This window comes from Pyrus communis, chromosome 14, assembly GCF_963583255.1.
Source record: "Pyrus communis chromosome 14, drPyrComm1.1, whole genome shotgun sequence".
In the NCBI taxonomy this organism is placed as follows: Eukaryota; Viridiplantae; Streptophyta; class Magnoliopsida; order Rosales; family Rosaceae; genus Pyrus; species Pyrus communis.
In genome coordinates this window covers 13,972,973-14,034,983 of record NC_084816.1, presented here as the reverse complement: position 1 = coordinate 14,034,983, position 62,011 = coordinate 13,972,973, and the positions used below count along the sequence as shown (strand labels likewise).

Below are 62,011 nucleotides of genomic sequence, written 5' to 3'. Positions count from 1 at the left end.
CGATGGCAGAGCCTAGGCCGGCTAATGAGTTCGCGTGGGCATTGTTTGCCCGCGGAACTTAAGTGAGGGTGTAAGTCTGAAATGCCTCAGTTGCTTGCGTACTTTCTCTAAGTATTACCCCACTAGTCTGGCTGGTAATTAGCTGGGAATTGAAAAGAATTGCAAGCTTTTTCACCGCCAAGTTTTTTGCCATTCGGAGGCCTGTTAGTAGGGCTTCATACTTTGCTTCATTGTTGGATGCCTTGAAGCCTAGAGTAATCGCCTGCTCGAGCATCAAACCGTTTGGGGTGACAAGAACCATGCTTGCTTCCAGAAGTCTTCATTGGGCGAAGCAAGCATGGCTAGGGTGTGCTCGGCTGCCTTCGGAGCGTCGTTGGGTCGCTTTGTTGCGTCGCCTAGGCTAGGCGTGAAAGTGGGGTAGGGAGCCACAGAGCTGGGGCCATGTTACCGTAGCAGGAGATGCTCAACTGCTGGTATTAGGCCTCTCTAGAGCTGAATTATGGAGCAAGGGTAGGCTAGGGCCGTGTGATGCACAGCAGGAAGTAGTGCTCAACTTGCCGGTACATGTTGCTTTTATGTATAATATTCTGGGGCAACGAGGACAAAACTTGCTTCTGACTGTCCTTCTAGTGTTCGTTTGTCTTTAGAGTACCTTTTGAGCTGAGTTGTTACATTCGTCAAAAAACTTTGCACCACCAGTGTTGGCGCCTTTATCGTCGCGCATCTGGATTGGGTGGAATAGTGCGTCATAAGGATGATTGTGTGCGTTTGAAGGTATAACTTGAGCTTTCGGGTTGCAACAACTGTCGCCAAAGTTAGCTTTTGAATTTCTGGTAACTGGTTTCCGTATTGAGGAGAGCTTTTGAACTATGGAATATAGGTGGTTGAGCCCCCAACTCTTCTTATATGAGGGCAAAACTTATTGCTGCTTCAGATGCGGTTGTTCATCTAGTCAGACCTTAAATCTCCTTTAGAGTAGTAAGGGATTTCATATTCAAGATCACTCAGATTTGCCTTGAATGTGCATCGACAAACCTCATTCCAAAGTGCATGCTTCTCTGCCAGACTGAAAAAGTTTGCTAGAGTTAGATCTTCTTTCATGATCAACTCTCCGAACAGCAAGTGGTCTGCTAAAAGTCCTTTTTGGAAGGCTGCTCTAGCTATCTAGTCGTTGCATCCGACTATCTTTGCCTTCTCTGCTTTAAGCCTCTTCACATAGTCCCAAAACAACTCATTTGGGTTCTTCTTGACGTTAAACAAATGGTAAGACTTTTTCTTGATTGAGCGATAGGATGAATATTCTTTGGTGAAAACCAAAGAAAATTCATCGAAACTCCGGGTGGATTGTGGCGGCAGGGTGTAGAACCAATCTTGCACCTGGCCTTATATAGTGGTGGCAAATATCTTGCATATAAGATCGTCATTGTTTCGATGGAGGATCATTGAGCTTCAGTAGTGCTTTAGGTGTCTCGCCGAGCTTCCATCCCCTTTGAAGGATATGAAATGCGGCATGCTGAACTTGCATGGAGGCTCTGCCGACTCGATCTCGTCCGTGAAGGATAACCTACTTATGTTGGTCATGTCCCATCGTAATGCCTCGTTAGTGACCTTGTTGCGTTGGAAATCGTGCAATCGCTCGGTTAAGAGCCTTTCTACTTCTTCCTGAATTTGCCTTTGTTGGGGGTAACGAAGCTCTCGGCTGCCCTCAGTTGTGACCTACTAGTTTAGGCTGCTCTTCTACATGCTCGACTCGTCTATGCTGGAGCTGCAGTGCATGTGGTTTGTTCCTAACAGGCAAGGGAATTCTTTGCAGGCTACTGGTTGAGCTTAAGTCAGACTGAGTGACTGCTTCTCTCCATCCATTATGCTACCTACTCCGATGTGAGGTGAATGATGCTTCTTGTGGGCCTAGCCGCGAATGAACACTTTGCCTGGAAGGTTACTCATATTGACTATCGGAGTGTGGCCTCAATCGTGAATGTATGTTTGTCCATGGGCTTAGTCAAGAGTGCATGCTCTTTCGTGCGCTAAGATAAGAATATACACTATCTCAATGGCCCAATCAAGAGTGTACACTACCCGAACGCTCAGTTCGTGGCTGCTTGCTGGGATACTACTAGAGAGGTTCTTCGTTTGCCCTTTTCCTACTTCGAGACACCTCGTCTATGGCACGTTGCATCTCGGTGCACTGCAAGAGCTGATTCATCAAGGTCATCTGATGTGCGAGGGCACTCATCAATTCTATGACTTGTCCAGACAAGTGTTGTTTTCCATTTGGATTGGAAGAGCTTGGAAGGAATGCATCTTCTTGAGCAGTGGAAGTGTGGTAAACTCCGAGCACGAGATTTGAGTTGGGAAATGTCAAATTCATGGAGAAATGTGCTGAAAATGGCCTCAGTTCAATTGTAGGCCTAGAAATTTGAAGCCGGGACAGTTGAACTAATCTTGGAGCGATTTGGGCTGCTTGGAAAGCCAAATGAGCTGTGAATTCTCAATGCTCCAAGTTAATTAGATCCGCTTAAATTAACTTTCAGATTTCCCTAGATTCATTGGATTGAATGGAATACGCATTACAACCAAATTATTCCTAATCAAAGTCCCTAACTATGGAATACGCATGATAGAGACATTCAACAAAGATCATTAAGTTCAACGGAAATCATAAACATCACAGAAGTAGGCTGCTCGGCGTGTGGCGCACTTAGGTACGAGGCTAAGGCTCAGCTTGGCAACCCGTTAGGTTCGCGTTGGGTTTGGGCGGCTCGGCTAAGGCTTGGGCCCTTGAAGGTTGAAGTGGCACGGTTTGGGCCATGGCCTTGGCGTAGTGGGCCTTGCCGAGGGTAGCTGCCATGGTGGCCACTGTGGTTGTTGCCATGGTGGCCACTGTGGTTGTTTCCACGGTGGTGCCCCTTGGTGGTGGTGGTGCTCCGTTCATCGTTGTGTTGAGCCTTGTAGATCGCCGCGGTCCTAACCCTTAAACATTGGAATTTCCATTCATCGAGATTTCTGAATCTCTTGCCATTATACTTTTCTTTTATGTTTTATTGAAGAATTTTTAGAAATAAAAACTCCAAGAATAGGAACATACGAAAAATCTACAAATGAACAAGAAAACGAAAAACCTTGGATGCTAGAGTCTTCTACGAGTGTGTGACTCAACTCTCAATGAAAGCACCAATTTATGGATGCAAATTTCCGCCTTCTTCTTCTTAGACAAAATTGCACCTACAAAACAAATATCACCTTAGGTCAAGACCAAGAGCCTCACGCACCCAGGATGATTTTTTTTTTGGGGGGGGGGGGGGGCGGGAAGCTTTGGCCGAAGAACCTTCGATGCCAAAATTAGAATTTTGAGGGAAAAGTGTTTGGAGAATTTAGAGAATTTTGTAAGAGAGTTGGAATTGAGTTTTGAAGAAAATGAGGTATAATTTATAAGGATATGGCCGGCCACTTGGATGGTTTTTTGGTGTGATTTATAATTTGTTAGCTAATTAATAAATTAATTGAGTAATAAATCAATTAATTAGATAATTAATATAATTTAAAATGAATGATTTGGGGTTACCTTGTAGAGAAAATTTGATGAGGATGGATGAAATAGGTTTTGAATAATTACCTATTTTGAGCACTTTTGACCTTGATTGAGTCATGATTGTCCACTGCTCGTGCGTAGGAATTCTGGTATTCCTCGAGGGTAATTTTATCCTTTTCACTCTAGAATCCACATATCACCTTCATATTTTTCTTGAGTATTTTTTGCTCCATATGATTCATTGTATCAAATCTAGCAATGATTTACAAATTAAAAGTCACGTGCTAATTTGAGGGCTGACTTTTTGGTTTAATTAAAAAATTAGTGGAGTAGATATCTACTATTCTATTTGCTGCTACGTACAACACGGCAAAGGTAGACAAGAACATTGTGGAAAAAAGAATTATGAAAACCATTCAAACGTGGTTTCAAATTCAGCATATACGCGTGTGTTTTCTGCAAAGATTGAAGAACCATTCAACAATCCACATCCATGTTATAATTTAGGATCATCAGTAAGATTTACTATGCGAACCTAAAGATAACAAGCTAAGATGGAAGTTAGACCAGTTTGTTCACTGTGTCTGACTTGTATCTTTGTATCCTAATTCAAATCTCTTCAGTTAATTAAAATTGAGTTAGAAACTATGGTCAAGGGTATAAATTTTTCCGCATATCTCATAAATAAGCACAAATTGGCTGGCTAGAACAGTGAACCAGTGATTAAGACAAACCCTAACCGGCCTTTGAATCTAGGGACAAGTTTTAGTTCACGCATGTTATGCATGGTCCTATGGGTCTGGGTAAGTTTCTCATGCAATGGGTCAACAAATCAACAGCATGGGACTTAACCAAGTATCAAGCGTGTGGCTGTTCTTAATTTGAAACCATGAATTGATGATAACTCCAGAGTTTCTTAAATATTAAGTGCCTCATGATTATACCCGTTTAAAATATAATTAACTAGGTAGAAGCTAAGCAAAGCACTAAAAATGAAGAGAGAGGGGCTTTCACACACTATTTTAGGTTCTCACACGCTCCTTTTGATTTTTAGCCATCCAATTGAATAATTTAAAAGAAAATAACGGTCTAAATTAAATAGAAGCATGTTAGAGGCTAAAAAGGATGTGTTTATTATTTTACAAATAAAAATTCATCATTCCTTAGTACTTATATATTTTGCAAAATAAAAATAAGAAATAAGGATATGGAGGCACTGAAGAGAGTTAAAAGGTGAAATAAAACTATTTTGAACGTTCCTTGGCGCACTGGTTTACATATATATCCATTATTTTGGGGTACTGGTTTAAAAATTCTTCTTTGGTTAAGGGATCTCTTAAATAAACTTTTTTTTGGAGGACAATCTCTTAAATAAACTTATTTGAGGATCTTTTTGCAGAATGATCCAACCATACATCATTCGGTTTTTTTCTCAAAGACTATCACTACCGAAATTCACCTAAATCCAATACCATTTGACCGTTGAATTAAATGGTAATCATATTAGTTTGTCTTTGAAAAATTATATTAGTCTATTTTCTACACTACAATTGAATGTATTAATAATTTTGAATTTATTTAATTTTTTTTTTAAGAACAATCTATAAATAAAAAACGTTATGTAATAAAGATCAAAAGGTGTCCCTTAAATAAAATATTTAAGAAATCCCTCAAGGGACTGCTGGTTCACATATTTATTTATTTATTTACTGTTTGCAAACCCAACAATGGAATTTCTTTAACGAAAGAAAAAAAACCTAACAATGGAATAAGACATTCCACATGAATATTCATTCCATTTCCGTTTTAAGAATCATTCTTGATTCTAATAATTAAACATGTTGCAAGTTAATTAAAAGTGGATAAATTAGGTTATCATTTTTTTTAAATGAGACAACTAGTGGCAAGTCACGGTTATCCACTTATTCTGATATAAATTAGGTTATCATTCTTTGTTTTTTTATTTATAAATTAACTTTTTTCATGTCATTATTTGAATATTAAATTATTTACATGTCATCATATGTACATTTTAAATTGTTAAGCTTATTAATCATTTCCAAAGGCAACTGTTATTAGCACTCGAAAAATCTCATTCTACATTCCTCACAAGTGTATTTTTCTTTCTAATTATAGAAAGTTTGGAAATTTGTATTCTTTTTTTTTTTTTTTGCTGAATGTACCCATGTTAATTGCATGTATTTATTTTATGTTTCAAAATATATTAATAGTTATTTCTTAAAATATATTAATAATTATGTGGGTACATTATCTTTTTGCTAGAAATATGTGAAGACTATTATTGATTTTTAAGTAATTATTATATTATAGCAATATTATTTGAATTTGTTTAAATTTCATTATTTGTGAGATATTGAATGCATAAATGCAGAAGTTAAGTGTCACATCCCGGCCCTGGGGGACCACTTCCTGGGCCCGCTCCACCACCGTAGCACGATATTGTCCGCTTTGGGCCCTGACCACGCCCTCACGGTTTTGTTTTTGGGAACTCACACGAGAACTTCCCTATGGGTCACCCATCCTGGGAATGCTCTCGCACGCTACTTGCTTAACTTCGGAGTTCCCATGGAACCCGAAGCCAGTGAGCTCCCAAAAGGCCTCGTGCTAGGTAAGGATGGGAATATACATATAAGGATCACAATCCACCCCCCTTAGGGGCCCGACATCCTCGTTGGCACACACGCAGCCAGGGTTAGGCTCTGATACCAATCCCAACCGAGATCAGGGCATGCTGGCCGTCATAGTTTTATTTTTGGGAACTCACACGAGAACTTCCCGATGGGTCACCCATCCTTGAAATGCTCTTGCACGCTACTCGCTTAACTTCGGAGTTCCGATGGAACCCGAAGCCAGTGAGCTCCCAAAAGGCCTCGTGCTAGGTAAGGATGAGAATATACATATAAGGATCACTTCCCTAGGCGATGTGGGATGTCACATTAAATCCCTTAAATGATGTTAGAGATCTCGATCAAACTATTTAAATAAACAATGTTTCATTCTAACAATTAGGTTGAATAGAGACCAGAATCAAAATGATTATTAACAAAACATGTATGTGTAGACATGTAAATTTTGTTGCATACAAAAGATGCATCACCAAGCTCCACGTGGCATATGACTCATCACAAATGGACAAGTCATCAATGACATGTTGCACAAGTCAAGCAAAAGAAGCAGAAAACTTCCCCAAAATGTGGCAAAGGGGAGAAATCTCCCTTAAATTCAGCAAAAGGATCCAAATTGATCCTAAAACCGGAAAGAAAGTTAAAGCATCTTCATAGAACAAGCGAGAATTGAAGATTGGCTCTTAAATTTGACCAAGCAAGGGAATTAAGATACATAACGTACCTAAATTCTCCCATGGATGAATTAGGACATAAATCAAAGCCAAATCCATCTAAAGGCAAGTTTTGAAAAGCCTATAATTACAAGGAAAAATCTCTACACTGAAGAACCTTTGCTAAACCTTTGAAGACTAATATGTTGCCAAAGCTCTCTTCGAAGAACATTCAACCAAAGCCGAATCTTTCTCTCGACCAAAGCCTAAGCACTTCCTTGAAGAATCAACAAGCACTCGTGCTAATTCCTTCAAGGCATTGTTGTAATCTTATAAACTTGTAGCAATGTTCGTTTCAAGATCAAGTCGCCAAGACCCTTGAAGCAACACAATCCCGCATCAAACACTATCTTTACAGCACCCATGAGGTGAAGATCATCCACGCGTTGTTTTCAAGCTCAAAACTTGAAGCAATCGTTCAACCGTTCGTCAGAGGAAGATTGTAAACAGAGATTGTAACATACAAATTCAAATCAATACAAATCTACTTTGTACTCGTGTTCTCGTTTCATTCGTTATAGAATTTTCATGTTTATAGTATGTATCTGTAAACAAAATCTTTTGTAGTTTTTGCACTCCGTTTGGGTATCTCTCTTGGTCCAAACGATGCGATTCAATCTTCAACATGAGTCATCCATAGACCATAGCTAATCTAAACCCTCACCTCTCCTAACCCTAAAATCAAAGATGTTGTCGGAATTAAAATTCAGATATTAAGAAGTAACTAAAAAACCATTTGTCGGCACACAATTTAAGGGATTTAGGTATGATCACGTGCAATTGAAGGTATTTTGTAGATGGGTAATGTTAAAAAACTAAATTTGTAGATAAAATTTGTAAATTAAATTATGTATCATCAATAGAAATTAACACATTTATTAACGTTTAAGTAATAATTCAATCATCAACTTTCATATCATATAGTTTACAAAATTAATTTACGAATTTGATCTCCCTAACATTATCCTTTGTTTATATATATACTAGCTGGCAATCTCCACGCATTATATGCATGTGCTTGTATGAAAAATAAAAGTATGGCTGAGTGAGGGACATCTAAATTTAAAATTAAAAAAAAAAATATATATATATATATATATATATAGAGAGAGAGAGAGAGAGAGAGAGAGAGAGGACGGAATGGATTCCAGTTTTCCTCTTAAATTTACAAAGATTAAATTTTACACGAAAAGTATAAAATAATAATAAAAAATAATCTTCCACAACATACTCCCACTTCTTTCTCTGTGTTATCTCATAGATAATGGTATTATCTATGTATTAGTTACACCTTACTTTCATGACCGAAAAACCGAATTTAAGGTAACATAAAGTGCACCACAGAAAAATGAAAACGATCTGGTTAAAGTAACTTTGAAAAGAACAATTAATCACGTACCAAAAGATAGAGCTTGTCAAAGCCGTCATAACTGACCACCGGCATGCTCAAATCTAAAAGAAAACAAGGAAAGACTTTATCCAAGTCAACTTCATCCCTTCCCTCTCATATAATAACCCCCAACACCCTTTCTCTCCCGTCGTCCATTACCTAAAAGCCAACTACCTTCCTAAATCCTAATTCCTTAACTATCATCTCACTCCATCCAATCATATGGGCAATGCAGTTTCTCCCTGCTTTCAGCAAAAAACAAACTCAGTTGTGAAAGTAATATTTTCAGAAGGCAGCACCACAAGATTCCTCAAAGGAAACCACATCGCTGGAGAGATCATGTTCGAGTTCCCTGACCAAATGGTTTGCCACGCAGACTCTTTCTTCATCGGCCGCCCGGTTCCTGCCTTAGCCATCAACGACGAGCTCATGCTTGGCCAGACCTATTTCGTTCTTCCGATTGATCGTTTCGCATGCAGCGTCCTCTCAGCCTCGACCCTCGCCGCCCTAGGCTCATCGTCGAGGCCCAACAAGAAGGCAGCTCCTATCAATTTCGGGGAGTGCCCGTTTGAGTACATAAAGGATTCAAACGGAAAGGTCTTGATCAAGGTGGTGCCAGAGTTCATAGCAAGGCTAATTGCAAGAAGTCACAAGGAAATTGATGGGTCGTCTGAGGCTGATAGTTCTGTAAATACTACTTTTCTTTGTAGCACACCTGAGCTGCAAAAGCACTATGAACAACTCGTTGTGTCTAAAGAGCAATTATGGTCGCCTAAGCTTGAAACCATTTCTGAGTATAAGGTTAGGTTTTCACCATGCAAATATATAGGGCTGGAGTGGAAAGAAAAAGAGCAGGAAGTCATCTAGTTAATTTCCTTTTTGTTTTTATACAATTTAATTGAATTTTGTATCAAGGAAAAGTTAATTTGTAAATTTACTATACTAGTAGCTAATTAAGGGCATAAGAAGAAAGAAAGGTTTGCTAATTGTACGTATTGTTTTCTTGATTATTATATATATGTATTTGTGACTAGTACAAAATTTAATTTTTGTTAAAGTAAAATAGTAAAATAGTTTTTTCTTTTTATTATAAGAGATATTCGTAGTCTAAGCTACAATAAAAAAAATAAAAATAAAAAATAAAAAAAGAGGAGATTTTGAATCTGGGATATAGTAGATTAAAGAGAAATGCTAATTCCAGAGCAATCCACCATTTGCTTCTTTTTCTATTAGAGCATTGCCCTTTTAGTTGCATAAATCTTTGTTTAAATTGGTTCATCCTTATATTTGGTCATGTACTAGTCGCTATATAACTTTATTGTAATTGTGGTAACTAAATTTCATTGGTTTCAAATGAGATGCCACATGTGTATGAAAGCAGATCTAGTGAACCTAGATTTGAAAAAGAGTACTTAAGTTCTCAAAATAACTAAAAAGTGTATCGTGTCTAAATCTAATTGGGGTTAGAATTTCGCCAATACTCAACCCTTGCATGCGTTTGTTGATTATTAAACATAAGAGGGGATGCCTCCCCGTAAATCACGCTTAGTAGAGGTGACACCTCTGCAAAAGTTGGCGTGCGAATCCTTCATGTGATGGGCTCATGCAAAATGATACGATAGGCCACCCTCATTCAGCAGAATTGGTGGGCGATGCAAATTGTACGTATTGTTTTCTTTCTTTCTCTCCATACGTATTCGTGAGTGCAACAAAATTTAGTTGTTATCAAAGTAAAATTGCTTATATTCTTTTTATTACTAGTAATATTTTTATTCTAAGCTCGATCAAGAGAATGGAAAATTGTAATATAATAGTTTAAAGTGAAAGACGAATCCACCATCATTCGCTTCTTTTGTATTAGAATTAAAATTTCTTTTTTCAGTTGCATAATATCTTTTTTTAACTAGTTCATCCCTATATTTGGTCATGCATCCACATCAAAGTTTATTGTAATTTTGTATAGTCCAACTTTAGAATGAACATTTGTCTGTATATCTTGATTCATATATAATGTGATTATATTATATTGTCGTCAATAAAAATTATTAATATGTTGTTGATACATTTTCGACCATATTAACATAGTAACAATGCACGTCCGTCATTATGCATAAAGAATTTTGATGTAGTTTGTATTTTTATATGTCTTAGGAAAGACTATAAAGTTTTTCATATGCATATGAATGAATATATACTGTATGATACTGTTAAAAATGGTCTGCTAGGTATCCCATGAGCAAATAGAAAAGTAAAATAAAATATACATGTGAGTTTAAGATAAAAGAATATGGGTTGGACTTCTTGTCCACCAAAACCCATTATACGAATACCTTCGGGGTCAAGCCAAATTAGCTTGAGCGGCCGCAAGGCAAGGGAGATGAATCCTGATTCGACTTACCTAACCCAAACCGCCAAATCTAGTTGGATTTGGTATTCAATTCATCTTACAGATTGAGGGAGCAATAAAGCTCTTTGACCCAAGATTCTTTCATAGTTTTAAGTTATACCTAAACTTGTTTGACAACTTATCAACACACGGTATGCAACAGTCTCCTAAACCTGAGCACATCGGTTTGAACTTGATACAGATTTCTGACTTGACAGTCAGAAATGTTCATTAGTCAGCAGTTATTTTGCCCTCAAGGTTTGTTCCTCTTGTAATCGTACATCTAAAGAGAGAAAAATAATAATGCTTATGCAACTGGTATTTTCATTAAAATCAACCGTATTTAAGGATTTCTTGCAGTGGTGGTTTTGGTGGGGCGCCCGGAAGGTGGGGAGGGTGAAGGGAAGTGTTCAGCCGCACAGAGCTCAAAAATACTTGTGTTATCCAATATATACAGCGCGTCATATATGACCGAAAATGTTTACATAGTTAAACGCGAAAAAAGTTTCAAGTGGGACCTACAACTACCTATTTTTCAACTTTCCCATTTTTTTTGGTAAAAACAAAAAGCTTTTTCAGTTTTCTGATTTTTTTTTAGCAACTTAATAATACTTTAATGGCCCTTACAATTTAATTTAATGATGATTTTGCACTAAAAAATACACGGACAACCATCTTTAAATGAAACTTTAATGTTGTACTTTTTAAAGGTTTTGTTATTTGGTTTCTTAAGATTGAACTAATTGTTGTTTATTTAGTAATGGTTATTTTTGTAACTCTCTTTACTTATTAAGTAAAGATATTTGAAAACTGATAATTAGTGTGAGTTCTAAAGTTTGTTTCAACTTTAGTTATTGCTTTCTAACATCAATATATTGAATTTTTTTAAAGACTACCTTAAGAAGGCTCTCTTTATAAATTGGCTTTTTAGCCAAAGTATCCTTGAGATTGGCCAAATTCCTCAGTTTTGTCCCTAACATTGACCAATATAGTTTTTTCGTTAGAAATCTGTTAAATTTTCTGTTAGTGTGATGATGTGGCGTTCCACACGGATTACACACAAATAGTTAATTTATTAATTCTAGAATATATAAAAACAAAATGAAAATGAGACAAAAAAACAAAATGAAAATGAGACAAAAAAACGAAATGAAAATGAGAAAAACGGAAAATAAAGGCTTGTCTTTTCGTCTCTCAACCCATCAGACAATGTCGTCCAGCCGTCATCTTCAGCACTGTCCCCATCCGTCATCTCCTTCATTCATACCTCTCCACTCGCTGCTCCTAACTACCCAAAACCTAGCCATCGACCAATCCCTCCATGAGATCGAACGCATCATTTTCGACCCATTCCCTAATGGAATGCCTAGACATAATCATCGCACACACCCAATCTGCCATCAATTATTAATTTTTTTTTTTTAATTTTAGCTTCTGTTTGTACTCCAAATTCCTAGCCATTTTAGTGATTAGTTGAGAGAAAAATGAGTGGGGATAAGGAAGTAAGGCGGGTGGGGGATTTAGATTTCATTTGGGTTAGAAGTAGTGGGGGTCGGAGCTCTTGTGCATAGTGCGAAACATGGAGAACTCCTAGATATACCCAACTCCGCCCCATACCACTTGTTCAGGCGCTCGAAGCAGAAGAGTATACGAAATGAAGCGGGGGTCAAGTTACATAGAGCAACACCAAAGCAATTCAACAATTGTTTTAGGAAAGGGGAATGAGGAAACCTCAAACCCAGATCCGAATACCAATGGTGGATTCTAGCACAAGGACGTTTGGGATTTGAAGGTTGTGGCAAGGGATTTTGGACATTATGGCCCCTCTCCCATGTGATGGTGCAGCTGTTTAGAAGATGCTGACGGAGACTAGCAAAAACTTTTGCTTCTTCTTCACTTCGCACCTTCACCATGAGAGGTTTGAACTGAGAATCATAGTTAGCAGCAGGATGAGGAAGCTCGATTAAAGGCGCGGCCATTGGTTTGGGTGAAGGAATTTGAAGGAAGTAAACAAAGAGGTGAAAGGTTGACTTGAAAAAGGGGGCTGCAAGACCTTTTTAAAGCAATTTGGGAATTCTTTAAGACTAAAGAAGAAATATGAGAATATTTAAAAAAGGATATCCGAAAGTCGTTTGGCCATTGAATATGGACGGTCATCAGTGGATCCAACTGCTAGATTAGGCTAGAGAAAACAACGAACAAAACCTCGTTTTCCACGCACGTGCAACTGCGACAATCCTCATCATTAAGATATTGAAGGCATGATTTACAAGGTAGTGTGCCCGAATACTGAACGCTTCGATGTCTACAGGCTCATGAGAAATAAAGTTAGGACGCCACATGTTTGAAATGAAGAAAACGATACATATTCTAACTTACTCTGAAAGGCATGTTCTCTGGGTAACTACCCTCAAGGGGAACTAGTCATTTCTGATGCTTAGTTTGGGGCAATTGTGAGACCATGATTTTCCAGGGCTAGAGTAAGACAGATCAAAGTACGCCTACCACAGAAGTTCAATCCTGAACTCAACAGTCTCTTTAACAAAGCTGACTAAATGGATCAACGATGCCACCATCATCCTGTTCTAGAATCAGTGGATGAAGTCTGCCAACTTCGCTGCGATAAACCTTTCTTGTTCAGCAAGATTCGGGAACCTAATCCAGTATGGAATCAACAGGTTCCCTATAATCTTGGAGTCATTACAATCTAAGCATTGTCATGTCCTGCAAGTAATCACATTTCCTAAAAGGATGCAATATCTACTTCCTAGTTATCCTTATGGATTCTCCCAGCTTAATACGGATTCTACTATCCTAAAAAGTCTTATCCACGAATTGTATAAATACATCCTTCTAGAGTTCATCTATAGTAACACAATCTTTACACCTCATGTTTAGTCATCTGCTTGATCGTTGGTCTGGCTAGTTCGGTATGAGATAAAGCCAGTTCAATGACTAGGGGCCGGTTCTGCTGAACTAGTCTAGGGACAAGTTTGGATGGTTGAGACCGCATGGGGCACACGGGTGCGGGCTTGGGTCAAGACACAGAGTCGGGTCAGCTCGCCAAGCCTTGGGATGGAGCGCGTTGGGTTCGCATGTCTAAGAAAATTAAATGACACTCTGAGAAATTCAACGTAATAGAAAATTTCAAAAGTGAATGCCAAAGCCTTATTCGAGAATAGTAAATTGGGCTCTCAATGAAAGCACTAAATCAGTTTCTCTTAAAAGAGTGTGTATTTAGGGCTTAATGGGTAACTTACCAGAATTTGGTGGAGAATGGGGTATTATAGGGAGGTGACTAGCTCAAGTGTTAGGGTTTTGCCCTATACATGATGGCTTCCCATTAGACAAAGTGTGTCATCCGTAATATGAATGAAGAAAGAATAATTTCAAGATATTAATTATGCGATAATATCTTGGAATGATGATAGAAGCAATTTTGATTTTTGTTTTACTTGTTTGAGTTGATATGCAATAATGAATGTATTAAAGATTGAACTTAATAATTAATCTTATCTTTAATGTCTTTGACTTTTACTCATTGCCACGATCATGGAAGTTTGGTGATGCTATAGCTTCCAAGAATGTTGGAATGGGTGTGGGAATATTAGTGGGAGTAAACTGCCTATCCCCCACCCCCCCCCCCCCCCCCCCCCCCCGCCCTTGAACTTTCACTTAGCTTTTGATTTCCCCCTTAACTTCTTAATTGGAAAATCAAGGACTTAAACTATTTTTTTGGCTGATTTTCCCCTACCGTTAATTTTTCATAGATTCCATCTAAATTAATGTTAAATTTTATGATGTGCACACCACGTGATTCTCCTTTGAGGACAAAAAGTGCCACTTCGCTAGACTTTCAGACATAAAAGCTATAAAATCACCCAAATTTGCATAGGTCGACATTTTACAAAATCTAGGGTTTTCAATTATTTTAAAGAACGAAGCAACCAAAATATTCTCACATATTGTGCACATGCTTTCATTTAATAGAAATTTGGATGGAATGAATTAAAAACTAAATCGGCAAAAAAAAATTAGTTTGAGTTGTTAATTTTCCAATTAAAAAATTTAGAGGAGAAATTGAAAACTAAGTGAAGGTTTATGAAGAAAATCAACAGTTTACTCATATTAGTGGCTCTTCATTTAGCTAAAAAAGTTCAGGGGGAGCCATTTTATAGAAAATATTTACGTGTTAGATTTTTGAGTTTACAAGCATGAATACTAGCGCTTTGCACCAGGTTTTAGAAACACCGTTTAAGACAATCCTATTTAACACAAAATAAGTTTTATATATCAATATTTACATGTCTATTGTTTGAGAAGGTAACTTAGCAACATATTACTGTGATCAAAAGATTAACAACATTAAACTGCTTATTATTCAAGGTATTTAGATAGACTATGAACATGTTACTGAATCTAGATTTTCCTACTTCACTGTTTCTGGCTCATCTTCATCTTCATTATGTTGAGGTTTAAGGTTTCAGCTAGTGCTACAAATTTTGATAAAAAAGGAGTTGTTAGTTCGTACATATAAGAAAACAAAAGGGGGACATAAATAAAACTGAGATAGAGTTCATTTGTGAATCTGAAGGTGCAAATGAGATTTTTGTTTCCCTCTATTTTCACCTGCTCTATCAGATGTAAAAAGAGTAAAATGAGTGCATTCAAACCAACCCATTTTTCGCACTTCACTCCTATATCAAATATATCTCAACGATACTAATTAAATAGGGTTGGGGAGTTCAAATAAATCATTGCTAGCAACAAAAACAGTAAAAAAAAAATGTGAATGTAGAAATTAAAATAGTAAAGAAGGTATCGTTATGACGAAGATGCAATAATCTACTATGATTAATTTCACAAAGAAACCATATATAAAGGAATCCTTTGCAAACAATGCAACATTACAGTGTTAAAAAGCGAATGAAGATTATATGAAGTTTGAGAGCAACAACATACAAATGAGTAACATGTAAAGTTAAAATAGAGAAGACATTGATGTACAATGTTGCATTGGAGGAGGGCATACATAGTAGAATAATATATAAAGTAAGCTGGAAATGGAATTTGTTATTCTAGAAAAAATGGAATTTGCAATTTTCTCTTATGGATTTTCTCTGGATGGGTTCGCATTTTGAAATAGGGAGCTCTTAAGTGTGGATGGTTTGTTAAATTTAACTCAAAACAGTAGAACATATAAGTAAACAAATGGGGGACACATAACCAATAGCTAAGACGGAGTTTTCTTATGATAATGAGGGAGCATATTGCGTCAAGCATAAATGGACAAAGAAAAGCTCTTTATAGCGACAAAAATAAAAAACTACTTTATAATTGGACAAAGAAAGAGGAAGATAAGAAGAAACAAAGAAATGGCCCTTAAAAATTTGGCAGATACATTCTCAGCAAGTGAACAAAAAAACCGAAGCATTTCCAAACAGAAACTCAATATCAATATGAAGCGAAAATAAAATAATGCCTGAGCAAGAAAAAAAAACAAAAAAAAAAATTATAAACCTGAGCAATGACATATAATTCATACGAATGTAATACTTACCTTTCAAAATGAAAACCTGTAGGAAAATAAAAAAACCAAATGAAATAGCATGGCAGAAAATTTTAAAGGGGAAAATAAATTAAAAAAAAGTAAATAGAAAGACAAAGAGGATGAATGGTCTTGTCCAATGTACTTAATTTCTCTCGAGTATAAAGACAGCTTACATATTTCTTGATCATATGAGATCAGTAGTTGATATAATTAGTCCAGCCGCAAAGGAACCCAATTCAACGCTTAAACCTAGCTTATCACTGCATTGAAATGACAAAGAAAATGCATATTATATCCATCATTTCAATCATTCATTAGATAGATGTGGTTGAATGCCACTGATACCAATGATAGATTTCATTACTCTGCACATACAAATTGTTCAGCCAAAACAATTGTTCATCAAAAATTAAAGCATCCAAGTGCATTAAACGAAGATATATCTATATCTAAAGAGGAAGGTTTATCATAGGCTTTAGGAATCTGTAAAAAGAAAAGTAAGTATATGAATTCTCAAAAAAAAAAAATTGAAATCGAAATTCTTATTTCTAAAGAAATTGAAGGCAAAATAAGATTAAATTATAAATTGAACATATAATAAAAGTAGATTCAACACTACTCTCTCAGGAACTAAATTATTGCATATCAATGCTCATTCTCATCTAGGATCAGTTCAATATTTTTAACAAAGTAAGGTGCTGCAGATTGATGCTTTTGATCATCTTGCTCCTTTTTTTTAGCTCGACTATTGCCATGGTCATCTCAATAGTTGGTGCAAAGATGTAGTTGATGCAGTAAGGAACAAAAAAGATACAAATTAACCCTTACAATGGCTGCAGCACCTGTAAGTAAACAAATATTGTAGAGACATAAGTTGAATAATTGTAGCAAGCAAACAAATACAAAATTTACTCACTTTCAAAATCCAAATTAGAAAATAAAACAAATTGAATGGACTATGAAAGAAAATTTATTAATTAGAATCAAACTAATAAAATTGAATTGAACAAAACCCTAACTCAAATTTATTGAATTAGAATCAAACTAATGATATTTAATTGAACAAAACCCTAACTCAACTTAAGCCCCTGTTAAAAACCCATCACTGATATTAAAATTATCTTTGGGGAAATTGGGTATGAGTGAGGGTACTGACCTTCGCCGGGCATGTCATGTTCGAAATTGGAAGAGTTTGAGATGTGATTTTGGTGGAAAATGGGCTGTGCTGTAGAGAACCATGTTTGTGGGGAATCAAAAATGCAAAAATCAAACGATGTAGATGAGGATTTCGAAGATTCTAAATGCAAGAAAGAGGAGAGAAATTTACCTTTGGGCAAGAGTGGTGGCCGTTGATGGCCGTTGATGTTAAAATTGAAGAGATTTTCGCAAATAAGAGCATGTCCAAAGGAGATGTCAAGTTTTAAACATAAAATTTGAATTTGACAGTCTATGTGGCATTTTGACATCTTTCAAAATTTTACTCTCCACCCGGTACGTCAAATTAAATATTATTTTATTATATTATTTTCTTTTCTTTTTATTTTATTAAACTATTATTTTATCCCTTTCTTCTTGATCTCTTCAAGTCCTCCTCGCCCTCCCTTTCTTCTTGATCTTTTCAGGTCCCTCCTCACCCTCCCATTTACCCTCACTATTATCACCTCCACCTCCACCCCCTCCACCACCGCCTCCCCTACCTCCAAAATCACCCCACCTTCTCCGCCACCGACAACCAGTTCGATACCGATATCCTTGATTCCCGAATCAACAGTGAATATGGTGGTAGTTTTGGTGTCAGAAACCACTCTAAGCTTTTGAATCGACGTGGTGTAGCTCAAACTGCGAGATGCTTCGAATCCGTGAAAGGTGAGACTGTTGTTGTGCTGCAAGCGTTGAGCTTCGCCGTCGGCGAGGGGAAAAGAAAAGGCGATGTTGTGGAAAGCTCCAATTTTGGGGCGTATGAGGAAAAAGGAGGACTGGGAAATACACAAGTCTGCCATATGCGTATGGGCGATGAGAGTTGCAGAGATAAAAAAAATTAATAAAAAAATATTTGGCGCTGTTGTCAAATTTGACACAATGGGGAGAGTTGTTATTCCATGTCATGCCACATCAGATTTGGCTTCTTGGTTGGAAAGCATTGCAGCTGTTTTTTTTTTTTTTTTTACTGTTATTGCTGATTTGGATATTTTGACATCTCCTTTGGAGATGCTCTGAGTTAAGAAGGTATTGATTAACCATTGAAAGAAAAGCTTTGAGTTTAGCAAATGCCATTGTCTTCTTGCACTTCCTTAAAACAACCACAAACCCATGTTGATGTGGATATGGGGAAAAAAAAAGCGTTCAAAATATAATCACCAAAATTAGGAGAAAACAACTAAAATTAACAAATATTAAACCCTGGGAAGAGCATATTTTTTGAAATTAAAAAAAACCCATATGAAAAAGATTCAGAGTTCAATCCATATCTTAAATACTTGATAGTAAAGTTGCGAGGGATAGGTGTGAGGGTTTTGATTAGGTGTGAGAGATTGCGATATTGAATTTGTTAGTTTGAGGGGTTTTGCAATGGTTATGAGTGAGAGAAAAAGGCAGTGTGTCACATCCTAGCTTGACTCCGCCGTAGCACGATATTGTCCGCTCTTGACTTACCATTCTCTCAAAGTTTTGTTTTTGGGTTTCGGCACGAGAACTTCCCAGGGGGGTCACCCATCGTAGGACTGCTCTCACCTAAACTCGCTTAACTTCAGAGTTCTTATGGGATCCAGAGCCACTAAGTTCCCAAAATGCCTCGTGCTATAAGGAGGGGAGCATGTACATATAAGGCACATCACCCGTTAGTCGATGTGGGATCTTACAATCCACCCCACTTAAGGGGAACCCGGAGTCCTCGCCGACACATCCACACCAAATAGCAGAGTGGCTCTAATACCAAATTGCCACATTCCAACTCAACTCCGCTGTAGCACAATATTGTCCACTCTAGGCTTATTCCCTCACTATTTTGTTTTTGGGTTTCGGAACGAGAACTTCCCCCCGAGGGGGGGTCACCCATCGTAGGACTGTTTTCACCCAAACTCGCTTAACTTCAGAGTTCTTATGGGATCCGGAGCCAGTGAGTTCCCAAAAGGCCTCGTGTTATAAGGAGGGGAGCATGTACATATAAGGCACATCACCCCCTCTCCGTTAGTTGATGTGAGATCTTACAATTCACCTCACTTAAAGGGAACCCGACGTCTTCGCCGACACATTTGCATCTAACGGCAGAGTGACTCTAATACCAAATTGCCATATCCCAACTCGACTCTACCGTAGCATAATATTTTCCGCTCTGGGCTTACCATTCCCTCACGGTTTTGTTTTTGGGTTTCAACACGAGAATTTCCCTGGGAGGTCACCCATCATAAGACTGCTCTCGCCCAAACTCGCTTAACTTCAGAGTTCTTATGGGATCCAGAGCCAATGAGTTCCCAAAATACCTTATGCTATAGGAAGGAGGAGCATGTACATATAAGACACATCACCCCCTCTCCGTTGGTCGATGTGGGATCTTACACAACGAGGGTTTGATGGCAGTGTAAAGATAAACCAAATCAAAAGGAAACGACAGCACGAAGTAAACGACAACACACTATCATATAAAAGCAACACGTACGTCTTGGCTTTTTGGTCATTTTATTGTGCAAGTAAGAAAAAGACAGAAATATTTAAACAGTAAAACAAGGATATTTCCGCCAATTCATTGTGCTTAATGTGGATGCAAATTTCTTCCTCCTTGATCTTAGACAAAATTGCACCTACAAAACAAATAACACTTTAGGTCCAAACCAAGAGCCTTACGCGCCCACGATGAATGGGGGGGGGGGGGGTTTGGCCGAAGAGCCTCCGATGCCAAAGTTAAAATTTAGAGAGAAAAGTGTTTGAGAGTTTTGGAGAATTTTAGCAAGAGTGAAGACCTAACTTTTTAGAGAAAAATGGGGTTCAATATATAGAGCATGACTGGTTCCCTTTGGAGAAAAGATGGCTAGCCCTTTGGGGTATTTTTGGTGTGTAATGGGTGATTTAATTGGTGATTAATGGATTAATTAGGAAATAAATCCATTAATTAACCAATTAACCTAATTTTTATGGAATGTTTTGAAGGTTATGGAATGACTGGTTTGTAGAGAATATGAAATGAGGAAGAATGAAATAATTTTGAATTTGTTACCTTCTTTAGACACTTTTGACTTGGTTGAGGAATAACTGCATGCTGCTCGCACGTAGGAATCCCAATATGCCTCAAGGGTATTTTTGTCCTCCGTTATCCAAATATCCATGTGTCGTCTTGTGATTATTTTTAGCTCCACAGTTACGAACAATGTTTTTTCCATTGCGTTGAAGTATATATAACTAGCAACGGTGCCCGCACGATGTTGTGGGTCTTAAAACTATATAACATACGCAGAAAGTTCTAAATACATACAATATGCAAATTGAACTCCTAACTGTCAATTTGTTCTAATATTTTTTCTATTGCCATTTGTTCTAATATTTACATCTTTTACAAATTGAACTCCTAACTGTCAACCGTACAAATTTTTTTGTATGTAATTTTATTTACATACAAAAAATAATATTTGATAAAAATTTGGTACTATTTACACGTACTATTTACACACAAAAATTTGGTAGATAGTCTATATTGATATCCTCATGAAATATAATCGACCTATGTTACCTAATCATAACCAAACTGTATAGTTACAGTTGACTTTAAGTCATCAATGAAGCAAAATACCTGAAGTCAAAGATAAACGTGACGTGAATGTACTTCAAGCCCTAAACAAAGTGACCCTACTTTTTGCAACAAAACAATCCTTTTATTACAGAAAATTACAGGAAAAACTTTTAAAAGTGGAAACAAAATTAAGTCAAATGATTAGGGCACCAGAATTTTCCTTGACCAAACACAAATAAAATTTAAATTAAAAAAAAAAAAAAAAGCTATCTCAAATACATAGAGATTTAGAACTCATCAAACACTTTATTAAGCATATACAAGTTCACCCAACAGATAATCTTATTTAGTCACACTATTTAATTTATCAAATTGATTATTTAATCCTGTCATGCTATACCTTATCATCCCAGCACGATAAATAAAAAAATTCTTCAATCTCTTGCATGTCTATTTCAGTTCTTAAAATCGAAAGAAAAGATTAAAGTTTCTTTCTTACCAAAATCCACCAATTTGAATCAAATCCACCAAAAAAGCATACATGTTCTTTCCTGGAATTATACATATATTTGAGAAGAATCAAATAAAGACTAAAATTCAAAATTCTTTCTCCCCCTAAACAAAATTCTATACATGCATATAATTATCTTAACTTCCTGGAAGCAAGTTGGATAACGTGCAAACGCAGACATTATAATGCTCAGAAAATAGGCCATCTTTTATAGTGATAAACGGTAAGTAAATAGTAAGTTAACATTTCACTCGAGAAGTATAAAGTTTGAAAGGGGTAAGGAAATAGACACACAAAGATATATATCTTTGATGTACAGTCCACCTTGGTCTCAATGGATGTACAGCACCAGGAACACTGAAAAAGTTTAAATAGTAAGTTAACAACTTAAAACACTAACTGGAATTGTAGCATAGCTTGTAATTTCTGCAATATAAATAGTGACAAAAAGAAGTAAATTCTTGAGAAGCACTTGAAAAAAATAAACAATTTAGAGAAAAAGAAAAGTCATTAGCAACCCCCATGGTTGTTGTTAAGATACATATATCTACATATATAAATTTTATCTCACCTCAAAGAGAACGGCAAACAACCACACTCAATTGCCTAATGAAAAGAAATTGAACAAATTAGGATTCAGTTGGTATTAAATTGAAATGGGTTGAATATTATAACAAAATGATTAAAGAAAACACATAATTTATATCTTTTGAGGGAAATCAAATTACCTAACTGAAATTTGTTGGAAATCAAAGAATTTAACCTCGTATTGGAAATCAAAGCAGAAATATGTAAAAGAGCGGTGACATACCTGTGGACCTCTCGAGCATGGAAAGGCTTTAGTTTCTTGCAAAACAACCGAAAATAAAATAAGAAACCCGCTAGAAAACTCGACAATAGATTGGTTAAAAAACACTTTAAAATACTCTTTGTACCACTTGGTGATGATAAACACTATTTGTTTTCGGATGAAACTAAGTATCCCAAAACTTATCTTTTCCGTCTCTGAACATTCAAAATTTTCAACAGAACATGGATTCTATAATGTTGGTTAAAATTATCTACACTACGCACATGCAGACTAAGGCAAATACATAGCTAATTACAGAACAAAAAAAAAAACCAAAACTTCTGTTTAACATGCATAACATACTTTAACTTACCAAAATGAATTTACATGCCTGGCATGGTTGGGGAGTCTGGGACAACGACACAATAGTTGCCTCAACTGCAATTCAATTCATATGCATCTGCTCAGGGATAACTCATATGTAAGAGAGGGCGTTCATGCCCAAACACGCATACTTTTAAAAGCACAGATATATATATATATATATATATATATATATATATATGCAGGTATAAATAAACGACAAAACAGAATTGTTAATTCTAACAAAATTGATAGAACCAAGTGGAAGTTTGTAAGACTCATTTGCAGGAAGGTGCTCTGTAGAAATTGAAAAGATAGAAAATTGATAGTTCATGATTATGGTAGTCCAGATTAGATTAGCTTTAGACTCTGCCAGTTTATTGCATGCCTTTCATCCATAATTCATGTCCTAATTTATCTGTTTAGGTTTTAGTTCTTGCCTTTGGGAAACCCCAAAAGGAAAACCCAAAATCTCTATCTCAAATGCTCATCTACAACCACACTAATGCAACAAATTAATCAATCAATTTCAGAAAAATAGAGCAAAAATTAACAAACCTAAACAAATAGGATCGGGATGAATCTTAGAACATACCTGAGTTCAATTCAACTTGTCCGACAACGGTCCCATCTCTGGGATCGCCGATGATAACAGAGACCAACACCCTGAAGAACTGGATTCAATGAGAAGGAATAGGAGGAAGAAGAAACGACCCAAGTTTAAACATCATAGAAAAGAAACTGATGTCAGTACCATAGAGTTTGATTTAGGGATGTCTTTTCTGACTAAACATATAAATCAAGATCGTGTAACATGAATCATAACCATCCAAACACAAACTCTAGTTCATAACTATTGTACAGAGTAGAACTCTTACCTGCAGATCCAGCTTTACAAAAATTGAAATTAATTGTAGTGTTTGACAAAGCCCAGGTGGGTGATTTTATTAAAAGATGAGTTAGAGAGCCTCTGAAACAGAAGAATCCAAATGAAGAATTCAATTACTGCAGAATGCAAATGAACACACAACTAAGAGAGACTGAGCGATTCAATACACCTGAAACCAAAGTCGTTATGTTTCGTTCGAATCAACACAAATTCAAAATAAAACTTATATATATATACACACACACACACGATGTACTTGGTCATGATTTCAAGGCATGGCGTGCCCGGATTGGACTGAAAATTCATCGGAAAGCCGGTTCGAACTCCGAGGTTGGAGACGAAAGCAAAGACCAATATTCTCAAGGTCTTGCACCGACGACTGTGAGATCAAGATAAAATGGTCAAAACCATAGCTTTGACAAAACGTTGAGAAATCTTGGAATTCAATCATTGAGAAAACATAAAAATTTAAACACCAAAGAAGTTAATCACTGAAAAAAAAACATTAAAAACCAAAATCAGAGGCCAAAAACCCATAAAATTAAAAGAATTAAAATATGGGTTTTATTAATCAGGTAGTGAATCAGTAAAATACCAAACATGCTACTGAGAGAACTAAATCAAACAACAGTAAAAATTAAACCCTACTTTAATTTTTTTTTTAATTCCAAAAACGGAAGAGGGTAATGATTTTTCTTCACAAACCTTTCTAACCCAATGAAGGACACTCCTATGAAGTCCTTCAGTGAACATATCTCTTCTGGGTTCTTCCTTTACCTGTACAAAGAATCAAAAAAGTAAAAACCCACCAACCAAAAACTACAAAAAAAAAATCAACTTGTTTTTCTCTAGAGATTCTAACAGAGAAAACTGGATAGAAAATTGAAGAGATGTGCACTGACTTTCTAAGAGAGAGGTCCAAATGTAGGGGATGCTGTCCAACGGATGAGGAGGAGGAAGGAAGCTGGAGAATGAGGGAAGAACAGGCTATCGTTTCTATTTTTCCAGAAAAAAGATATGCACTGGTTCTGTCATTTTTAGCAAGAAAGTGAGAAGGACGACGCCATCGCGAGAACTCAAGAACGGCGATGGGATGGGATGCCCTTTTGAGAACATGAAATGGAAGCAAATGGGCTTTTCCACTGTTTTCCTCGCCTTTCCAGTTTCCACCGTTTTCCAATTCGCGATGACCAACACGTGTAGACATGGGGCATAAAAAGAAAAAGCCAATTACAAGAAATGGCGTGAGAGAAAGAAGCAAAATGAAAAGCAGAAACAGCAGAGAAATTGAACAGGAAAGGCCATCGATGATGAACGTGTGGCCATCGAGGGCCGAAGTTGTCATTTCGTTGTGCAAATGAGGATAAAAACATAGAACCAAGAAGAAGCTGAAGGGAAGTTTCCAAAAAAGTTAAAAAAAAAAAGGAAGGTGAAGGGCAAATCCGTCCGGACACTATAGATCAATAGTGTCATCGTAGTTTATATAAATTTTGGAACGTGCTATTTACATATTTTAACGTACTTCTCACACATCTTTGATAATTTATGTTCTTCAATTAATTAGTCCAACGATCGAAAATTAAAAAAATATATAAGAAGTAAAATGAAGTGTATGATATCTCTAAATTTTTAGCTAGACACGTTCACTCGTCTCAACTATGTTCTGTCATTGACTGTTGTTAGTGCTGCCGGAGCGAATGGAAGAGTTGCAGTGGAGGCACTTTTAGGGTTTTCGGAAGAATCAAGAGATTATGAGGACCTGGGCATATCAACGCCGCCGTCGTACAGCTACATATAGGTGCGTTGGTTGAGCTGGGACGAGTGGCTTGAATCTCTCTTTTCGAAATCACCTGATTCTGGCCTCCGCTTTGAGAAGAGTAAGAGAATCCAACTTCATTTTTGCGATAATTTTGACAACAATAGACATACTCTTGTTTTTTTTTTTTTTTTTTTTTTTTTCTCAAGTGGGTTTTGCTTTTAATTGAGTTTTGTGGAGGTTTCTGGCAATTTCATATATGGTCTTCATCGTCTTTGAATTGTTGTCAACCGATATCAGCATGGAGAAGCAGATGATGTCTTCCTGTTGCGGTTGAAGTTACCGAAACGATTGTTGAATTCAGCAAAAAGATCCTCAGTTTAGGTACGTTTTTCACCCAACTCCACTCCTCGGAGCCTTTTCAGATCAGCTTCTTATGTCGTTTTTTTCCCGACGGGGGCGGGGGATAATGTGTTTGTTCTACTTTGCTAGCTTAATGTATGTGTTTTGTGAACTATAGATTGGACATGATTTAGATAATTGTAAAACGAATCAATCAAGTGATGCTTCGCTTCCAGAGGAAATGTTGGCCATGTTATATTGTATGGCAATCATAAGGTGAGCTTTCTTTATTGTTGTGTTCTTACATCTCTGTTCTTTTCTTTACTCCCTTATCGTCATCTGTTCTCTCTCTCTCTCTCTCTCTCTCTCTCCCCCCCCACCTGCGGCAATAAAAAAAATATTGAGTTGTTGACTTATCCCAGCTGCATTACACTTTCAGCTATACCTGGAACCTTCCCATTCAATAAGTATGTAGAAGGAAACGTTTTACTAAAAGTTGGTAGTTCTCAGAAAGAACTCCAACCTTTTGAAACTCCATATATAGCAGATGTATATGTTTGTTGTACAAATCATTTGGAAGTGTTTAAGCATCCAAAGTTGTTCTCAGGAGTTCTTTGATATAGCGCTTATTATTTCCAATTTTTTGCATGTGGTCCAATATCCTAGTGGATAGGCCGATAGGGTGTTGGGTTCTAACCATGCGTCGCGAGTTCAAAACTCCCCCCTCCCCTAGTTTAATATAATAGTTTCAAACACTCCCCACTCCCCTTAATAATAGTAAAAGCTCTATGTCCCATCACATATGTGATAATAGTTGTATAACAATATAGTTTTGATGGTTTTTCATGGTTAGGCATACAACAGAGATATTTGTAATTGATTGGCCTTCCATGAATTTGTGTTCATATAAAAATAAATGTAATTCACTCAAATTCGTTGGGGATTATTATTTATGCTCATATTTATTTTTTGCATCCTTTTCAATTTTGTCGCAGGTAGTGCTACATGAATAAGTTAGCTTCACACTAGTGGTCATGTTTCTGAAGGCTTGTGAATGGTGTTGCCAAGAAGACATGGAAGAAAACAGAGGTTTAAATTGTTGTGGCTGCTGATGCAATTGGCATTCCACGTCCACTGATTGATATTCATCATGGTGAGAAACTCAACATTTCATTTGTACATTTTTCTTTTGTTCGTTGGTTAAGCCTTTAGGTTTTGGGTATTTAAGTGATTTTTTTTGAATACTTGTGATACTGCATGTTGATATTTCTTTTTTCTTTCGCTTTGTATTGAATTCTTTTTTAGAGGGATCTCACCGTGGTCTTCCCACACTTGAGGTTCTTCATGGTGCATCAGTGAAGGTACGGATCACGCTTGGTACTTCAAAGTTTTGTTTCTTCAGATTCTTCTGATGTTTACTCTTAATGTTTAGATTTTATGTTTGATACTGTAAACACGAAAAATTCCTGAAACAAGAGACAAGAATACGTGTACAAAATATATTTTTTGTTTGTATTGATTTTGGGGTTACAATCTCTTTGTAATTTGATCCTCTGATTCTATCTTCGTAGGGTGTAGGTTTGTGGATGAGCTGTTGATCCAAAGGGCCGTCGGGGCTTGATCGAGGGATGAACAGTTGATGAACGGATCTTCGAGGGCTTTTGAGCTTGATCTTGAAGACTGGGTGTATGGATTTCTTCAAGGGGGCCGTCGGGGCTTGATCTTGAGGGCTGATGGATGAGCGGATCTTCAAGGGCTTTTGGGCCTAATCTTGAAGACTGAGTGTATGGATTTCTTCAAGAGGCCGTCGGGGCTTGATCTTGAGGGTTGATGGACGAGCGGATCTTCAAGGGCTTTTGGGCCTAATCTTGAAGACTGATTGGATGTGTGGATTTGTTGAGGTTGTTGATCCAAAGGGCCGTTGGGGCTTGATCTTAGGACGAACGGATGATGAACACTTTCTTCAAGGGGCCGTCGGGGCTTGATCTTGAGTCGGCGGAAGTTCTTCAAGGGCCGTTGGGGCTTGACCTTGAAGGAGGGTTTGACGAAGAACGAAGAGTGTTTTCTTGATCCTTCGGGATTTTGCTTGAGAGCTTTAGAGTTTCAAGGCTTCAAGGTTTTGGAGTGATGTAAATTCCCTTCTTTCTTTCTCTTCTTTCTCTTCTTTCCCTTCTTCCTCCCCTTGAAATGAATGCCTTGGCCTCCTATTTATAGAATTCCAAAACTTGACTTTTGGATTTAAATAATCAGATGAAATAAATCGTTTCTGCCAGATATTGACACGTGTCCTATTTGATGACCTTTCCAATTTATTTCTATTTTTCGTTGAGTCACACGCTACATGTAAAATTTATGTGACACGTGAGCGTTGAAATTTTAATTATTGGTTAACATTCATTTCACCGAAATTTCGATGTCTACAAATGCCCCCACTTCAAAGCGCGTCGTTGACATGTGCTTGTCACTTGTAGAAGATGCGTTTTGAAGTCTCTTAATGTAGATGTCAACCCAAGGGCCGTCGAGGCTTGATCTTGAATTGAGCTGTAAATTTCTTCAAGGGCCATCGAGGCTTGATCTTGAGTTGGACTGGAAGATTTTCTGGTTTCCTCCGAAGGTCTGAACTTACTCCTTTTATCTGGAGTTGAATTTGATTCAAGGGTGGTGAACACTTGATTTTGAATCGGACTTGTGATTTCTTCAAGGGCCATTGAGGCTTGATCTTGAACTGGGCTGGAGGATTCTTCTGGTCTCCTCCGCTCGTTGATTTTCCTTTGTGCTACTCTTGAACTGGGCAGCAGGATTCTTTTGGTCTCCCCCCGAAGGTCTACGAGCGGTTTCAGGATATGGCAGGCAAGTACGAGGTGGAGGTGCTGACCTGTTTCTTTGTTCAATCTTTCCAATTTGTATTGAATACGAATCGGAAAGATTGAAGTTTCCTTGTCCCTTCTCTGGCAGTGTATCAACCGTTGAAGATGACTACTCGAGAGCAATACTAGGTAAGCAATCAGGAATAGATTCCAGGTAGTCGGTTCCAGTTCGGAAGACTGACTCCAAGTGCCGGCTGATTGCTTCTTTCACTTTGCCATGCGAGTAAGAACAAGGACAAAGAAAAAGACAGGGAAAAAGCATGATATGAGATACCTTTGCTTTCGAAGAAGCAGCGAATGAATCAGCACATATATTTGTTGTGCTTGTCTCCACATGCTTCGATGTATCATATTTGCTTGCCTTACTTGCTCCCCTTTGCAGAAGTGGTATTTCCTTATGTAGGTTTAGCATCTTCTCTTGTAGTATTTGTCCTCCGATGCAGGAGTTGAATGCAACCTTTGCATTTAAATGGTGCTTCACTCCTTGGTGGCAACTGGTTTGAGTGGAGGTTCCGACATATTGCTTCCTCTGTCCTTGTCTTGGCAGGTGAGAACAAGGGCAAAGGAAAAGATAGGGAAAAAACATGATATGAGATACCTATGCTTTCGCCCTTGATGATATGAGATACCTTTGCTTTTGAAGAAGCGGTGAATGAATCAGCACATGCTTCAATCTATCGTTTCCTCCTGGGTCATCTGTACTCCAGGCGTCTGGTATCTTCAAAGGTTGAATAGGTTTTCTCAAAGGAAGAAGAAGAATTGTGTATTTCGAGAGGCTTTGCTGGGAGTGCGCCCTCAGAGGTGAGGAAGAGTTGGGCATTTTCTTCAGGTCTGCCTTGCCATAATAGACGAAGGTCGACACATATAGGGATTTCTTAATAGTAAGTGGTGGTACCGTTCTTTTACCCTTGTCGACAAACGTCTCTTCGATATCTGAACGACGCCTCTTCGATTTCTGAACGACGCCTCTTCGATTTCTGAACAACGCCTCTTCGATTTCTGAACGAGCGCCACTTTTGACAAAGTTGCACGCGTTTTCTGAAAAGCAGAGAAAGCGTCGCCGAACTTTGCGCTTGTCGGCTAAAGACGTGTAGTTGCGATGATGGCCTCCACGTGTTCTCGACTTTGTCAGATATCTTTTGACAAAGTTGAACGCGTTTTCTGAAAAGCCGAGAACGCGTCGCCGAACTTCACGCTGGAAAATCCGGATTTTTGAATCGGTGGTCGTGTCGCTTGGCTTTTTATAGAGCGGTATTGATCACCCCAACATTCACACTCTGAAGATTGCCCATTCTTGAAAAATTGTCTCCGACCCTTTGAAATTTTTTATCCCTTCTCTTTGAACACCTTTGAAAAATGACTAACTCATCGAACCTTTGCTTAGATTTGAGTCTCAGCAGCGATCCGGTTGTGCCCCGTCAAGGTAATGTATGGCGCCCTTCTTTTTTATCTTCTAACGGTCCTCTTACAGATGAAGACTCTGTGATGAAGGACGCAACAACAGCTACGATAGTAGCTAGGAACCTCCTCACTCCTGAAGATAGTCGGCTGCTTTCAGGACGGTCCGATGAGTTGGCCGTTCAAGAGTCCCTCGCTCTCAGTGTTCAGTGCGCAGGCTCTGTGTCCAACATGGGCCAACGCCTACTTGCTCGCTCCCGCCAAGTTGAATCCTTGATGGCGAAGGTGGAAAGTCTCAAGCAAGAGATCAAGCAGCTGAAGTATGAGAATAGAAGTTTGCACGTGCTTGCAAACAACTATTCGACGGGCATGAAGAGGAAGCTTGATGAGCTGCAAGAGTCTGAAGGTCGGATTCAAAATGACCGTCAAAGGTTTTCGTCTTTCCTCCAGAGGCACATTTTTCCTGGGTCTTCCAGCGTTTGGCCAAGTATTGAGGCCTCGAATGCTCTATCTTCGATGCCTCCCGCTCCGATGCCTTCCGCTCCGAGAGTTTTGCCAAATAATGGGGCTTCACGTGAACATCCTTTGTGAAAGCTCCAATCTTGTATATTTTTTTTTTTTTTTTTTTTTTCATGTGTAAGCACATATCTGTAATTTATCAGAGATATCAATAAATAAACTTTATTTTATTTAGCGTAATGTGCTAAATAGAGCGTATATGTATATATATATATTATTTTTCCACATGGTGCCGGTGCACCAAGATCCCCTTTTTTTTATTATTATTTTTTTTCTTATTGCTTTCGGTGGTACTGATCCACCAAGATAGATCTTTTTTTTTTTTTTTTTATTATATTTTTTTTTCTTTGCTTTCGGTGGTACTGATCCACCAAGATAGATCTTTTTTTTTTTATTAATAATATTTTTTATATATATATATTTCCCACATGGTGCAGGGAGGAAATGCAGAGGAGCTTGGAGTAGTAGGAGGTAAGAGACGGAAAAAGTCTTTGGGTGTGAGTTGCCAAACTTTGATTTTGTCAATCACCTTCAAAGGCAGCAGCAAAGGCAGGCAGATGTGAGTTGACAAACTTTGTTTTTGTTAATCACATTCAAAGGCAGCAGAGGCAAGCAGATGTGAGTTGACAAACTTTGTTTTTGTTAATCACATTCACAGGCAGCAGCAGAGGCAGGCAGATGTGAGTTGACAAACTTTGTTTTTGTTAATCACATTCACAGGCAGCAACCATGGCGGAAGTGCAGAAGCCGGAGGCTGAGAATGCGGGTATCCTGGCTGCACAGGTGCTGACTGACCATAGCCTCCTGGAGTGCTGGGTGACTGAGCGGTTTGCCCATAAACTGCAGGATTTGCAGGAGGCTTTTGTGCTGGAGGTGCTTGAGCTGAATCACCCTGAATTCCGTAAGAGGGAGTGCGCTGCTCAACCTTAGAGAGAGACAAACTGCCCATACAGCAGCATGAAGATCTTACTGGGGTAGATGGGCAGTATGGAGAGCATGGACGAAGAGCTCAACGAAGACGCTGCAGACGACGTCGCTGGAGAGCTATTGAACTGCTGTTGCTGTTTGCTACAAGGGACGCCGCTTGCTGCGGAGGGAGTGCGCTGGAGCTTGTACCTGTGAAGTACATCTGCACAAACACGGAGTTCATCATTGCAGCGCCACATAGACAACTCAAACATAAGATCCTCTATCTGAGAATAGTACAAGTTTGCAGCCATCATTCTAGCCAGTAGGCAAACGTCCCTTGTGACCTCGGGAGTTACTCTTGGATTACCATCACGATCACCACCCATCCAGGAAGAAAACTGAATAAGTGGGGCGTTATGGGGAACACGCTCATTAATCCCAATATTCTTCAAAGCTGTATCCACACGACGGAGAAATTTTGGGACACCCTTCCAAATTGTCTCATGGAAATAGCTCATCCCCGCTCTCATCTCATCTTGTGGAGTGGGAGCTGTTCTTCGGATCTCATCCGTACGAAATGCAGCTTGGATCTCTCTCTGAAGTGCCTCATCAATCTCCTGCTTATCATTAGGAGTAATGTCTTTCGCGTACACCTGGGTTAAACAATTCCGAATCCTTCCGTGCTTCTGAAGTAAGGATCGACGAATTGATTGTGTAGGATGAGCAGTGAGGACCAGATCTACAGTCTGATTCTTGAGAGCATCGAAAACCTCTTGGGGGGACTTTCTTAGATCCCCTACAAGCCTCTTGAGAGTCTCTTCAATATCTGATTCAGTCGTTGCAGAATTTTCATCTGCAAAGTCACCTTTTTTTCAGCTTGTTTCGTCTGCGGTAAGCAATCTGGACCTCCTCAGCTAAGTTGGCCAAGCTAAGCATGTGAACGAAGGATTTTGCAACAACAATAGAATCCCCTGGGTCCAAACTTGTCAGTACATTTCCAAGCTCTGATAGTTTTTTTCGGGTCATGCTTTCCTTCATACTCAGCAGAAAGCTCATAACATGCTTGAACCGTTTCCCTGAGATCCTCTCCATGTAAGTCTTGGACAATATCCAGAAACCGATCCAAAAGCAGAGCATCGTCGGGTTTCAAAGGCTTGGGAACAGAGAGGCTCCATGCCAAGGAAGATTGTAGAGCAGTGGAGTAGGCACACGTTTGAAACCGTGAGTTTGATTCTGCCGTTGTCGTAACAGAATCGAGAAACTAACTCGAACCCATCAGGGCCTCCCAGAAAGTCATCGATTTCGATCCTGGAATTCTTGATCTGGGAAATCGACGGTGGTGATGGACGACTCCCCCTTGCTAAAAACGGGTCGTCAACGAGCTGCACTTGCTGCTGATTAGGCTGTATCCCAGCGGCGGCACCGCCCATTAAAGGATCGAAATTAGGAGGAGGCGGAGGGAGAAGAGGGAAGGAATGATAGGGAGGAGATCCGATTGGGCAGAGAGGGAGAGACGGTGCCGGCTCTGTCCCTCGATCCTCAGCCACCGTCGGCAGACCAGCGAGCAGCGCTTCCGATCGCCGGAGCCGAGGGACTGGAATATGCAGGCCAAGCACTCGTCGGGAAGATCGGAGATGAAATCGGCGCAGTCGACGATCTCAGAGCCTTCCTCCTCGGCCTGCAGCATCGGGGAGATCGCGGCCGTTGCTTTGGACTTGGATCGATGGATGCGGTGAAGCCGTGGTAGGCGTCGGTGTAGGTGTAAAGGAGGGAATCTGAGTCAGAGGAGAGGGACTGGAGGCGATCTTGGAGAAGCCAACTAGATCTATAGCCATCGGAGCTGGCTTTTGCTTTGAGAACACAGAGAGACTCGGGTGGTTGTCGAACTGAATCGGCTTTGAAATGGGCTGGTTGCTGGGCTAGTGGAATCCGACTGCTTCGAGCGGAGCTAAGGATGATGATGGCATTGGGCCGGTCTCTGGGCTTCTGGGCCTGTAAATTGGAGGGAGGCCTGGCTTTTGACTCTCTTTTTGTCGGTGGAGAAGAAGGGGCAACCCAATTCTTTTCTTTATTATTATTAATTTTTTTTTATTTATATATATATATATATATTTTAAAGAAACTGTAACAATTTTGTAAAAAGTAATATCTTCCCCTGTAATAAAATTGACTTTTATTAGTCAATCATTTAATGAAACCTTTAATTTTTTTTTTATTTTGATATGACTGGACTCGAAAATTGAATGTTTGAGTTGCCTACGTACCCCTCCAAAGAAAAGATCAAGTCATAATGTTTTTTTTTTTTTTTTTTTTTTTTTTTGATGTGACTGTACTTGAAGTTTTGAAGTTTCAAGTTGCCTACGTACTCTTCCAAAGAAGAGATCAAGTCATAACGTAGTTCAAATGAGTGATGGTTTTTATGATGATTTTGCCGTACACAGTTTATGCTCTTGCGGGCCAGGAGCGTTGGTTGTCACCTTTTAGGCTCGTGCGAACGAGGAGCTTTGGTTGTCGCCTTTTAGGCTCGTGCGAACGAGGAGCGTTTTGAATTTGTCAAACGATCTTAGAGAGGCATTCCTTGCAATCTTCATAGCAAGGAGTCTTGACTGAGTGATTGAAGAAGTCTTTGGGGAAGAAGTCGCGCATCGTGATGGCAACGGACGATCTTTGTGTCATAACTTCATCATCCTCAACACTTTCATGTAGCTTTGAAGGTTGACGGTAGCTGCTTTGCCTCCTTTCCGATTGGTGAACTTGTGGAGGAGACCTATGTTTCTTGTGCATTTTCTTTGGAGTGACATAAGTCCATCCTTCAACTTCACTTGACTTGACTGACATGGTTTTGGAGCATGCCCCCAGCGGTTGAGGTGAAGATTTTGAGTTCAAAAAGCCAGAAGTGGCGGTGATGTAGTTTGACTTCACCACATCATTAAGATCTAGCTCGATGATTCCTTTCTGAGCCAACTTCATGATGAGATCTTTTAGCACAAAGCACTTTTCCGTCGGATGACCAATGAAGCGGTGGAATTTACAGTACCTTGGACTGTCGGTACGGTTCATCTCTTCCGGCCGTCTACACTCAGGTAGGTTGATCACCTTTTTTTTTCAGCAAGTCATCTAACATGGCAACCACGTCAGAGTCGGGGAATGGATAAGTCTTCTCCTCAAGCTCCTTCAAAGTGCATCTACGTATCTCTTGATCACGAAAAGCTTCGGTTTGAATCGCCTTGCTTCGTGTATGGATTTTGACTGGAGTTGTGTTGAGCGTCATTGCTTCCTTGGTGGGTTTCCACGCAGCCTTATCCACCTTTGGCCCCAAAACTTTGTCATTCTTGTAGTCGGCGATCTGCTCTTTCTTCCCATGACGGGTGATGCTTAACTCCATATCATGGGCGCGGGTGGCTAACTCCTCAAATGTTCGTGGTTTGATGCCTTGAAGGATGTAGTGTAGTCCCCACTGCATGCCTTGAACGCACATCTCGATGGCGGAGGTTTCAGAAAGCCGATCTTTGCAATCCAGGCTTAATGAACGCCATCTATTTATGTAGTCGATGACAGGTTCATCTCTCCACTGTTTCGTACTGGTCAGCTCTAGCATGCTTACAGTACGACGAGTGCTGTAGAAACGGTTGAGGAATTCCCTTTCTAGCTGGTCCCAACTGTTGATAGACTCGGGTTCGAGGTCGGTGTACCAGTCAAAAGCGTTACTTTTCAGCGAACGCACGAACTGTTTGACGAGGTAGTCCCCCTCTGTCCCAGCATTGTTGCAAGTTTCAATGAAATGGGCGACATGTTGCTTCGGGTTGCCTTTTCCATCGAACTGCATGAATTTTGGGGGCTGATAACCCCTTGGCATCTTCAAAGCATCAATCCTCTTGGAGTAAGGCTTTGAGTACAGTACGGAGTCGTGCGAGCTTCCTTCGTACTGTGTCTTGATAGTGCTTGCAATCATCTCCTGTAGCTGCTGGATAGAGAGAGATCCCATGGATGTCATTGCTTGGTCTGGCTTCGGCTTCTCTTCAGCTTTCTCCACTGGTGGCTCCTCTTCTTCGTCACCTTCTTTCTTTAATAGGCCAATATTTGGGTCGACTTTTACGTCGGGCAGTGCATCTAGTTGGTTGACAAGTGCGGCAATCTGCAAGTCCTTCTCTTCCACAGTCTGTGTGAGCTTTGCGATTGCTTCATTCATCTGAGCTAGCTGTTCTTCAACAGAGGTGACGCCGATGGTCATGACTTGTGCAACCAATAGGCATGACTTTCCTTCAGACATCCAGGGTGCTGATGAAGAAACCCATTGGCCATTTTGGGATGTCATCTTATGCGCCTTAGCAGCATGCTTTGGTGCCCCCAGCAAGGTTAGGTTGATGATAGACTCGCGCCTTTGATGTTCCCTTTGCTCGCTTAGCGGTACCAATTTTGAAGCGGCATGTTGATGAGTGGTTGTGGTGCCAATGGATGCTCCATTCGTGGCGGAAGTGCTTATGCTTCTTCCCTTGGTGGTTGCAAGAACGGCTTGTCCCTTGCTTGATGCCATTGATTTTGGAGGTGTGCTTTGGTTGTTGTCAACTCCGTAACCATGCTCCTTCAACTTCTTTTGAGTTTTGGTGAGGTCGCGATCTTTGTCGTTGACGGTGTTTGAAACCTTCTTTCCAAGATTTGAAGAGGAAGCAAAGTCATGCCTAGCCTTTGACATGAGTTCGTAGGCATTTGGGTTGGAGCCTTCTTCGGTCCTCTTAGTTGGAAGAGAGCTTGGTTTCACCATGACACCATGTTGCGCCTCCAGACGGTTGATGAGTCCGGCGGTTTGCAAGTTTTTCTCCTCTGCAGTCTTTATCAGCCTTGCAATTGTTTCCTTCATCTGAACCAGCTGTTTTTCAATGGAGGTAGTGCCGATAGTCATGACTTGTTCTTTGTTTGAAGCCATGGACTGTGCTTGAATATCTTGAACGGAGACAGAGATGAGAGGTAGAGATTGTCCCACTGGGCGTGCCAAATTTGTAAACACGAAAAATTCCTGAAACAAGAGACAAGAATACGTGTACAAAATATATTTTTTGTTTGTATTGATTTTGGGGTTACAATCTCTTTGTAATTTGATCCTCTGATTCTATCTTCGTAGGGTGTAGGTTTGTGGATGAGCTGTTGATCCAAAGGGCCGTCGGGGCTTGATCGAGGGATGAACAGTTGATGAACGGATCTTCGAGGGCTTTTGAGCTTGATCTTGAAGACTGGGTGTATGGATTTCTTCAAGGGGGCCGTCGGGGCTTGATCTTGAGGGCTGATGGATGAGCGGATCTTCAAGGGCTTTTGGGCCTAATCTTGAAGACTGAGTGTATGGATTTCTTCAAGAGGCCGTCGGGGCTTGATCTTGAGGGTTGATGGACGAGCGGATCTTCAAGGGCTTTTGGGCCTAATCTTGAAGACTGATTGGATGTGTGGATTTGTTGAGGTTGTTGATCCAAAGGGCCGTTGGGGCTTGATCTTAGGACGAACGGATGATGAACACTTTCTTCAAGGGGCCGTCGGGGCTTGATCTTGAGTCGGCGGAAGTTCTTCAAGGGCCGTTGGGGCTTGACCTTGAAGGAGGGTTTGACGAAGAACGAAGAGTGTTTTCTTGATCCTTCGGGATTTTGCTTGAGAGCTTTAGAGTTTCAAGGCTTCAAGGTTTTGGAGTGATGTAAATTCCCTTCTTTCTTTCTCTTCTTTCTCTTCTTTCCCTTCTTCCTCCCCTTGAAATGAATGCCTTGGCCTCCTATTTATAGAATTCCAAAACTTGACTTTTGGATTTAAATAATCAGATGAAATAAATCGTTTCTGCCAGATATTGACACGTGTCCTATTTGATGACCTTTCCAATTTATTTCTATTTTTCGTTGAGTCACACGCTACATGTAAAATTTATGTGACACGTGAGCGTTGAAATTTTAATTATTGGTTAACATTCATTTCACCGAAATTTCGATGTCTACAGATACATCTAGTTTATTTGGTGATGAATAATCATAATAAAATTCCTACTAAGACATTGTTCGGTGTCTGAGAAAACTACTTGTGGGTGCACAAAATAGTTGAGAAGATTTCTGAATTCTATTAAGCTGTGAAAACGAGCTTTGTTTTACCATTCAACTTTAATAATAATTTACAGAAGATAAGGAAGCACATTTTCACTTAATTGACTTGTGACAAATTTCAACTCACGAGTGCCTTGTGTTATGAAGACAATGAAAAAAATTTAGCATCAACAATCAATGTGAATGGATTTTCTTGTTTGTTTCGTGTCTACAATACAGAAAAAGATTTTCTATTTTTGTTTTAAAAAAAAAAAATAAACAGTTTATGGAAGGGTTACATGTTGTTGTCGTCATTCCCTTCCTTCCCATCTCTAAAAGATAAAGAATCCTGGTTTAGGTCTGACAATTTAGGCTAAACACCACATCAAAATATGCATATAAACAATGGAACCTCTATTTTCCGATGAGAGCAGATTTTTGTTGTGTCAAATTTCAATTTTTCTATAGGTGGAAGATATAGTAATTGGCTTTATGGACATAATAAGTTTTTGTCACTAATGACTGGCGATATCCTTTCATAGAAATCTGGACGGTACATTGAGCCCTAACTTTAGTAATTTAGTGGAAGGTGGCAAAGTTTTTGGTGTACACTTGCATTTTGTTTGGTTTCCCTGTGGAAGAAGAAGGATAAGAAAATTAAGTATTTGAATTCCACCACATACCAACATTTCATTCTAACGTAAGAATGAAAAAGAAAGAACAGAAGAGAAAAGCAAGTCTAAATTTCTTCTCAAAGAGAAAAGCAAGTCTAAATTTCTTCTCAAACTTTGTTTTTTGAAAATGGGTGAGATTTTGAGAGAGAGTTTACCAAATTACTTTTCTTTTTTCATGGAAGTTCCAGTCGCTTTCTTCGTAAATAAATTTTTATCATCTCTCTCTATTATCTGTAGTGTTAGTTGAACCAAACGTGGTTTAAATAACAGTATTGAATGGAATCTGGCTGTAGTTTGGAAGTAATAAGGAACCGGAGTTACTTCTGGCTCTTCCGAACGCAGTCCTTGATATGATTGAGACTCAGGAAGGAGTGATGTATGAGACGGGTAATCACATGACCTTAATTTCTTTGTATTTGTTTGTTCCATATTCAGATTGTCTGGTAAACTTATGCTGAGGTTCTGCATAGAATCTTATGATATTTACATGAAACAGTTTGAATGCTGATATATATTTCGTCTTTCTTCCTGTCATCAAATTACATACTTCAACCTTTGTATCACATTTGGTAGCTACTAAACAGGAATGTACAAAATACTATATTTCCCTTAGGCTGGAAAAGCGTGTGCTTCTGTGTGGTTCTGGAGCATAAGCTGCTGAATTAGGCTAGATGAATAATCGACGTTGAGCATACAAAATTTCTGTGTAAGCGTCCTTTTTTTAGTATAAAATACTATACAACAGCTTATGGTCATGGAGAGGAGCCCGTAAGCATGTTCATTGTTCATGGCAGCTAGCCAGATGCAGTTTTAGGTGGATGGTGTGTATTTAGTTTCGGAGTCTAATTTCAGATTGCACACACCTGCTTTTAATTTGTGTTAAATTATGCATTTGATACTCTCAGTTCCTAGCATGAATTCAACGTCGTGTAAAGCTGGATATACAAAGTCTTCTGCTTCACCAAAATTGAGCGTCTGATGGATTTCTCAAGTGCTCAAAACTTAGAAGTATCCAAATGTTCTTATCCTGGTTGCCAGGGCAGAGGTTGAACCCCTCTCCTCTCTGTTCACATGGCTCGTCGGAAATTTCAAAGAATTAGAACCTCGTCAAGAAAAAGATTTTGAAGCGGAACTAAAAGTTTCTTGAGCAGAAAAAAACCATCTCCAAAGCAATTCTGGTTGAGCTCCTATGCAAATGGCTTGTTGTATCAGCTTTTGCTAATAACAGGCTCATGGATTCTCTCCTCCATCTTGCATAGCTGACAGAGGACTGCTTTTTAGTTTCATCACATTCGGATACTGCAGAAGATGCTGTTGTAGTGTTCTTCAAAATACAAATAATCTATATATAAAGCAAGATGAATCGTAAGTCAAGCGGCAAAGAAGCTAGAACTGACTAATGTCGCAAAATGAAGAGCAAGGAATTGAAGAAGACAGATGTTGATGTCGAAAATACGAACAAATGGGTTCTCGCCAAATCATGGAACCGGCGTCTGATTGGAATGTTGCCTCGAGCTGTTGGGTTTTCTGGCTGGATGTCAATAATGTCGCAGAAAAGGTTCCTGGATTACTAGGAAGAGAAGAGAAGTGGGAACTGAAACAATGTAGTGCCATGAGACCTATAAAACTCAGTTGTGGTCAAAATAATATATGCAAGCAGTCGAGAGCAAGTAATGTTTCTTATATTTCAATACACCGAAACATGGTAGAACTTTCTCACCTTTCAATGTAGCACCTCGGGTCCGCTATCAATGTCCATTCAAATCTACGGCAGTGCAATGATATGGTAGAGAAGGTACCGCAGGGGCGACCTGAGAACACATCAAGCGCAATACACAAACGCTACGTGTGATCTCAGGTCACTCCTGTGGAGCCCCTCTACCGCTTTGGCTTATCTCTGTACAACTTCCTTGCCTTGGTATGGTAATTTATAGCACAACTTAGAACTTAGTTGTGTACTATTTTCACTCCATTGTACTACATGTATCTTTCTAGTACAAATCTTCTTGTTTGACCATATACACGTTTATTTATTATATATTGGATTTAAATGTACTACAATGTCAATGTGGTACAGCTTGATTTTTTGAAATTGTTTCGTACAAATGCAGCTTTGTACTTTGCAAGCTTTGGAGGACCTTGCTGATTTGCAGACATCTAAATCTTATCCATTCTGGTTGTTCAAAATTGCTCTAGTAATCAAACGGACAAGATTTGTCCTTCTGATTTTCAAAATCCCTACTTCTATATATGAATTATGTAATAATTCACATTCATAACACAAGTCCCAAATACAAATGGGTGTCCATATCGACTAAAAATTATCTTCTGCGCATGAGTGACCTTGTTTGGACTATAACTTGTAATTCATACGAGTTCTACAACAAAGGTATATGTGCGTAAAAACTTTGGTTTTGGGGTTTAGTGTTCACTGAATTTACGAATTCGCATAGACCCCTATTATGTTTCAAATATAATGTGTCACAAGTCCGGTGCATCCGTATTTGACCACCAACTTATACGGGGTGCAAATTATGATTGGTGCCTAGATCCATCATATTAAGACGAGTGTTATATGTGTCCTTTTACTTACCATCAATGTTTCCCCAACTTTCTCACACACCTTTTTTTTATTGTTTCAAAATTGTGATGTAATTTTTGTTGGCGTGAGTCAATATACTTAGAATATGGATTTAATGTATGTTGGCGAGAGTCAATGTACTGCAGGAATTCAATGCATATTGGCGTGAGTCAATATATCTAGTATAGGAATTCAGTGTTCCGAGAATATGGATTCCATATCCCAGACATTCTTGTACTTTTATATATGTCTATTGTCCTCCTATTGAGAGAAATAAAAGACGAAAAAAAATTCAAAATCCTAAATCAACTTTTATCTTGCCGTTAGCGCAGGTTTCGACCAGTCTATTCCCTAACCCTAAACTCTCGTTGTGCAAATTACAGCTAACCAAACCCTTTCTAGCTGGTTTTGAAACCTAAAGCCAACCCAAACAAACTCACGCCGCCTTGTGTTTTCTAGGCAGTGCCGATCCAAATAAAAAAATACAAACGAGTCACGCCGCCTTTGATATTGATATATATGAGCAATCTTAAAATTAACTTAGATATTGATATGAACAATCTTAAAATTAACTTAGAGTTAATTGCGTTCATTAAGCAAACTTTTGAACATACTCATGTGAATAAATGAAGAGAGCTTCAAAATCACGGTGGGACCTTTGCCCTTCCCTACTAGTGACCTTAAGGTGGACTAGAGACATCCCTTAAGGGTAGGTAATGGAAAGAGAGAGAAAGGCAACATAGTATAAGGTGAAACACCTAAATGCTCTCAAAGGATGAGGTTTTGAGGATCTTGCAAAGGCTAGATAGCCTAAGAGATTGGGAGCTGTACTCGAATGCAGAAAATAACTGCCCTAGTCCATGCAATTAGTCTCTAATATGGGAAGATCCAAACATATGGTTGGCCCTATCAGAAATGATTGTTTCAAATAAAAGTGCACAAAGAAGGTGCAGTCTAGAGAAGCATCTTGAGCAACATACATGGTTATATCCACGAGTTGCTCTTGTGATGATTAATGTTTGGTACCATATTTCATACATGTAATGTAAGTGAAATGATGCAGACACATCTTCATTATGTGTCACTGGGCTTTGAGTTGGTTCTCTCACACGAAATTTCACCTTGGCGCTTTGAGATAGTGAGCAAGTTGAGAGATTCATGTCTTGAATGTATAGAGTGCATCCAGACATGTCCTGGGCGTAGAGAATGCATCCGGACGCATGCATTACTTGGCACAGCAAAGAATGCCATATATCGTCTGATATGTCATCTTAGAGAGAGAACTAAAATGTGACCTTATTATTATGGAGAATGTCGATCTTGGAGTAATTTATGTATGTGTTTCCATTACTCCAAGTAGCCCGATTACAGTTGAATGTGAGTTGTTAGGTGGGCGCCAAAAGGGCATCTATATTGAGAGATTCAGGTCGGGTATTGGCATAGGGATTGTAATAAGATTCGTATGATGATTCAGACAACTATATGTGCTTAAGTTGACCAAAGTAGTGGGTGTAATGAATGAATCCCTTCTTCATTACTATGTGAGCCACTGGATTTTAATCCAATATGTATAACATTTGGACTAAAGATAATGTCAAAAAGAAGATACTTGACAATTGCTACTTTAGAATACTCATATACGGCGGTCGGCAATCATTACTGCATGTCTGGAAAACAATCAAGTCTAATCGAACTAACATGAATGCTTAGAGAAGACAATTTGTTATTACACCACATTTAATATGGCTCATTAACTGGTCAGCGTTCATGTAAAATACGAGAACATGAGTACATATAACGCTTGTGGGACAAAGACATTGCTTTCTTAAGGATTAAGAATGTCTTGTTGGTGTTTTGTGACAAACATTCTGGGTATAAGCGATATGCTTTTGGGTGAACGTTTTTGACAACTATGAGAATAGGTTATTGATTTTCGTTCGCATGTTGTATACGGTTTCACTAGGTCGCGCCACAATACGCCCTTGTGAATATGAGAACGAGAGGATGATGATAGTGTTGTGAACTTGAGGACACCACTTCTATTTGGGTGAGAGATGATAATTTTATAAGAAAACTAATGAAAATGGTTTGAAAACTTTGAGTTTTAACGATAATGACAAAATAAGGGGTAAAATGAATAGTACCAAGATTGACTTTTTAGTGTAAAAATGTGATTTTTCATTAAAGTGAATAGTATTGGAAGATTTTCGTTAAAGTTTTTTAACTTTATTGGACGTAGTAAAACAATATAATCCACCAAAATAAGATGTGGATTATAAAAATATCTATTTGGTTAAATCTTTATTTAACAATGAAAGGATATGGAATATTCTTTGCATAGTGGACTTGGCTTAAGCGTCCTTTAGCTGGGCTAGATGCATCGGAATACAAAAATGGTAGCGTTCGTGCTGGCAAATAAAGAAGACTCGTAAGAACGAGACGTTGGTACAAAATTCATCAATCTCGCTAGGTAAAACCCTAAACAATTTTGTTATTATTTGCACAAATTTCTTCCAGAAACAATGGAAAAACGATGAGGAATTTAGATTGCTTGATTTGTTTTGTAAATTTTTTATTATATGGATTTAATTGATTGCTTCTTTTTGTTGGTTAGATTGATCTCTTGTACTTGTTCAATTAATACCAATACTAATGCAATCAGTTGCTGACGACCATAAGAAGATATAAAGCGTTAGAGTATTTCTAAAGAAGATATTAAAATGTTCACATAAGCTATAACAGTAAAAAAAGATCACACTAATGTTCTTCAACTGAAATGTTAAATCCTATGTGACGTTAACATAAATTGGCAGCAAGAGAGTTGTTGTCAAATTGTAACATCCCACTTCGCCCAGGGGAGTGGATCCTCTAAGCCTTTTATGTATATTCTCAGCTCTACCTAGCACGAGGCCTTTTGGGAGCTTACTGGCTTCGAGTTCCAAGGGAACTTTGAAGTTAAGCGAGTAGTGCGCGAGAGCATTCCTATGATGGGTGACCCACTGTGAAGTTCTCGTGTGAGTTTCTAGAAACAAAACCATGAGGGTGTGGTAAGGGTCCAAAAAGGACAATATGGGTCCAAAAAGGACAATATCGTGCTACGGTGAAGTTGCGCTCGGCAAGTGGTCCTATCCGGGTAGGGATGTGACACAAATTTGACAGCAGCTTCAAAATTAATTATTAATGTTTTTATTGGTTTAATCATCATTGTAATTAATGTTGTTGATCCGTTTCTCTTTTATTCAATCGAGATAAATAAACGGTTCCTTCTTGTTAAAAAGAAATGGTGAACGGTCCGAAATTCACAATTATTAAATGCCTTTTATTAAGTTTTTATTAATTTATTAATTTATTTTATAATATAATAAAATAATAATTTAATTTGACATATCGGGTAAACAATAAAACTTGAGAAGATGTCAAACTGCTACATAGGCTGTCAAATTTAAATTTTATGTTCAAAATTTAACATCTCTGGAGATGCTCTTAGAGATCATTTATTTGACATGCATGTGACCAACTCTTTGCTGAGGATACATTGTTCCCACTTCGATCAGTTTCAGTCCCGATGATACTATTATAACTTATTTGTTCAATCCTTGTATATATTTTAATTTTTATAGATTCAATTCTCACCCCCCGCTTCATGGACATATTTATTTAGATTCAAAAACAACATTTTTTTAGGTTTTAAAAAACCAAACTGAATCGGAAAAATCAAACCAAAATTAAATCGAACATAAGAAACCAAACTGAACCAAGCAGTATTTTCAATTCAGTTTTCGGTTTTGGCAAAAAAATCGAACATAAGAAAATTGGATTTAATTTAGACAGTTAGATCTTTTTTTACTGTTATATTTGATCATATTCAATCTCAATCTTTAAATTAATGTATTTATAAGTTATATTTTACAATAAGAAGTTGAATGTGAACCTTGTATCAACCACCAACCCAATTGTTACAGCTATCGAAGTACAAAATAGGCTTTGGGATGCGATAAGGTGGCAGACAAAGCTGTCAGGTCACCCACTGCAGCTTTGCCGTGTGCGGGAAAGTGGAGCGCGATTCCTGGGAGTGTTCACCTCCAGCGTGGGGACATGCCGCTCACCTGGCTTAATTTTTGGGCTAAATCTGCTTAAATTTTAGCCTAATTGTTGGAATAGATTTGGGGTTTTAAAACTGAAAATGTAGGGATTTTTTTTTTTTTTTTTTGGAACAAAAAATATTATTTCCAGGTGAGTGGAGTGGGTTTACTGTACAATAAATTAGTAATGATACGATTCAAATTTGTATTTTTCGAGAATAGAAATACCATTAAATCGTAGAATTAAGCGACAACTGAAAATGTAGATTTTAACTCAACCTTTAGAGATGATCTTAAGGGACATTACAAAAGTTACAATGAATTGTCCATGTTGTGAAAAGTTGAAGGACGGGAATCAAATTCGACCATGATTGAGGAACCAATTCTCCAATTATAACCGAGTTGCCACCGAATTGATCTTGAATCAAACACCCACCCACTCTTCGACGCTAGTAAACTATCTTTTGCTGGGTAAGCAATCCTATTTGGTTTTGCTCATTTCTTTTGTTTTTAGGGTACTTCAGCAAATCCAGTAGCTTTGGTATTTTTGTCTATTTATTTGCTATAAATTTTTTGTATGGCGCTTTACATTTTCCTGTAATCTTTCATTTATCTCCTAGAAGTTGAATTCAGGTTTGAATTTGGGTTTAGGGTTTGGGGTTTAAGGTTTAGGGTTTAGGGTTTAAGCTGATGCGAGTGATAGTATTTATGCTGTGGGTTTTGGGTCTTAAGCTAATGAAAACGATTGTGTTGTTCTTGTAGCGGCGGTGGCAAATGGGGGAAGGGGGAAAATACAGTTGGTGATTCTCCAGTCGAAACATCATTGGAGAGGGTAGAGGCCTTGCTGGAGGTACCCAACTCCCTTTTCCAAAGTGTTCTGATTGTGCACTGAGATGTTTATTAGAGATATATATCCTTCTTTTATGATAAAAATTTGTAGTTTGAGATGGTTTTCTATGTGTGGCAGGCTGCTAGGTACGATGACATGGATGATCTTAAAAGCTTAGAATCTGCTGGTCTTTCTCTTGATTCTAAAGGATCTCCACGGCCGAATAGGTTATTCATACTTTCGTTCTACCACATTTATAATTCTATTGCTGGTTTAAGGAATTAGTTTGCGCTAGGATTAACAGATTCAACATGCGATGACACTTTGTGGATTCATCTGGTTCTTTTTAATGAGCATGCATTTTTTATTTTTCTTTTGTTTGTTTGCTTTCCTGGGAATAATCACTTGTATCCCATGTAATAATGTTGGAACTTGGACCGGATCAAATCACCCATCCAGAGGCCTTGCTTTCGCACGACTAGCTGTGGATAGTGGCCCTTTCTTTCTTCCTTTCTTAATTCTTGTACTAGTTGGTCTCCATAAGGTTGATACTGTAACGAACAGAGCAATGATTTGCCATCAGGAGTGCTTCAGGAAAATCTGAAAAATATTTCTGTGGTTAAGAATTTTGAGATTCAGCGGGTAAGGTCACTTTTATATACCCTCGGAGTCAGAGGTTTGATAAATTTGATAACAATCTGTGAATTTTGTGAAGAAGGTAGAGAAGTTGAAGAGATGCAGGAGTGGTATTGGAAGAATAGGGATCTCAAAACCTAATTTACCTTGGAAGTGAAGAATTAGGTTTTCCATTTCATCAGAAAGTAGTTAGGTGTTAGGATATTTGAGGAGATGAGGGTTGAAGAGGTGGATTATTTGATAGTGTTATTTTTATTGTGTAATCTGCTTATATCGATTCAGTCTTGTTTTCAAAGAAAGGGGATGATCCCTCTACTCTTTCTTAACTGTCGGTGAATCAGTAACACCTCCTGAACGGTAGATTCCAAAGTCCACGGACAACACAAAAAGCTAGAATTTTAAGTCATCTTTTTGGTGCAATGTTGCATTAGTTATGGGATGTGTCCTTCCCTCCTTATTCCTCTTTGCAGTTTCCGTCCCCTTCGGTTCATTTTTGTTTCTTCATTAACAGGACTTTAACTGACATTTGACATGTGGCAGTGAATATTCCTTTGTTTCTTGGATAAGTGGCTTTACTTTTGGCTTTGGCTGAGATTTTTAGAATCGGGTTGATTATTGGTGTATCATGTATGTGTTAGTTATTTTGAAATATATCATATACTGAGCTAGATTTTGTGCTTATTGATAGGAGCATTTTTATGTGACTTAATTGGCTTGTTCTCATGCATTTATGTTGTTTTTCCTTAGTTAGTTTAGTGTTTAAAGTCATTTTCGTGCAATTTCAGGTTTTAGTGTCAAAGTATGCAAAAAGAAGCAATTTGGAGCATTCTAGAGCATTTTTGGGCCAAGATTGGATAGTGCAAGCATGGAGGCATGAGGATGGACGAATTTGAAGGCTTGAATTCAGTTAGGGAGCTGCAAGGGGGCCTAAAAACCTTATTTCTAGAAGGCTTTATCTATTCACACATGGTGCCTAATTTCTGTATTGGAAGAACAAGCCGTCCTAGCTTGTCACTAGCCGTCCTAGCTTGTCTCCTAGCCGTCCTAGCTTGTCACTAGCCGTCCTAGCTTGTCACTAGCCGTCCTAGCTTGTCTCCTAGCCGTCCTAGCTTATCTCCTAGCCGTCCTAGCTTGTCTCCTAGCCATCCTAGCTTGTCACTAGCCGTCCTAGCTTGTCTCCTAGCCGTCCTACCTTGTCTCCTAGCCGTCCTACCTTGTCTCCTAGTCGTCCTAGCTTGTCACTAGCCGTCCTAGCTTGTCACTAGCCGTCCTAGCTTGTCTCCTAGCCGTCCTACCTTGTCTCCTAGCCTTCCTAGCTTGTCACTAGCCGTCCTACCTTGTCCAAGCTACACACATATATCCTTTAAGTGTTTCAAAACCTTTCCTAGCCCTATAAATAAGGGTTTGCAGCAAGGCACTAGGGGGATCACTCATTCATTCAATTTTTGTCCATTCATCTATCCTTCATCCAATTCCATAATCCCTGATCCTAAAACACATCCCAACCATCCCATCCACCTTTGTGCCGTAGCAAGGAGAAAGAAGGAAAGACTCTTGGATGCTCAAGCTTCGTCGTTGGTGCATTCTAGGTGTAATTCGTTTTATGATTTCAATGTTTAATTTATTTTCCTTTCATTTTGCTATGAACATGAGTGGCTAAACCCCTATTGGTTAGGGGTGATTTCGAAGCCATAACTATGTGTGCAAGTTGATTTGATAAATTCCAGTTATGAGTTCTTGAATCGTGAATGCAATTGGCTTAACTGTGCGAGTAATAACGTATTTGTGTTTGTTAATTAGGGGTCGACACTTAATTGGCTTGCATGAATATGATGCTAGAATATAAGTTTGTTTCACATAATTGTCACACACTTATATGCACAAGTAGTGAAGATTGCTAGTCACAATCGCGTTAAGTTCAATTCCTAGCATAAGTGTCATGATGTCATAGTCACAAGTGCTTTGTTAATGCTTATAGTTTTCATTGAACGTAATGATCTTTGATTGTATCTTTATTATGATGTCATGTAAGGAACTTTTGAAGAATGCTTTGGGTTGTCGTATGATGTCATCCAATTCAATAACACAAGGAAAACTTGAGAATTAACTAGTGATGTCACGGTTAATTTGGGGCATTGTCATTCATAATTCTATGAAGGAATAACTGGAAATCGAGTCATTTGCATACTTGTCATGTGTGGAGAAGGAACCCCTAACTAGTCCATCATCCATTAAAAACCCCAAAAACGTTTCAAAATCAGTTTTACTTTGCAATCTGTTTTCTCAACTTTAATTTCGTCCAAATCAAATCCCCCTTTACTTTGAAGTCTCAATTTAGTTAGAAATTGTTTTGGTTCATGTTTTTAAGTGTTTTGAGTCAAGTTTTCAACCAATTTCGTCCAAATTAGTGTAGGTGCTCAAAACTGCCCAGAAAGTGGTTTTTAGGCAGTTTTGAGTCTTCTAGTTGCTGTTTTGAGTTTTTGTTTTGTTTTAGTGTTTTAACTTTGGTTTCTCATTCTTTGAGTCCAAATTAGTGTTTTTAACTTTGTTTTGGAGTTCTTAGGTCAGTTTTCAAGAGTTTAGCAATCCCTCCTAATCCCCGGTTTTGAACGATCCCTACTTACATACTTTGCTACAATTGTCAGAAGAGGGTTTAATTTGTGTGCTTAATATATTTTGCATCAAATTTTTGGCGCCGTTGCCGGGGATTAGCAACTTTGCTAAATCCCTTGGATTGTTTTTGTTTCATTTATTTCACTTTGTTTCTGATTTTGTTTTAGTTTCTGACCTATTTTTGTTTCTTGTTTTTTTTTAGGTACTAGTGCATGACGCGGAGTTCTCAAACTGTGCATGCACATATCTTAGACTTTAACGACGATTTTGAACGTGATTTGAGAAGAAAGAGGAGGCATCCCAAACATAGTGAACCTAGTTCAAGTTCAGAGGCCGAATCTGAGTTTGAAGAAGTGGAAGAAGAAGTTATGGCAGCGGACAATCGGACCATTAAAGAGCTTTCGGCCTCAGGGTTGGCCAATGCCGCACCATTATGCATTCAATACCCCGCGGCTGCCCAAGGCAAGACCGATGAATTCGAGTTGAAGTCAAGCTTGTTGCACCACATTCCTAAATACCATGGGCTTTCCATGGAAGATCCAAACAAGCATCTTAAAGAGTTTGAAGTAGTTTGTTCAAGCATGACTCCCGTCAATGTTGACGGAAGTATTTTGAAGATGAAAGCTTTTCCGTTCTCTTTAATGGATAAAGCTAAGGATTGGTTATATGAGTTGGCTCCTGGCACTGTCACTTCATGGGAGAGTATGAAAAGAGCGTTTTTGGAGAAGTTTTTCCCAACTTCTCGCATCATTCTTCTTCGTAAAAAAATAAGTGGAATTCAACAAGATGAAGGTGAGTCTTTTCCTGCATACTATGAACGTTTTAAATCACTTGTTGCTTCTTGTCCACAACATCAGATGAAGGAGGAGCTACTTTTGCAATACTTCTACGAGGGCCTCCTACCATTAGAACGTCAAATGCTCGATGCCTCGGCAGGTGGAGCATTAGTGGACAAAACACCTATGGCTGCCAAGACCTTGATTTCTAATCGAGCGTTGAACGATCAACAATACGAAGGAGTAGGCCAAAGAGGACCCCCACGGCAACATGTTCATGAGGTAAGTTCTACTTCCGACATTAATTCACAATTGGCTAATCTTACTTCTATTGTGTCTCAGTTGGCCGAGGGCATGAAGATGCAAGGACCAATTGTATGTGGCGTATGTTCTATGCATGGACATGCCTCTGAAAAATGTCCACAGTTGATTGAAAATGGTGGATGGGAAAGCGCCAATGCAATTGGGTTTCAAGGCCAAAACCAACCAAGGAACGATCCTTATTCCAACACATATAATCCCGGTTGGAGAGACCACCCAAATTTCAAATGGAGGGAGCCCCAACAATCTCAAAACCAAGGAGGCTTTAGGCAACAACCCCCTGGGTTCTTTCCCAAAACCTACGGCCCACCCCAAAATCAAGCCCAATCCGGCCCAAGTGCCTCAGGTACGTCCCTTGACAATGATGCACTTCTTAAGATACTAACTAAGTTGTCTAATGGGCAGGACGATCAAGCTAAGGCTATGCAAAACCAAGACAAAAGGGTGGATCAATTGGAGAAACAAATGGGGCAAATTGCTGAGTTTATGGGGCAGTTTCGTGAACAAGGAAAGCTCCCTAGTTCCACCGTTCCAAATCCAAAGGGAAGCTTCGAAAGTGCAAAGGCCATAACCTTGAGAAGTGGAGAAGAGATTGGGGCAGATCCTACACCATCACAATCAGGTCCCAAAGGTGATGAAAACTTGCAAATTGAAGAGGAAGAATCAAGCAAACCCACGGCAAAGGTGGGAGAGTCTTTGCCGCAAGTTCCTAGTGCCCCAAAACTGTCTAATTCGGCCAAAAAGGGTAAGAATGTGTCAAATTCAGTTTCTACTAATGCTTTTCCTTCGAATGCTCCTTTTCCTAGTAGGTTTATGCAAACAAGGAAGGAAGAAGCTGAAAAGGACATCCTTGAGACATTTAGGAAAGTTCAAGTGAACATACCCTTGTTGGATGCAATCAAGCAAGTCCCTAGATACGCCAAGTTTTTGAAGGAGTTGTGCACCACTAGGAAGAGGATGTCGACCAAGGAAGTGGTAAAAGTAGGTGAGAATGTGTCCGCCATCTTGCAACGCAAACTACCTCCCAAATGCAAAGATCCGGGTAGTTTCACCATTCCTTGTGTCATAGGTAACACTAGATTTGAATCTGCTATGCTTGACTTAGGTGCTTCTATAAATGTTATGCCATATTCCATATATGCATCTATGAACCTAGGAGCATTGAAAAAGGATGGTGTTATCATACAATTGGCCGATAGATCTAATGCCTATCCAAAGGGAGTTTTGGAAGATGTTTTGGTGCAGGTTAATCATTTGATCTTTCCGGCGGATTTCTATGTCCTTGAGATGGATGAATCGGATCATGCAACCTCGCTGCCCATTCTACTTGGAAGGCCATTCATGAAAACGGCCCGGACTAAGATTGACGTGTTTAATGGAACTTTGTCCATGGAATTTGATGGGGAAGTTGTTAATTTCAATCTTTCCGATTCTATTAAGTATCCTAGTGAAGATCATTCATGTTTCTCTATTGATACTGTTGACTCTTTGGCGCAGGGATACCTTGAAGATTTGAATGATTATATGCTTGAAAAAGTCATTACAAGTGGTGTAGAAGTCAAAACCAAGGGAGCAACATCCATGCAACCCCACGGCACAAATACACTATCCTATGCCGTGCCTCCTAGTGAGGATTTTCTTGAAGTAGTTGCTGCCCTTGAGTCATCACCAATACATGATGGTAAGTTTCCTAACAAAGAGTCCATTCCCATTTCGACTAACAAGTTGCTTCCATCCATAATTCAGGCACCTATCCTTGAACTCAAACCTTTGCCAAGCCATTTGAAGTACATTTTCTTGGGAAAAAATGAGACACTGCCTGCCATCATATCATCATCCCTCACGGCACAAGAGGAGGAAAAACTCATGCATGTGTTGAAGGAGTACAAATCTGCCCTAGGATGGACATTGGCCGATATCAAAGGTATAAGCCCCACAACTTGTATGCATCACATATTTCTTGAGGAGGGGACCAAACCAACTAGAGAGGCTCAACGCCGTCTTAACCCTCCAATGATGGAAGTTGTGAAAAAAGAGATAATCAAACTTCTTGATTGTGGAGTCATTTATCCTATCTCCGATAGTCGTTGGGTTTCACCTATCCAATGTGTGCCTAAGAAATCCGGAGTGACGGTTGTGGAGAATGCCGAGAATGAGCTTGTACCCATGAGAATCCAAACCGGTTGGCGTGTATGCATCGATTATAGGAAGATAAATGCCACCACAAGGAAGGACCACTTCCCATTGCCGTTCCTAGATCAAATGTTGGAAAGGTTAGCGGGTCATTCTTTTTATTGCTTTCTTGATGGATATTCAGGTTATAATCAAATTGTCATTGCCCCGGATGATCAAGAAAAGACCACTTTTACTTGTCCCTTTGGAACATTTGCATATCGACGCATGCCATTTGGTTTGTGCAATGCCCCTGCCACGTTTCAAAGGTGTATGGTAAGCATATTTTCTGATTATGTTGAAAGGATTATTGAAATATTCATGGATGACTTTAGTGTTTTTGGTGATTCTTTTGATAAATGCTTGGATAATCTCACGTTAATCTTGAAACGTTGTGTTGAAACAAACCTTGTTTTAAATTGGGAAAAATGCCATTTTATGGTTAAACAAGGTATTGTTTTGGGTCATATAATCTCTGAAAAAGGAATTGAAGTTGATAAGTCTAAAGTAGATCTTGTACGCTACTTACCCTCTCCTACTTCGGTTAGAGAGGTTCGTTCTTTTCTTGGTCATGCAGGATTCTATAGACGATTTATCAAGGACTTTTCCAAGATTGCACAACCCCTATGCCGCCTCCTCCAAAAAGATGTGTCTTTTGAGTTCAACGAGGCATGCGAGAAGTCATTCAAGCATCTCAAAGAGCTCCTAACCACGGCACCCATCATAACTCCCCCGGATTGGTCCATTCCATTTGAATTGATGTGTGATGCCTCGGATTATGCACTTGGGGCTATTTTGGGTCAAAGGAAAAATAAACAGTCACATGTTATTTATTATGCTCCCCGCACTTTAAATGATGCTCAATTGAATTATTCTACAACCGAAAAAGAACTTTTGGCGGTTGTATTTGCTTTAGATAAGTTTAGATCATATCTTATTGGCACTAAAGTAATTGTTTTCACTGACCATGCAGCCTTGAAGTATCTTTTCACCAAAAAGGAGGCCAAACCAAGGCTCATTCGTTGGATGCTCCTACTTCAAGAGTTCGATATTGAAATTAGGGACAAGAAAGGTTGTGAAAACGTGGTGGCTGACCACTTGAGTAGATTGGTGCGTGAAGAAGAGTCCCTCCCCATTTCTGAGATGTTTCCGGATGAACAACTTCTGTCCATTGAGGTAAGTACCCCTTGGTATGCCGATTTGGTCAATTTCTTGGTGACTAAGCAAGTTCCTAACACCCTAAGCAAGGTCCAACGTGATAAATTGATACATGATGCAAGATTTTATGTGTGGGATGATCCATATCTATGGAAATATTGCCCAGATCAGATTATTAGAAGATGTGTGCCAACTTCTGATTTTAACTCAATTCTAGCATTTTGTCATTCTTATGCATGTGGAGGCCATTTTGGTACCCAAAGGACAGCTCGTAAAGTGTTAGAATCTGGTTTTTATTGGCCTACATTGTTCAAAGATGCTAGAATGTTTTGCTTAACATGTGATAGATGTCAAAGAACAGGTTCTATTGGTGCAAAAGACCAAATGCCGCAAACACCCATCTTCAATGTTGAAATCTTTGATGTTTGGGGTATTGATTTCATGGGTCCTTTTCCTTCTTCATTTGGTTTCACTTATATTTTGCTTGCGGTTGATTATGTTTCTAAATGGGTAGAAGCAAAAGCTACCCGTACTAACGATTCTAGAGTGGTTTCAGATTTCATCAAGACTAACATTTTCTCTAGATTTGGGATGCCGCGGGTATTTATAAGTGATGGAGGTTCACATTTCTGCAATAGGACCATTGAGGCACTCTTCAAGAAGTACAATGTCAAGCATAAGGTTTCAACACCTTATCACCCACAAACAAGTGGCCAAGCCGAAGTATCAAATAGAGAGGTCAAGCAAATCTTGGAGAAGACCGTGGGGCCTAACCGGAAGGATTGGAGCATGCGTTTAGACGATGCACTATGGGCATATCGCACTGCCTACAAAACACCCCTAGGGATGTCTCCATTTCGGCTAGTTTATGGAAAACCTTGTCACTTACCCGTGGAGCTAGAGCATAAGGCACATTGGGCCATCAAAACGTTCAATTTGGACTTAGATGCTGCTGGAATGCATCGGAAGCTCCAATTGAATGAGCTTGAGGAACTAAGGAATGAAGCCTACGAGAATGCCCGCATTTACAAGGAAAAGATGAAGGCGTTTCATGACAAGATGATTAGGGGCAAAACCTTCACAATTGGGCAGAAAGTTTTACTTTTTAATTCTCGTTTACGTTTATTTCCCGGAAAGTTACGTTCTAAATGGATTGGACCTTTTGTTGTTACTAATGTTTTCCCACATGGTGCAGTTCAAGTCCAAAGCTTAAGGAATGGGGTGGAATTCAAGGTCAACGGACATAGATTGAAGCCATACTATGAGAATGCCATGGGGCAGGTTGTGGAGGAGATCTCACTCCATGCCGTGGGCACCAATGGTGCCTGAACGTGTTCTTCGTCCGGCTGCAAGACGTTAAAGAAAGCGCTACTTGGGAGGCAACCCATGCCATTCAACAAAGGAAGACCTAGAAAGCACTCCAATTCCAGATTTGCGTTCCTAAACCCTTCTCTTTGTTGATTCCTTCTAATCTGCCTATTTAGTTGTTTTACTTGTTGTTTGTGTGTTTCTTTGTGTGATTCTATGCTTAAAACATTGAGGACAATGTTTGATTTAAGTGTGGGGGGGTAACTAAGTGTTTTTCATTCAAATTCGTGGGATTTTATCACCCATTATTTCAAAACTTGTTCCTTGCTGTTTTTAAGTGTTTTTAAGCAGTTTTGGTGTGTTTTAGTATGTTTTGAAGTAAAAATCCGAAAATCAAAGAAAAATTTGAAAAATTTGTTTTAAAAAACCCAAAAAAGAGTTGTTTTTGTGTGTTTGTTTGTGTCTTAGGGTACCTTCCAACACAATGATGAGGATTTGGTTTTTAAATACATGGCTGTTAAAGAGAGTGATTAACATGGATGAAAGTTTGATTTACTCTATGTTTATGCTTGGTTGTGGTTATAACTTATGAATTCACATGCAATCATAAAAAATAAAAATAAAAATAAAAATAAAAAATCAGTTTTTGTAACATGCTTGAAGGAAGGAACTCAAATTAACGCTACAACCTTGTGAAACTTGAACCTAAACGTTTATTTGGAGAGTTCAAATCTGTGCATTCTTTGTTTTCTAAAATCGTTGCATGATCTCATTATTCTTTGCTTGGTTGCTACTTAGAAGACGTTTCATCATTTAGTTCCAAACACTAGAAGTCATGCCCATTTCATTCAAAGCATGGTATTGATTAGCATAACACATATTCAAGATGAAGTTGTGTAGTGACCACCACTTTAGCCAAAAAGCCGTGTGCCCTACTCCATTATATGTTTAGGTGTTAACCCCATTGAGCCTTGTTTAGCCTTTTCTTTGTTAACCCACATTACCCTCACCTAGCCTAGATTAGGACTATCCATACCCTCGTTCTTAAAGTATAGTAAGCATGATTCAAATGGAATTCCTTTATGACAGAAACCAAGTGTGGGGGAAGTTTTTATTTTGAGAATTATGTGCCATAAGCACGGGTAGAAAGAAAAGAAAAGAAAAATTCGTGAAAAAAAAAAAAAAATAAAGTATGAAAAGAGTTGAACAATATGAGAAAAAAAGTTCCAAGGTGTTGTTTGTTGAAGAAAGGGTCCAAAAAGTTGAATTCGGCCCCAAGAAGTTGTTTAAAGTCTTCCCTTGTATTTTTAAGTTAATTTCTGCAAACTAAGTGAATTCTAAGTCTTAACTTCATTACTTTGCTTACTAATGCTTGAAGAACGTTTGTTTTCCCTATCCTTTCTTTGTTAACCAATACCCCAAGCCCCGTTGCAACCCTTAAACTTCTATCTTGAGTGTTATGTGTTTCAATTTGTTGAGTTTGAATTTGGTATGAGCATATGGTGTCACTGGTTCTCGCATCTAAGTAGTAGCATTCCATTCATGAGATCATATCTAAACATGCCTATTAAGTCCGGAAATTGCGTTCTTTGTGATACATATATGTGAGCATTCGTTTTTATATCTACATCAATTCTCTCACATATAACTAGTATAGGGTGTGTAGTTAGAAAATCTGAGTGAAAATAGAGTGCAAATCTATTAAGGATTGAGGGAATTCTCTAAGGCATGTTACTACATTCAAAACATTGTTTTAATTGGTTAATTGTGAACTAGTAAGTAGTGACTATGATTAAGCATGTGCTTAAGTGTTAAATTGACTCAAATCTGTGGGAATGATAATCTTTAACATGTCATGTGCATTGGAAATCCCTGAGGCAAACGTTGGAAGGTTTAGATTATGTTTGTTTGTTTTGTCTTGTTTTGTTTCTTTGTTTTGCTCGAGGACTAGCAAAAGCTAAGTGTGGGGGAATTTGATAGGAGCATTTTTATGTGACTTAATTGGCTTGTTCTCATGCATTTATGTTGTTTTTCCTTAGTTAGTTTAGTGTTTAAAGTCATTTTCGTGCAATTTCAGGTTTTAGTGTCAAAGTATGCAAAAAGAAGCAATTTGGAGCATTCTAGAGCATTTTTGGGCCAAGATTGGATAGTGCAAGCATGGAGGCATGAGGATGGACGAATTTGAAGGCTTGAATTCAGTTAGGGAGCTGCAAGGGGGCCTAAAAACCTTATTTCTAGAAGGCTTTATCTATTCACACATGGTGCCTAATTTCTGTATTGGAAGAACAAGCCGTCCTAGCTTGTCACTAGCCGTCCTAGCTTGTCTCCTAGCCGTCCTAGCTTGTCTCCTAGCCGTCCTAGCTTGTCACTAGCCGTCCTAGCTTGTCACTAGCCGTCCTAGCTTGTCTCCTAGCCGTCCTAGCTTATCTCCTAGCCGTCCTAGCTTGTCTCCTAGCCGTCCTAGCTTGTCTCCTAGCCATCCTAGCTTGTCACTAGCCGTCCTAGCTTGTCTCCTAGCCGTCCTACCTTGTCTCCTAGCCGTCCTACCTTGTCTCCTAGTCGTCCTAGCTTGTCACTAGCCGTCCTAGCTTGTCACTAGCCGTCCTAGCTTGTCTCCTAGCCGTCCTACCTTGTCTCCTAGCCTTCCTAGCTTGTCACTAGCCGTCCTACCTTGTCCAAGCTACACACATATATCCTTTAAGTGTTTCAAAACCTTTCCTAGCCCTATAAATAAGGGTTTGCAGCAAGGCACTAGGGGGATCACTCATTCATTCAATTTTTGTCCATTCATCTATCCTTCATCCAATTCCATAATCCCTGATCCTAAAACACATCCCAACCATCCCATCCACCTTTGTGCCGTAGCAAGAAGAAAGAAGGAAAGACTCTTGGATGCTCAAGCTTCGTCGTTGGTGCATTCTAGGTGTAATTCGTTTTATGATTTCAATGTTTAATTTATTTTCCTTTCATTTTGCTATGAACATGAGTGGCTAAACCCCTATTGGTTAGGGGTGATTTCGAAGCCATAACTATGTGTGCAAGTTGATTTGATAAATTCCAGTTATGAGTTCTTGAATCGTGAATGCAATTGGCTTAACTGTGCGAGTAATAACGTATTTGTGTTTGTTAATTAGGGGTCGACACTTAATTGGCTTGCATGAATATGATGCTAGAATATAAGTTTGTTTCACATAATTGTCACACACTTATATGCACAAGTAGTGAAGATTGCTAGTCACAATCGCGTTAAGTTCAATTCCTAGCATAAGTGTCATGATGTCATAGTCACAAGTGCTTTGTTAATGCTTATAGTTTTCATTGAACGTAATGATCTTTGATTGTATCTTTATTATGATGTCATGTAAGGAACTTTTGAAGAATGCTTTGGGTTGTCGTATGATGTCATCCAATTCAATAACACAAGGAAAACTTGAGAATTAACTAGTGATGTCACGGTTAATTTGGGGCATTGTCATTCATAATTCTATGAAGGAATAACTGGAAATCGAGTCATTTGCATACTTGTCATGTGTGGAGAAGGAACCCCTAACTAGTCCATCATCCATTAAAAACCCCAAAAACGTTTCAAAATCAGTTTTACTTTGCAATCTGTTTTCTCAACTTTAATTTCGTCCAAATCAAATCCCCCTTTACTTTGAAGTCTCAATTTAGTTAGAAATTGTTTTGGTTCATGTTTTTAAGTGTTTTGAGTCAAGTTTTCAACCAATTTCGTCCAAATTAGTGTAGGTGCTCAAAACTGCCCAGAAAGTGGTTTTTAGGCAGTTTTGAGTCTTCTAGTTGCTGTTTTGAGTTTTTGTTTTGTTTTAGTGTTTTAACTTTGGTTTCTCATTCTTTGAGTCCAAATTAGTGTTTTTAACTTTGTTTTGGAGTTCTTAGGTCAGTTTTCAAGAGTTTAGCAATCCCTCCTAATCCCCGGTTTTGAACGATCCCTACTTACATACTTTGCTACAATTGTCAGAAGAGGGTTTAATTTGTGTGCTTAATATATTTTGCATCACTTATGCAGTATGCAACGAATATCCTTTTATCTTCCTTTCACCAAATTTCCAAATTTCCTAGTTCAAACAGCTGACCAAAATGAAATTTCATTCCTTGATAAGAATTAATAAAGCATAATAGAGCCTTCAGAAATTGATGGTTTGTTAATATGTCATGTTGCTCCTTTAAAGCTTTAAGTGAGAAATTATTATTTGTTAGGCTTAGTTTTTTGCCGTTATCTTCATTTTGTTCTTGGTCAAGGATTTGTATATTATGAAATTCATACAGAGAAGCTAATATAATTATTTTTGCACACAAAAACAAATACTTCTAAGTTGAATTTCAAGACTTTGATGTGAATGTTGATTTTTTTTCCCCTTCTTTAATTGTTATAGTTAGTGATAATTAAGCTATTGGTCATCAACAAGCTAATGCGAAACTGTGTTTGAACTAATTATGGTTTAACTGCAGCACTACACATGGCTCCTGCTAATGGACACCTTCAGTTGACCTTGAGGGTGGCAAGAAAGTCAAGGTGGATTGGGAAGACTCCGCAAGCCAGCTGGCATTAGGAGCGGTCGAAGGTGGGGGGCATTTTTTCTGGAGGAAGTCAAAGGCCGACTTGAGTTGGTTTCCACATGGGTAGCCATACCTGACATTGGCAGTGTAGGTGAGACTTGTGGCTTTGTAGGAGACAAGCTAAGGGACAAGGAGGGTCTACCCTCAAAGACTTCTCTGAGCATCCTGGTAGAGATGACCGTGGCCGAGGCACCCCCGCCGCGCGGTTTTGGTAAAAGAGTACCTAGGACCCAAGGAAGGCCCTGAGTATCTCTAAGAGATGGAGAGTTCCACCTCTTTCCTCCTCCACTGGAACCATTGTTAGAACGGGAAGCGGAGATACTCAGGGCATATCAACGCCGCCGTCGTACAGCTACAATCAGTGCCTTGGCTGAGCTGGGACAAGTGGCTTTTTGTAGAAGAATCTCTCCTTTCGAATTCACCTGATTCTGTGGACTCCGCTTTGTGAAGAGTAAGAGAATCCAACTTCATGTTTTGCTATAATTTTGAAAACAATGGACATACTCTTGTTTTTTTTTTTAAGTACAGTTTTGTGGACGTTTCTGGCAATGTCATATATGGTTTTCATCATCTTTGAATTGTTGTTAACTGTTATCAGCATGGGGTAGCAGAGGATGTCTTCCTGTTGCTGTTGAAGTTACCAAAACGCTCGTCGAAATTCAGCAATAAGATCCTCAGTTTAGGTACCTTTTTCACCCAACTCCACTCTTCAAAGCCTTTGATCTGAGGATGTCTTCCTGTTGCTGTTGAAGTTACCAAAACGCTCGTCGAAATTCAGCAAAAAGATCCTCAGTTTAGGTACCTTTTTCACCCAAATCCACTCTTCAAAGCCTTTTCAGATCAGCTTCTTATGTCCTTTTTTTCCTGGTGGGGCCGGGGGATAATGTGGTTGTTCTACTTTGCTAACTTCATGTATGTGTTTTGTGAACTATACAAAGGAGCAGTCAATGATTTGATAATTGTAAAACGAATCAATCAAGTGATGCTTTGCTTTCAGAGGAAATGTTGGCCATGTTATATTGTATGGCAATCACAAGGTGAGCTTTCTTTAGTGTTGTGTTCTTAAATCTCTGTTCTTTTTTTTAATCCCTTATCGTCATGTGATGTATGGATATATATGAATGTAATGCTCTCATAGTTATTGACCACGGTGCAATAATTTGTATAAACAAGGCCTTTGATCAACTATAATGCTCAATTAAACCACACAAACTCTCTCTCTCTCTCTCTCTCTCTCTCTACCAATTGAAAAACTGTTTGAGTTGTTGACTTATCCCAGCTGCATTACACTTTCAGCTATACCTGAAACCTTCCCATTCAATAGTATATAGAAGGAAACGTTTTACTAAAATTTGGTAGTTCTGAGAAAGAACTCCAGCCTTTTGAAACTCCATATATAGATGTATAAGTTCGTTGTACAGTTCATTTGGAAGATAAGTCTTTACGCATCTGAAGTTTTTGTCAGTAGTTCTTTTGATATTAGCGCGTATTATTTCCAATTTTTTGCATGTGGTCCAATAACCTAGTGGATTGGGTGTTGGGTTCTAACCATGCGTCCCGAGTTCGAAACTTCCCCTCCCCCTAAAGTTTTTGATGATAAAACTTTTCTTTTTCCATGTTCCAGTCGCTTTCTTCAGAAATAAAGTTTTATCATCTCTCTCTCTATTTTCTGTAGTGTTAGTTGAACCAAACATGGTTTAAAGAACAGTATTGAATGGAATCTGGCTGTAGTTTGGAAGTAATAAGGAAAGTTTGGCGAAGTCACTGGGATTAACAGAAAATGCGCTGTAGTAGTTGTTTGGATTAGCTGAAAAGCATATCAGAAATTGACGTACCCATGTAAAGCTAAATCGAGCAATCATAATAAAATTTAGAGGGACACTTGTATTATGTTACATATCATGAGCTATGATTTGGGCTCCTTTCCTTTGCCTTCAAAATGGAGAGGACCTCATCTTTCATTGTTACTGCCAATCATGTATTACGGAGAGTTGCTTGTCTTTACAATATGCTCAGACTAGTGTAAATCATAATTGATGTCCGTGATTAGCGAACTACAATCTCCATTCAAAAGGTGTTACCAAGATATTGAAAAGTCTTATTGGGTTGTATTCTTCCTTCTCTCCAGAAGTTGTTTCTGTACTGTTGGAGTTCTTGTTGAAGGCTATGAATCCTCAGAATCCTTGGAACCGGAGTTACTTCTGTCTCTTCTGAAGACTGATGTATGAGACGGGTAATCACCTGACCTTAATTTCTTTGTATTTGTTTGTTCCATATTCAGATAGACTGGTAAAGTTATGATGAGGTTATACATAGAATCTTTTGATATTTACATGGTTAGAATTGGATTGCTTTTTTACCGGACATGGGTCAGTGATCTAGTATGCAATAAGGATTAGAAACAGCTTGATTTCCTGAGTTTAGAGAATTTGTAAATTTACATGAAACAGTTTAATACTGGGATATGTTTCCTCTTGCTTCCCCGCATCAAATTACATATTTCAATCTTTGTAATACATTTGGTAGCTACTAAACAGGAATGTTCAAAATACTATATTTCCTTTAGGGGTAAATGACAAAAAACTACCTCAGCTATTGGTACCTCATCTTTTAAAAATGACAATGTCATACTTTATCTTACGAATTTGTGCCAATTTTAGACTTCTGTCAGTTTTTCTGTTACTTTTTTTTGTTAAATGCTGACGTGGCTAGAGATGGGACCCACTCACTAATCCAACTGGATTAAAAAATAATTAAATATATTTTTAATAATTAAATATTCAAAAATTAAAAAAATTAAAAATTAAAAAACTAAACAAATAAAAAAGGCCTAGGGACGCGGGCCTTCCTTTCTTCCACCCACACCAACCCTTCTCTCTCTCATCTCTTTATCTTCTCTCGCATCTCTCCCACTCTAAGCCCCTCTTCTCTCTGCAACCACCGGCGCCGAGG

General features: G+C 38.7%; 1 protein-coding gene and 4 long non-coding RNA genes across 10 annotated transcripts; 3 read left to right on the top strand and 2 right to left on the bottom strand.

Annotated features, from left to right (window-relative positions):
• Positions 1-8,424: 8,424 nt before the first annotated feature.
• Positions 8,425-10,113, top strand: LOC137716591 (uncharacterized). The gene has a single exon (XM_068456038.1). It carries the CDS (start codon positions 8,503-8,505, stop codon positions 9,145-9,147), a length of 645 nt encoding a protein of 214 aa, XP_068312139.1. The 5' UTR covers positions 8,425-8,502; the 3' UTR covers positions 9,148-10,113.
• A 10,712-nt stretch (positions 10,114-20,825) lies between these two features.
• Positions 20,826-24,807, bottom strand: LOC137716168 (uncharacterized). 4 transcript variants are annotated; one of them, XR_011065650.1, is made up of 6 exons: positions 24,393-24,807; positions 23,197-24,267; positions 22,612-22,698; positions 22,260-22,294; positions 22,020-22,054; positions 20,826-21,874 (listed from the first exon to the last, which is right to left on the bottom strand). It is a non-coding gene; the product is annotated as an uncharacterized lncRNA (long non-coding RNA). The 4 variants fall into 4 exon arrangements; XR_011065649.1 differs by having other exon boundaries at positions 20,826-22,294; positions 23,197-23,606; positions 23,747-24,267; XR_011065651.1 differs by having other exon boundaries at positions 20,826-22,294; positions 23,197-23,606; positions 24,196-24,267.
• A 329-nt stretch (positions 24,808-25,136) lies between these two features.
• On the top strand, positions 25,137-38,540 carry LOC137714715 (uncharacterized). 3 transcript variants are annotated; one of them, XR_011065438.1, is made up of 6 exons: positions 25,137-25,367; positions 25,487-25,630; positions 25,767-25,864; positions 26,584-26,741; positions 26,894-26,949; positions 38,299-38,540. It is a non-coding gene; the product is annotated as an uncharacterized lncRNA (long non-coding RNA). The 3 variants fall into 3 exon arrangements; XR_011065439.1 differs by lacking the exon at positions 38,299-38,540 and having other exon boundaries at positions 25,547-25,630; positions 26,894-27,034; XR_011065437.1 differs by lacking the exon at positions 38,299-38,540 and having other exon boundaries at positions 26,894-27,034.
• A 150-nt stretch (positions 38,541-38,690) lies between these two features.
• Positions 38,691-40,003, bottom strand: LOC137714716 (uncharacterized). Its single transcript, XR_011065440.1, has 3 exons — positions 39,726-40,003; positions 39,466-39,624; positions 38,691-39,347 (listed from the first exon to the last, which is right to left on the bottom strand). It is a non-coding gene; the product is annotated as an uncharacterized lncRNA (long non-coding RNA).
• Positions 40,004-45,001: 4,998 nt separating this feature from the next.
• LOC137714714 (uncharacterized) lies at positions 45,002-48,505 on the top strand. Its single transcript, XR_011065436.1, has 4 exons — positions 45,002-45,139; positions 45,431-45,518; positions 45,636-45,724; positions 46,919-48,505. It is a non-coding gene; the product is annotated as an uncharacterized lncRNA (long non-coding RNA).
• The last annotated feature ends 13,506 nt before the right edge of the window (positions 48,506-62,011 follow it).

What these genes read in the sequence shown, in the direction of transcription:
- LOC137716591 (XM_068456038.1), top strand. Translation starts at nt 8,503, where the DNA reads ATGGGCAATGCAGTTTCTCCCTGCTTTCAGCAAAAAACAAACTCAGTT.